Source organism: Pongo abelii, chromosome 1 (genome assembly GCF_028885655.2).
Source record: "Pongo abelii isolate AG06213 chromosome 1, NHGRI_mPonAbe1-v2.0_pri, whole genome shotgun sequence".
NCBI classification, from domain to species: Eukaryota; Metazoa; Chordata; class Mammalia; order Primates; family Hominidae; genus Pongo; species Pongo abelii.
In genome coordinates, this window is record NC_071985.2 from 80332847 (window position 1) to 80393794 (window position 60948).

The 60948-nt window shown below is 39.1% G+C and overlaps 1 protein-coding gene across 1 annotated transcript; it reads left to right on the top strand.

The window, feature by feature from the left end:
- Positions 1 to 42046: 42046 nt before the first annotated feature.
- On the top strand, positions 42047 to 53551 carry SELE (selectin E). The gene is made up of 14 exons (XM_024254311.2): positions 42047 to 42214; positions 42525 to 42609; positions 43188 to 43571; positions 44236 to 44343; positions 45548 to 45733; positions 46500 to 46685; positions 46799 to 46987; positions 47938 to 48126; positions 48256 to 48444; positions 48657 to 48833; positions 49377 to 49484; positions 50254 to 50275; positions 50381 to 50453; positions 51679 to 53551. The coding sequence occupies exons 1-13, from the start codon at positions 42212 to 42214 to the stop codon at positions 50436 to 50438; spliced, it is 1884 nt and encodes a 627-aa protein (XP_024110079.2). The 5' UTR covers positions 42047 to 42211; the 3' UTR covers positions 50439 to 50453; positions 51679 to 53551.
- Positions 53552 to 60948: the final 7397 nt, after the last annotated feature.

The following is a 60948-nucleotide window of genomic DNA, read 5'->3' on the forward strand; positions in this document are numbered from 1 at the left end:
TTTCCACTCATTAGTGCTTCCTATCTTTTGCAGTTTGCTAACTTGGATCAGGATGAAAAAATTGGTTGGCTCCTGCTGGGGGAATTTTTTTAATGTCACCATTCAATGTTTTGTGGTTTCCTGTATTAGAAAATGGCTGTTTACTCAGTTTTGATTGTTGATGAGAATAGACATAATATCTATTTTTGGTGGCTCTGAATATTTTCACACATAGATTAACCCATCAACCACATTTACTAAACTCCTACTCTATGCAAAGCCCTAGCTGATAAAATAGTGTAAAGAACACTGTTCCTCATGTTAATGGCCTTAAAAGCTTACTGGGGCCAGATATTGTGGCTCATGCCTGTAATCCCAGCATTTTGGGAGGCCACGGTGGGAGGATCAATTGAGATCAGGAGACCAGCCTGGGTAACATAGTGAGATTCCATCTCACAAAAAATAAAAAATAAAAAGTAGTGGGGTATGGTAGCACATGCGTGTAGTCACAGCTACTCACTAGGCTGAGGTGGGAGGACTGTTGACCTGGGAGGTAGAAGCTGCAGTGAATTGTGATCATACCACTTCACTCCATTCTAGGCGACAGAGTAAGACCTTGTCTCAAAAAAAGAAAATTTTTCTTGAGTAGGTAATAAACAGTAAAAACCTTTTTACCTAAATGGCCAATGAGAGAAAAATGTTTCTAGCAGTTCAGAGAAAAAGCTAGGGTTTCAGTGGCTAGGACAGGCTTTATAGAGGTAGGCCTTGAGATATAGAAAATGCTAAATTGGGGAAGAAAGTGAAGTGGTCCTGGAGAAGATATTTATATAAAGGAAGGTTTGATAAAGAAAGGCTGAATGTACTCCAGGGGAGGAAAAAACTCATCCTGGTTAGGGCAGTGTTGTTGAAAAGGGTAGTTTGAGCTAAGTAACAGAGAGTCTTAAGGGCTGACTAAGGAATTTTGCCTTTATTTTTGACTTCATTAAAGGCCATTGAAGGTTATTAGCAAAGGAGCAGTGGTGTGAAACACTTGATACTTTATAGCTGATCTCCTCACGGTGCTTGGGTATCCTAACAGAATGTTGTTAGGCCAGGCTATATTTTGGACAGTGGCTGAAAATAAATAATAGCTATATAATATCCATTATATGACTGTACCACAATTTATAGTCTCAATCCATATTTTTAAAGCATTTTCCCCCTTTTGTTAGCATTAAAAGCAATATTGCAATAGGCATCCTTGTGTGTAAACCCTTGTACACATGCCTAATTATGCTGGACAAATTAATGGGTCAGAGTATATAAATATTTTATTTTTATTTATTATTATTTTTTGAGACAGAGTTTTGCTCTTGTTGCCCAGGCTGGAGTACAGTGGCACAATGCCAGCTCACTGCAACCTCCACCTCCTGGGTTCAAGCAATTCTCCTGCCTCAGCCTCCCGAGTAGCCAGGATTACCAGCATACGCCAACATGCCTGGCTAGTTTTTGTATTTTTAGTAGAGACAGGGTTTCACCATGTTGGTCAGGCTGGTCTCAAACTCCTGACCTCAGGTGATCCACCCGCCTCGGCCTCCCAAAGTGCTGGGATTACAGGCATGAGCCACCGTGCGGGGCCTATAAATATTTTTAAAGTATTCTGATCTATATTAATTTCATGCCTAACTTGGTGTATGAAATTTTTTTTTTTTCTGAAACATTCACAGCTCAGTATTCTTACAGATTTTGGTTATTTGTGGGAAAAGCCTATTTCCTTATTTGATGTTTATTTCTTTGAGAGTTTACTTCTTTGATAAGGTTAAACTTTTTCACATATATATATGAATAGTTCATTTTTTTTGTTTTGAATTGCTTTTAGCAGTTTAGTTTTGAATACTCCATTGGGAGTATTCATTGTTTCTTACTGTTTTGTAAAGGCTCTTTTTGTATTCATATATATACATATATTTGTCATAAGTGCTACAAATTTTTTGTGTTTGCTTTTTAACTTTGTTTATAAAAATTTCTGATATATATTAATTTTAAAAATTAGTATTTTACAAGCTTTTCATTTGTGGTAACGTGGCACTATGTTAAAAAATGTCCCATCAGCCCAGCTCTTTGGGAGGCTGAGGTGCTTGAAGGCAGGAGTTCGAGATAAGCCTGGGAAACAAAGCAAGACCCCTGTCTCTACAAAAAATAAAAAATAAGTTGGATGGGGTGGCTCATGCCTGTAGTTCCTGCTACCTGGGGGGCTGAGCTGGGAGGATCACTTGAGCCTAGGAGTTCAAGGCTGCAGTGAGCTATGATCATGCCTTTGCACTCTAGGCTGGGTGACAGAGCAAAGACCCTGTCTCTGAAAAAAAAAAAAGTCCCATCAAAAGACTATATAACAACTTATATTTTCTTCAAGTATTTTGTGGTTTCTTTTTTTAAAAAAATTTAAATGTAATACATCCGGAATTTATTTTAATGTAAGATGAAGGCAGGAACCTAATTTTATCCTCCCTCCTTTCCTTCCTCTAATGATTTTTCCTTCCTCCCCTCTAGTGATTTTTCCTTCCTCCCCTCTATTTGTCTTAACCCTATCTATGCCAATTTCTGCTGATTTGTCATGTTTATCATACCTTAAATCTTCATCATAATTAAGTATAGTTCTGGTCTTTTTATGCTGTTTCATTGCTTTGCTGCCTATTGCCACACTAGTATTAAATTGTTTTCATCAATACACCTTTATAATAGAATTTTGTATCTGGCAGGCAAGACTCTCTGATTTCTGTCCTTTTCAGACCTTTTTTTTTTTTTGGGAGTGGTGGAGTCACATTCACTCTTCATACATGCTTATTTTTCCCAGGTAAAATTTATAATTATCTGACAATTTGTAAACAATTCCTAAGATATTTAGTTTGACATTGTATTAAATGTATACATTAATTTGGTGAGAAATGGAACACCTAGAATATTAAGTATTAGAATCCAGTAAACTGGTCTATCTCCCCATACATGTAAGTTTTTTTTCTTAAGGCCATTATTAACATCTTTTAGTTTCTTTACATATCCTACAAATGTGTTAAGTTTATCCCTATGTTTCTTCTTTTTTTTAACATTGTTAAAGTGAATAGGATTTTTCACATTATATTTTTAAACTGGTGGTTTCTGGTAAATAGGAAAGCTGTTTATTTAGGACATTTCCCTTTTTTTCCTAAGCTTTTCTTCCCTTGGTTTTATGACCCTTCTCTTTTCACGGAATGCCTCAGATCTCACCTAGGGAAGCAGTGTGGAGTAACAGAAAAAGCTTTGGCTTAAAATCATGTCTTTGACTCCTGGTTCTGTATCTTAGTAATTGCATGACCTTGAACCAGTTAGTTAACTGGTTCTGAATATCAGTTTCTTCTTCTGAAAAATAGGGATCATAAAACCAACCTCATGGATTTGTTGTGAGGATTAAATTAAATAATATGTGCTACACTTACTAGGTTCCAGTCCCTAGCATGATGCACATATAAATGCTCAATAAATGTTTGTTGAATAAATACTGTTCATAGAGAGCCACAATCTCCTAAAAGTACACCATGAACATTTGTCCCTTGTACTTTTTAAGAGAAGAAGGTAACACATTATTAGATAAAAGGTCACTGAGCAACTTTTAATCTGCAATCTGGTGCCATGAATGAACAAACTGGGAAGTAAGAGTAGGGAGGCTTCCTGTCATGGAGGTGGCTACATAAATGGAATAATTCCAGGGGACTCAGAAACCTACTGTTCATACCTGTTTCCCAGCCATTGGCCACAGTGTCTGAAATGAAGTCGATAGCCTGCTGTTGGGCCAGACAGCATTCTCCCCTTAGGTTATCTTTGAAAATACAATCACATTTGGACACAATATAAATCAGTTTATCAAATCACTTTTTTTTTCTGTAGAGATGAGATCCAGGGACCATGATATTTCTGGTGCCTACGGAAAAGGAAGACACAAAAAATGGAAAAGGAGGATTTCAAAGATTAATTTTGCTTGCATGACATTTTCCCCAGTAGTTGCCTGGGCAAGGGAACTCATTTGCAAATGATGATCTCTCATTTTCAGTTGAGGGTATTTCCTATTAGTCAGTTATCATTATGGCTTATAAATATGTCCATTGTAAGTTTGCTAAGTATAAAGCAATTCCCCAGAGGCTGGTTAGTCCTTGGTAAGTTTATGAATTTAACAATTTCAGGAACATGGGGTCGAAAGGTAAGGTACAACAGCCATGAGGTTGGAAGGAAAGAGCTAACACCCTGTGTCTTACAATGTTAGTCACTGAAAGCTATTGTTTGATTCCTATGGAAAGCGTCTTCTTAAAACAAATCTTCTCTGAGAAATGTCCTTCCACTCTTGTCTAGACCAGTTAAGTATACAGGTCATTTTCTTGTTCTTGACAGAGTTTTGGGAACAGTAAATCCTAAGAACCCCAGAGAATCTTGAACTTTCTAATAGGAGCTTCAAGTTTTCTGTTTTTCTGTCCTGAACGGAAAGTAATTTTACAGTTATTAACTTCAACCAGTGAAACACCAAAAATGCTTCACTAGGAACATGTCCAATACCAGTGATCACATTTAAAAATTCTAAGTAAACAATTACATAAATTATCTAAGGACACTTCTAATGTCTTACTTTCCTGTCTAACTGACACCATAGAATAAAAATCTAAACTCTTCTTTCTCCAGTGTTGTTTTATTTCTGCTACCAGTGTCCTCTTCTTGGCAAATCAGAAGTCTTCCATCCATCCATCCATCCATTCTTCCACCCATCCAGTCATTCAGGCGATAAGAATTGAGAACATACTTAAGTGCACATTACCTAGCTCTATGCTAGGTAATGTAGAGGTACAAAAAGCAAAATAAAATACTATTTACATTTCCCATAGAAAGACAAGACATGCTAAGACTCTGTGTCTGTTTCCTTTCACAGAAAAGTCTCTCAAGAATTGTCTGTGCTTGCAGGTTACATTTTCTCATTTCTCATTATCTCCTCAATCTACCCTAATTGGTCTTCTGTCTCACCACTCCACTCAAAGTGTTCATCATATTTCCAAATCCAATGGTCACTTTTCTGTCCTTATATTATTTGACTTCCCAGAAGTTGATGACTGCCTTGCCTCTTTGACACCCTTCTTCTCTTGCCTTCTATGATGCTTCATCTCCTGGCTTTCCTCTCCACCTCGTTGGGTGCTCAGTGTTACTTATTTTGCCAGTTTCTATTCCTCTTATAACCATCTAAATGTACACCAGAGTTCTAGGCCTTCATTGCCTCCTTATCTTCACCTACTTTGAGTATCTCATCTACTCCCCTGGCTTTAAATACTATGCATTTGCCAATGATCAGATTAGTTTCCTTTTCCCTTAGGTTTCTTATTTATTGAGACAGGGTCTCACTCTGTCACTTAAGCTGGTTTGCAGTGGCGAGATCTTGGCTCACTGCAACCTCCACCTCCTGTGCTCAAGTGATCCTCCCATCTCAGCCCCCCAAGTGGCTTGGACCACAGTCATGTGCCACCATGCTCAGGTAATATTTTGCATATTTTGTAGAGACAGGGTTTTGCCATGTTGTCTAGGCTGGTCTCGAACTCCTGAGCTTAACTGATCTGCCTGCTTGGCCTTCCAAAGTCCTGGGATCACAGGCCTGACCTACCACACCTGACCCTGTCCCTTACCTTTCAGTGGGCTCCACTCACCTGAAATCTCCACTGGGATGTCTAATAAGCCTCTCAAAATTAATTTGCAAAACAAAGCCTGTGATTCTCAATCTCCTTTATCTCAATTCACAGCACCCATTTATTCAGTTGCTCAGGTACAAACCTAGGAACCATTATTAATTTATTTTCTTTTTTTTACTCTCATATATGATCCATAAACCAAACCTATTATAGACTGTACCCCCAAAGTAGAGTGCCACTTTTATTTATTTCTACGACTACTATCCTAGTCTAAGCTACCATTATCTCTTGTCTGAGCCACTGAAATAGCCCCTAACTTAGTTTACTCCTACCTCATTATAATTAATTCTCCAGAATTATCTTTCAAAAATACAAATCACACCTCTCACCCTAGTGCAAAACCTTCAGTGATTTTTAAATCCTCTTGGAATAAAATCTGGTTGCCTTATTATGACCTATAAGAGACTGTATTATCTGGCTCTACTTATAATTCCAATCTCAGCATATAACAGTGTTATCCTCTTTGCTTAGTATGCTACAGTCACACTGGCCTTCTTTTTGGTCCTTGAACAGGCAAAGCTTGCACCCAAGGGCATTTGTATTTGCTTTTCAGTCCAAAAGTTCTGTCCCCACATCTTTGCACACCTAGCTTCTCGGTATCCTTCAGATCGCAGCTCACATGTGGTCTCTTTCTTAGAGAGATCTTTTCTAACCATGCAAAGGTAAGCAGACTTCCTTCCAGTGCCTTTTCACTGTCCATTACCTTGTTTCATTTTCTTCACAGTACATACCATTGTCTGAAATCATCTTGTTAAATGATTTGTTTACGTATTTATTGTCTACCTTTCCCTCTCTGGAATGTCAATTCTGTGAGACCTAGGATTTTATGTGTCCTATTCACTGCTGTATCTTTTCTACTTAGAATGATGTTCTGCACAGAAAGGCTCAAAATACTTGTTCAATGAATGAATAAATGAAAGATTCTTTAGAAGCTCCTCATTACATTTAGGGTAAGGTCCAAGATACTACATAGGTTTTAGAAGCCAATCCTTGCTGCTTTCTCTAGCCATATTTTCGCCACCAGATCCCTTCTGAACTCTGCTTGGCTTTGACTATGTAGTATTACTTTTTACCATCTCTGTACTTTTGCACATATTGTTCTTTTCCCCTGGATGCACTTCCTTCTCTGTATACAACTTTACCTGGATAATTTCTACTTATCTTTTAAGTCTTAGCTTAGAGTCCACTCTCTGTAGTGGTGGTTGGTAATCTTGCCATGCTTCTTCCCATCAGACCAGGAAGATTGGAGTCCTCATTTAGAAAGTTCAGAGGTCTCTTGTCTTCTTGGAATTGGATATTTCCATAATTGTCAATACCAATAAAAATGTTGGTGGTTTTGACTGAGACAATGGTATGACAATTCTTAATGAAGGCTTGTTTTAAACCATCTATCACCATAGCAATCAGAAAATAGTTGTAGTGACTAATATAGTAATAAAAATTAAAAGATTAGGCTAAACAAGGTGTTTCCTATGCAAACTGATGGCTTTCGGTTTCTCGCCCTTCTGCTCTTGGGCCTCTCAGATCTTTACCGTGTTTCCTAAGAAATGCTCATGTTTGGGAATTGGTCTCTAATCACCAAGTTTCATGACTGTGTTTCTAGGTCAAAGCCAGACATCTGATTAAATTAAATTGGTCAAAAATCCTTGCTCTTGAGAATGGGAGTTTGTCATCTATAAAAGGCATTCCTTCCTTCAGGGAAGACAACTGAGGAGGAAAAGAACAAGCAAATATGATCATATTTATCATCCATGTGTGGCAGGTACCTGTAATCCCAGCTACTTGGGAAGCTGAGGCAGGAGAATCACTTGAACCCGGGAGATAGAGGTTGCAGTGAGCAGAGATCGCACCACCACAGTCTAGGCTGGGAGACAGAGTGAGACTCTGTCTCAAAAAAAAAAAATTTTTTTTGTAATGTTTCTTCCTTGCCTGTAGGAAAAAGGCTCTGACTTCCTTTCTTCCATGTGTCTCTCCTGAACTTCCAGGCTGGATTATGTTCCCCATGTTCTCTGCACTAATACTTCTATCACAGATATACCACATTATAATTATTTTTCTACTTGCAGATTGCCAAATAAAATTTCAAACATATCTATAATCTATATAAAATCAATAATATTTTTCTAACTTGGCATTTAATGAATATTTGTTGAGTTTGTTGAATGAATAGGTTATGGAAGAAAATTAAAGTAAACACGTCAACAAAAAATATCACAAGATCGTATGTAAGTAAATGTGATTTACAGAGTCAGAAGAATGTCCTGAACTGCAGAGTAGTTAAATATCTCTGTGGGCTGAAGTAGCCAGGGGAGGCTTTGTAGGAGCACAGCCTTAGAGGTTGGATATAGTTGAGTAAACAAGATGGAGAGAGGACATTATTCCAAAAATAGTGGCAGAGAGGCACAGGCCAGTGAGTGGACAAGTACTGCCATGGAGTTAGTGCCACAAAATCAGGTTAAAGTCCATTTAGGTAGAGCTCTGATGCCCAGGCTAAGAAGTCAGAGCCTTTTTCCTACAGGCAAGGAGGAAACATTAAACAAAATTTTTTTTTTTTGAGACTGAGTCTCACTCTGTCTCCCAGCCTAGAATGCAATAGTCTGATCTCTGCTCACAGCAACCTCCACCTCCCAGGTTCAAGCGATTCTCCTGCCTCAGCTTCCTGAGTAGCTGAGATTACAGGTACCTGCCACACTACACTCAGCTAATTTTTGTATTTTTAGTAGAGACAGGGTTTCACCATGTTGGCCAGGCTGGTCTCGAACTCCTGACCTCAGGTAATCCACACACCTCAGCCTCCCAGATTGCTGGGATTACAGGCATGAGTCATCACACCTGGCCAAAAATTTTTAATTGTACAAATAATATGCTGTACATTCTATTTAAGGAAAACTTATTTTGTCACGGAATGCAGGATGTGTTGGAAGGAGGAAGGAAGGCTTACATTTAAGTAAAGGGCTTTGGAAGGAGTATTGGGATGAGAAGGACAGCAGCCAGTCATAGAGATGCAAAGCATTAGGGAGTTGATAATCCACTGATCCTTCACTTAAAAGTATAAACATACGTGACTTCCTGGTGGTTTTTGTGGACTCATAATCCTATGCCTAGAGAGTCAAACATCCTTTATCATTTTAAAATCTAAACTCCAAAATCCTTCCTATTAGGGCCTTCCCTACCTCGTTTCCTTTCCTCTCCCCACCCCCCGCCCACTTTCTTCCTTCCTCTCTAGTGAAGTATAATAGATATACAGTAAACTGAATGTTTTAAAAGTGTATAACTTGATGTTTTGACATATGTATGCACCTATGAAACCATGCCACAAGATAATGAACATATCAATCACCCTCAGAAGTTTTCTTGTGCCCCCTTTTTAATCCAGTTGTCCTTTCTCAGATACTCTACAATATCTGCCCCCGCCCCACCACCAGTGGGCAAAATTGTTCTGCTTTTTGTTACTATAGGCTAGTCCTCATTTTCTAGAATTTCAATATAAATGGAATTATTCAGTATGTATTACTTTTGTCTGACTTTTTCCATTCAGCCTTATGGTTTGGAGGTTCATCCTTGTTATGTGTTTATTCCTTATTCAACCATTTATTCCTTTTTACTGCTGCGTAAAAATTGTGGATATAACACAATTTGTTTATGTATTCACTTATTGAAGGACATTTAGGTTGTTTCCAGTTTGTGGCTATTACAAATAAGGCTGCTATAACCATTCATTGTATCAATATATATAAAGAGGTTGATCTTAAGAAATTAGCTGATGTGATTATAAGGCCTAGCAAATCTTTAGGCCGGCTGGCTGACTGGAAACTCAGGCAGGAGTTGAGGCTGCAGTCTTGAGGCAGAATTTCCTTCTTTCCAGGAAACCTTACTTTTTGCTCTTAAGGCCTTCAACTGATTGGATGAAGCCCACCCATACTATCAAGAGCAATCTCCTTTACTTCAAGTCAACAGATTGTAGCTGTTAACCACATCTACAAAATACCTTCATAGATGCACCTAGATTACTGTTTGACTCAGTAACTGGGTATTATAGCCTAGCCAAGTTGACATACAAGGCTAACCATCACCTTTAAATACAACTGTGTGTGGACACGTTTTCATTTCTCTTGTGTAAATACTTAGGAGTAGAGTGGCTGGGCTGCATGGTGGGTCTATGTTTAACTTTCTAGAAACTGACAAAATGGTTTTCTGAAGTAGATGCTTCATTTTACATTCTTGCTAGCAGTGTATTAGAGTTCTAGTTCCTCTAAGTCCCCTCTGTACCTTGGCTTTGAGAAAACAGCAAGTGCGCCTATCGAAGAATGGGGAGAAAACAGAGAGTGATTTTTTTGGGCAGGGGCTGGAGGGCGGGGTTGGTGCTAAAGCTCACTCAAGCTCCTTTGGCATTAATATATATTAAATAATATATTTTGTTTGGAATTTGGGTTGAGTTTTAAATGAGCCTGGCTTTGATATATCACAATGTCTCCCATCCCTCACCATGGCCTTCGTTTATCTGCTTGTTGTAGTTATGAACTAGGATTGTTTTCTCCCCACTTCTGTCTGTTGATTGGTGGAAAAATATCTGATGACTTTTGTTATAGTTCAGGCTAGGTCAAAGGCCATGTTTGCCAGCAGTCTCAGCTCACTCCAGTAAAATGAGGGGAGTGGGGGTTATTGGTCAGATTTGTTTGTTTCTTCTCTGCTCTCAGCTGTGTTCTTAGCTCTTAGCTTAGCACTCTAGGTTGGAGTGCAAATAGCACAATCAATCATAGCTCATTGCAGCCTTGAACTCCCGGGCTCAAGTAAGCCTCTCACCTCAGCCTTGTAGGTAGGTGGGATTAAAGATGCAAGCCACAGCATGAAATTGGTGAGGTTTTTTTTTTTTCCCTAAAATTAATCTATCCATTTTCTCTCTTGGAGAGTGAAAACATATTGTTATCCAAAGTTTCCTCTTAGCTAGTGCAAGAGTCTGTGTTTCTGGATGAATAGCTGTTGAAGTCGCTGATATAGTTATATGGGGAAGAGCCCTTACCTGTTTTCAGTACTGCTTGCCTTTCCTGTTTCATTTCTTTTGCTCATTTCATTTATGAAGGGGGAGGAAAGTTCTCTGAGCTTATACTTGCATAACTGTCATTTTCAGTAGTCTTATAGCAGATATTAACAAAGCTATCCACTAGGTAAACTCATCAACTTTATGACATTAAATTTTTGATATGTAGTATATCTGTTATTTTTAAATAATTATGGATTCACAGGAAATTGCAAAAATATATGCCAAATGTCCTGTGTTCCCTTTACCCAGTTTCCCTCAATGATAATGTTTTGCATAACTGTAGTCTGATATTGAAACTGGGATATTGATGTTGGCACAATGTGTGGAGCTTCTTCACATGTCACCAGTTTTATATGCTCTTGTGTGTATGAGTATGTAGACCCGTACAATTTTATCACATGTAGATTCCTGCAATCACGACTACAACCAAGACATAGAATCCTTCAACCACAAGGCTCTTTTGTGCTACCTCTTTATATTTACACCTTACCCTTTTCTCACTCCCCATCCCAAAACACAGTACCCACGAATCTGTTCTCCATCTCTATGATTTTGCTATTTTTAAAATGTTAAGTAAATAAAATAGTACAGTATATACCATTTTGAGATGCGCTTTTTTCCCCACTCAGCATTAATTCTTTTGACATTCATCTGTGTTATTGCATTTATCAATAGTTCTTTTCTCTTTATTGCTAAGCATAATTCCATTGTATGGATACACCACCGTTTGCCTAAGACATCTCAGTTTTTTCCAGTTTTTTATGAATAACACTTCTATGAACTTTCATATATATGTTTTTGTGTAAAAAAAAGCTTTTTTTTTTCATTTATCTGGGACAAATGCTAAAGAGTACAATTGCTGGGTTGTTAGTACATGTTTAATTTTCTAAGAAACTGCCAAACAGTTTTCCAGAATGGCCATACCTTTTCACAGTCCCACCAGCTTTTGGTCATGCCTCTCTCCTAAGCTCCGGAACATTGCTTCCAACTGCCTCTTGGGTAAATGTGCCTGGATGTCTCACATCCAGGAACTCAGAGTGTTAAAACTTGAGCTCATTATTTTCCCCTAGACACCAATTATTCCTTTTTTATTTTCCGTCTTTATTAATGAAAGTGTTTACTGCCTAAGCCAGACACTGAGAGCCACCATGTATTCCTCTCTCTCACCTATTCCCATATTTAATCCATCATTTGGATTGGTCCATTTTATCTCCTTTTTCTCAAATACAGGAGAAGACAGATCATCATCAATCAGCAATTGTTACTATCTACATATTCACATAAGGATTTCCCAACTGGGCGTATTTTTGTCAAGTTGAGACCAGGCATTTTGGAGTTAGTAAGTATAGTAATGTTTAAGGCATAGAGAAGTAAAACAGACTAGCTGGTCACATATAAGCAGCCCTAAATTGCCAAGTGAACTCAAATCTCTGTATGGAGTAGCAGATTGTAAAACATACACCTATTCTGGGGAAAGTTCTGGCCTTGGGTCTGTGTAGAAAGTGCAAATGAATTCTAATGTATTTATGAAACAACTTATTTTACCAGTGTGGACACTGTCAATTAATCTTATATAGCAGAGTGTGCTGGCTTGGATCCACTATTAGTTGTAATATTTTATAGAATAGTCCTTAAAAGTCACCTAAGGGTCAAGTTAATAATAATTGTACCTTAGTGGCTTTGTTACTAAGAAATCTTAGCTACTAGGATTTTTGAAGAAAATTGTCAAGTTCCTTGTGAGATAAGCTAGAGCATGCTTGTTCCTGGTCAGCACTTTGGTCATTCAGTAGAATTTCAGGGCCATTACTCATGATTTTTACTAGCTACACTTATGTCACTAGCTATATGTATGTCACCTTCATGACTCCAGACTCCAAACTAGGTCTTTCTGGCCAGAGGAGCAAATATCTACCAACATAATTCTCAGAGACGTGACATAACACTTGTGAAACCGTATTCTGAAATAAACGCCCTGCCAGTGCTGAAAGGTAATATAAGGAAAAGGGGAATCCAGAGGCAGGTGCCAATCCTTTTAGTGGCTCCCTGGAGATCACGTCTTCCTGTCTTCTCTTCCAGTTGGATAGCCAATTCTACTTCAAGTGGAATATGAGCCATTGGCCATTTTGCTATTAGTATAAATGATTATTAAGTTGTTTGTGTTAAAAGAATCACTTAATATGATGTCCCTAGGGCCTCTATAGTGTGACTGCTTGGCATAATTGTAGGCAAGGAAGCCAACCTGGCTTCCTAACAATAGGGAATATATTCAGGAAATTCCCCATTTAAGCTCGTTTCCAACTGGCTTTGTTTAGCTAGCGCTGTGGGACATCAGAGTCCTTGGAAGTCAGAGCCATTGACACTTATTTCTTTCATCATGATCCAGGTTCCATCAGGTTACTGTGACTGTCATCGATAGCCTCCAAGGGAAAAAAAGCTCACAAGAGTCAGCCTGGGACATATGAGAAAGAGATGCCAGTCTCCTACCTCTTGTTTCCTCACTTGAAGTGCAACCCATTTCCAACCATCTTTCCTTTCCAACTACTCAGGGTCCTGCTTTGATTTTTCTATGCACACAGCTGACATATGCTGGGCCTAAGAAAGGGAGGCTGCAGGACTGGACATGCTGGTTTGCTAGAGAACCAGCGAATCCTCTGTGAAGCTTGTCCAGTGAAGACCTAAATATTTACAAATTATCAGGAAAGAACTCATTCTCTTTCCCTCTGTATATTCTGTCTGTATTGGCTTTCCATTGCTTCAGTAATAAACTACTGCAAATTTAGCAGCATACAATAAAAATTTATTATCTTATATTTCCATAGGTCAAAAGTCTGAAACAGGTCTCACCTGGCTAAAATCAAGGCATTACAGAGCTGTGTTCCTTTCTGGAGATTCTAGGGGAGAATCCATTTCCCTATTCATTTGAGTGGTTGGCAGAATCCAATTTCTTGTGGTCAGAGGACTGCTTTCTAGCTGGCTGTCAGATGAGGGCTTTTTCCTATTTCTTAAGGCCACCCATACTCCTTGGTTTGTGGCCTAGTTCCTCTATCTTCAAAGCCAGCAACAGTGGGTAGAGTCATTTTCATGCCCTGAATCTCTTTCCTTTTTACTCTGTCTCATCTCTCTCTAACCCAGCTGGGAAAGGTTTTCTGATCTTTTAAGGTCTCATGTGATTAGATTGGCCCTGGTTAATCCGGGATAGTCTTACAATCCAAAGGTCTGAATCCTTAATCACATTAGCAAAGTCCCTTTTGACATGAAATGTAACATATTCACAAGTTCTGGGGATCAGCATTTGGGCATCTTTGGGTATCAATGATCTGTCTACCATACTATATATAGGAATAGGATTCATGTACGCATTTATTCAACAAACATTTATTGAGTGCCTACTATATACCAGACAATTTGTAATTGGATGGATGTTCTATTCTATCTCACTTGAGAACAGTAGAGGTGATAAAGAGTTTGTGCACTGAACAAATTTACTGATTGAATTTTCTCTTGAGCCACACATTGTCCACAAGGAGAAAAGGCCTGGGAGGGAAATGATAACAGGATTCATTTCATTTTTCACAGATTAGGGGCATTTTTCACAGATTAGTGGCACAAAATGAAAAATTAATGGTATGAAAGTGCTACTGCAGAGGTCCTCTTAACTGAGAAAGAATCAATTCATGCAACAATATATAACAGCTTTTGATATGTGTCATGGTATCATGCTAATATATATAAATATGGTTTGTGCTACATAAAAGCTTGCAATTTAGCTCAGGAGGTGCGGCATTTCAAATAGATAACAATACAGAGCAGTATTTCATATGATTAAAGCAACAGTCATGCTTCAGGCCATGTGTGATGACCCATGCCTGTAATCCCAGCACTTTGGGAGGCCAAGGCAGGTGGATCACTCGAGGTCAGGAATGAGACCAGCCTGGCCAACATGGTGAAACCACATCTCTACCAAAAATACAAAAAATTAGCTGGTGTGGTGGCGGGCACCTGTAATCCCAGGTACTTGGGAGGCTGAGGTGGCAGAATCACTTGAACCTGAAAGGTGGAGGTTGTAGTGAGCCAAGATTGCATCACTGCACCAGCCTGGGTGACAGAGTGACAGACTCCATCTCAAAAAAAAAAAAAAAAAAGCCATGCTTCAGACCACAGGGGGCCTGATACACAATCATGTGTGCCAGCAACAGGGATTTAGGAGCTTGTCAGAGTTCATGGGAGAGGAGGATCAGAGTTAAAAATACCAAGTGTGGACAGAGTCCTTCATTAAATGATGGACTATAAATAAAGGACAGAACTGTCCTTGTATATCCTTTCTCTATTATCTGTCATATTATTTCCTTCAAAAAGAATACCTAGGAAAAGTTAGATCAAAATGCTATTGCTCAAAACATTGACGACACCAAATGCTGGTGAGTATGTGGAGCAACAGGAACTCTTTCATTGCTGGTGAGAATGCAAAACAGTACATCCAGTTAGGAAGAGCATGGCAGTTTCTTACAACACTAAACATACTCTTACCATACAATCCAGCAATTGCACTCCTAGGAATGGAGCTAAAAAAGCTGAAAATGTTCAATTCACAAAAAAAATGTACATACATGTTTATAGCAGCTTTACTCATGATTGTTGAAACTTGGAAGCAACCAAGGTGTTCTTTGATAGGTGAATGAATACATAAACTGTAGTACATCCAGACAATGGAATATTATTCAATGCTATAAATATTGAGCTATGAAGCTTTGAAAAGATATGGAAGAACATTAAATGCATATTACTAACTGAAATAAACCAGTATGAAAATCCTACATGCTGTATATTTAAACTATATGACATTCAGGAAAAGGCAAAACAATGGAGACAGGAAAATTAGCAGTAGTTGTCAGGGATTAATGGGGAGGGAGTGATGAATAGGAAGAAGATCAAAGATTTTTAGGGTAGTGAAACTATTCTTTGTGATACTGTAATGGTGAATACATGTCATTATACATTTGGCAAAACCCACAGAAGGTACAACACCAAGAGACATCCCTAATATAAACTATGGATTTTGGATGAAAATGACACGTCAATGTAGAGTCATCAGTTATAATAAATGTACCACTCTGGTGCAGGATGCTGACACTGGGGGAGGCTATCTGTGCTTGGGGGTAGGGAGTGCTATATGGAAACTCTCCGTACATTCTGCTCAATTTTGCTTTGTACATAAAACTCTAAAAAATAAAGTCTACATTTTTAAAATTTTGTTTCTATTATTTTTTTGAGTAGCTATTTTTTGCCAGACACTATGCAAGGCTATGTTAGTTATCATTTGTCCTCACAGAAATCCCATAAAAGGGGTGTCATTATTTTTGTTGTACAAATAGGAAACCTTTTATTTGTGGAGATTAGGTGACTTTCTTAAGGCTACCTATCTGGCATGGTATGGCTGTGTCCCCACCCAAATCTCATCTTGAATTGTAGTTCCCATAATCCCCACCTGCAATGGGAAGGACCCTGTGGGAGGTAAATTAATCATGGGGGCAGTTACCCTCATGCTATTTTCATGATAGTTAGTGAGTTCTCACGAGATCTGGTGGTTTTATAAGGAGCTTTTCCCTCTTTGCTTGGAACTTCTCTTTGCTGCCACCATGTTTGTAAGTTTCCTGAGGCCTCCCAGCCATGCTGAACTGTGAGTCAGTTGAACCTCTGTTCTTTATAAATTACCCAGTCTCGAGTAAGTCTTCATTAGCAGCATGAGAACAGACTAATACAGTAAATTAGTACCATTGGGAGTGCCACTGCTGTAAAGATACCCAAAAATGTAGAAGTGACTTTAGAACTGGGTAACAGACAGAGGTTGGAACCATTTGGAGGGCTATTAGAAGACAGGAAAACATGGGGAAGTTTGAAACTTCGTAGAGGCTTCTTGAATGGCTTTGACCAAAATGTTGATGGTAATATGGACAACTAAGTCCAAGCTGAGATGGTCTCATATGGAGATGAGAAACTTGTTGGGATCTGGAGTAAGGGTCACTCTTGCTATGCAAAGAGACCGGCAACATTTTGTCTCCTAGACATCTGTGGAACTTTGAACTTGAGAGAGATGATTTTGGTTATCTGGGGGAAGAAATTTCTAAGCCACAAAGTCTTCAATAGGAAGCATAGCATAAAAGTTTGAAAATTTGCAGCATGATGATGCAATAGAAAAGAAAAATCCTGTTTTCTGGGGAGAAATTCAAACCAGTGACAGAAATTTGCATAAGTAGGTTGGTGCTGCACGAGGAGCTGAATGTTAATTACCAAGACAATGGGGAAAATGTCTCCAGGGCATGTCAGACACCTTCATGGCCGCCCTTCCCATCACAGGCCTGGAGGCCTAGGATGGAAAAATGGTTTCCTCAGCTAGTCCCAAGGCCCTCCCACTTTATGAAGCCTCGGGTCATAGTGCCCTGTGTCCTAGGTGTCTAGGCTAAAAGGTGTCAACGTACAGCTCAGGCCATTGCTTCAGAGGGTTCAAGCCCCGACGAAGCATTGGTGGCTTACCTGTGGTATTCAGCCTGTGGGTGCACAGGAGTCAAAAATTGAAGTTTGGGAACCTCTGCTGCTTAGATTTCAGAGGACGTATGGAAATGCCTGGATGTCCAGGCAGAAGTTTGCTGCAGGGGTAGAACCCTCATGGAGAACCTCTGCTAGGGCCATGCAGAAGGGAAATGTTGGGTCAGAGCCCCCACACAGAGTCCCCACTGGGGCACTGCCTGGTGGTGCTGTAAGGTCTACCATTCTCCAGACCCCAGAATGGTTTTTTTTTTGACAGAGTCTTGCTCTGTTGCCCAGGCTGGAGTGCAGTGGCACAACCTCAGCTTGCTGCAAGCTCCACCTCCTGGGTTCACGCCATTCTCCTGCCTCAGCCTCCCAAGTATCTGGGACTACAGGCACCCACCACCACACCTGGCTAATTTTTTGTATTTTTTAAGCAGAGACGGGGTTTTACCATGTTCACCAGGATGGTCTCGATCTCCTGACCTTGTGATCACCCATCTCAGCCTCCCAAAGTGCTGGGATTACAGGCATGAGCCACTGCACCTGGCCCAGACCCCAGAATGGTAAATCCACCAACAGCTTGCACCATACTCATGGAAAAGCCACAGACACTCAATGCCAGCCTGTGAAAAAGCAACCAGGAAGCAGGCTATACCCTGCAAAGCCACAGGGGCAGAGCTGCCCAAGGCCATTGGAAGCCCACCTCTTGCATCAGTGTGACCTGGATATGAGACATGCAGTCAAAGAAGATCATTTTGGAACTTTAATGTTAATGACTGCCCTATTGGGTTTTGGACTTGCATGGGGTCTGTAACTCCTTTGTTTTGGCAATTTTTCCCATTTGGAATTGGTGTATTTACCCAATGCCTGTACTCCCATTGTATCTAGGAAGTAACTAACTTGCTTTTGATTTTACAGGCTCATAGGTGGAAGGAACTTGCCTTGTCTCAGATAAGACTTTGAACTTGGATTTTTGACTTAATGCTGGAATGAGTTAAGACCTTGGGGGACAGCTGGAAGGGCATGATTGTGTTTTGAAATGTGAGGACATGAGATTTGAGAGGGGCCAGGGGTGGATTATATGGTTTGGCTATGTCTCCACCCAAATCTCATCTTGAATTATAGCTTTCATAATCCCCATGTGTCATGGGGGGGAGCTGGTGGAAGGTAATTAAACATGAGGGCAGTTACCCTCATGCTGTTCTCATGATAGTGAGTGAGTTTTCATAAGATCAGATGGTTTTATAAGGGGCTTTTCCCTCTTTGCTTGGAAATTCTCCTTGCTGCCACCATGACTGTAAGTTTCCTAAGGCCTCCCCAGCCATGCTGAACTGTGAGTCAATTAAACCTCTTTTCTTCATAAATTACCCGGTCTCCCAGTCTTGGGTATGTCTTTATTAGCAGCATGAGAAAGGACTAATACACCAGCTAGTAAGTTAGAATCTGGGATTCTAACCTTGATTATCTGGCTCCAAAGCCCAGCAATATTTTACTATTCTACAACATTGTTTACTAATAAACAATAAATTTTCTTTTTATAAATGCAGTTGGGGATATTGTATTTAGTAATATGGGGGTCATTTGATAGTCACTGAATCTTCAAGTAGGAAAATTGTCTGACTTAGGAAGTATGAAAATAAAAAGATTATGGATGAGAAAAACAGGAAATAAAGAAGTACATAAGGAGTAGTTAAAATCCCTTTCCAAAGAAGAATACTACTCAAAGTCTATTTATAATTACCAGCTTCCAGCTTCCAGTTTTGGGAGAGTAGTCTTTACCAGACCAACTCTCCCACAGAAAACAATGATAATCTTTAGACTCTGGAGAGCAATAAAAAGCAACTGGAAATTAGAGAGGTGTCTACATCTGGAAGAAAGGAGTAGCATCAAGATGAAAAAATTATTTTTTATTTTGTCTGAGGGCAGGTAAAACCTAAAAGTTCCCAAATCTTACTGTCGTAAAGAAACAGAGGATCGAGTTTAGGGCAACCATAGCTGCTGGAAAATGAGAAAAGAAATCCAGAAAAGGAGAAATCCAGAGAAAGGGAGACCCAAATTCTGTGTATAATGTGCCCAAATCTATAGCTGACCCATGAACTTCATGTATTCATAGCAGATGCCAAGCAGTGCCAATAAATCTTTTTTTTTTTTTTTTTTTTTTTTGAGAGGGAGTCTCACTTTTGTCACCCAGGCTGGAGTACAGTGGCACAATCTCGGCTCACTGCAACCTCTGCCTCCCAGGTTCAAGTGATTCTCCTGCCTTAGCCTTCTGAGTAGCTGGGACTACAGGCGTCCACCACCACACCCAGGTAATTTTTGTATTTTTAGTAGAGACAGGGTTTCACCATGTTGGCCAGGCTGGTCTCGAACTCCTGACCTCAGGTGATCCTCCCACCTCGGCCTCCCACAGTGCTGGGATTGCAGACATGAGCCCCCACGCCTGGCCAATAAGTCTTAAAGAACTAAACAAAGATTACTGCAGTTGCCCATTACAGAGGACCTAGAGTTTGGAGTTTGAGTCCAGTCAAGTTACCTGCCTGATGGAAAAAAAAAGTCAATACTCTCTCGAGAATCCAGAATCTCTATAATGTTTAATTCAAAATGTCTAGTATGCAATCAAAAATCATTTTGCATATTAAGAAACAAGGCAATGTGACTTATACTGTTTTTGTAATAAGGCAATGTAACAGAGACTGACCCCAGAATAATTCAGGTGTTAGAATGTGCAGACAATTTTAGAAGAGCTGTTATAATTATGCTCAATAATGTAGAGAAAAATATGGTCATAATGAATGAACAAATAGGAGATCTCAGCAGAGAAATGGAAACTATTAAAAAACTCGTGAAAATTCTAGGACTAAAAGATATACTATATAAAATTAAAAATTCACTGGATGCACTTAACAACAGTTTGGACAAAATAAAAGGTCAGTTAACTTGATGTCAGCTCAATAGGAATGATCCAATCTAAAGACAGAAAGGTTGGATAAAACAGAAAAGAAAGTAAGGACAAAGAGCCTCAGAAACATGTGGAACTGAGAAGTGAGTAGGTAAGATAAGAAAAATATGATTCTTTTCTTATCATAATCCACATTTTCTATATTCCAAAAGCACACTTCTTGCCTATACTAAATCTTCTGCCTTTCAGGATGATGTCAATATCTGGCTCATAGTTTTCTTTCCATGCTGGTCTGCAGTTCCTATCCTCAGTAGCTTTATTAGGTTTTTCACCCAGATTTTAATGATCATTTTCCTTGTGCCAGGCACTGTGCTAATTGCTGTATAAAATAAAAAGATGAAATACGTATTCTTCTTGAAAGAACATGAAATGAGTGCTGCACTAGAGATGTAAACAAAAGGCCATTGTGGGCTGGGCGCAGTGGCTCACGCCTGTAATCCCAGCACTTTGGGAGGCCAAGGCGGGTGGATCACATGAGGTTAAGAGTTTGAGACCAGCCTGGCCAATGTAGAGAAACCTCGTCTCTACTAAAAATACAAAATTAGCTGGGCATGGTGGTGCATGCCTGTAATCCCATCTACTCAGGAGCCTGAGGCAGGAGAATCACTTGAACCCAGGAGGCAGAGGTTGTGGTGAGCCGAGATCACACCACTGCGCTCCAGCCTGGACAACAAGAGTGAAACTTCGCGTCAAAAAAAAAAAAAAAAAAAAAAAAAAAAGCCATTGTGTTATTATGATGGTGGGTCCAGGGGAGCAATCTTTGTGGACGCTGTCCACCTCTGTACATTGCAGAGTTCAGAAGAAATTGACCATGCAGTGTCTCAGCCCTTTCCTCCCTTCTCTTTGGGATTTGCCTGCCTGCAGAGAACCTGTGTCCTACTCTGCTCTATGATATGTGGTATTAGGAGTCTGCTCCTGCATGATAAGTGACTGAGTGGGTAAGTCTAACTCTGGAGTACAATGTTAAGAAGCCAATTTTGCTGAAGACCCAAGCCAAGTTAATTAAAAAACATATGCTTATATTAACATTTTTAGTCATTTGATTTCTATGACCTAGATATACCATAGTTTAGATAGCTTCTGATTTTTAAAACTTTTTGCTATGAAAAATGATACTGTAATGAATAACTTTTTATATGTATACCTACATGGGTATTTCTGAAGAAAGAAATGGAATTTCTGGGTCAATGGTAAAATTCTCATAGTTATTGACAAAATATCTTTCATTGTAAATAATTTTTACTTGTATTAATATTTCACAACTTATCTCTTCATTTGGACCATTCACCCATTCTCACAAAACTTGCAAGATCTCCATTTTGATTTCCTCATTCATCCATATCTTAGTATTGTTAGTAGCCAATAAATTCCTAGAGACCATCTGGTGCCTGGGGAAATTCTGTAAAACGTGCAGTATTTGCTGAAAAATGTGTAGTCTTCTATTCCTCAATAAGTTCTTCAATTTAGATATAGACAACACAAATATAAGCAGTTTTCAAATATATGATTTAAACATGTGGATGTCAAAGACTAAACAAAACTGATGTTTAACCATGTAAAGTTTGTCATTTCCTGAGGATTTGTTTGTGGAGGAAAGTGATGAGAAAAATCGGATTTAAGTAATATTTGAGGATAAAGCCTTTTAATTCCACACTCTCTAAACCTGAACCATGCTAGTGGAGTTAGACGAAACAGTTCTGTTATCATATCTCAGAATAACTTTACCAACATAATGATACTAGCAACTTACACATGTTTAGGTTATAGTTTATAAAAGACTTGCCCCCCAAGTGGAATATAGATTAATCTTCCCATTCTACAAATGAAGAATGTTCTCTGAGGTTCAGAGAATGTGTTTTGTCTAGGGTCACATTATAACTGACAGAACGGGGACTTAAATTCAGCTCTACATTCTAATTTGAACTGATTAGAAAGAAGGAAGGCAGATTAAACAACATAGTGAATGACTAAGAGCAAACTTGGTTCTCTTTCCTCTGCCTCCATCCATGTAAGGGTAAGCAGAGTACAACAGAACAGGGAAACATGGGTGGAAAGGTGTTAGCAAGTTGTTTCTTACTTACTTTTCTGCTGTTGAATTCCCAGCTAACTGTCTGCTCAGGAATTGTCATCCCCAAGATCTTCTCCCCTAGGGATTGGGGCTGCTACCTCTACACTGGACCTCTAGGGGAGCACTGATTCCTCCCTACTTGGGTGTGAGAAAAAAAGTCCATAATGATTTATTAATTATGTTCCATGTGCCAGTTACTGGGCTAGATTCTTTAATTTTATATTGTCTCATAGATACTGAAATTATTAATAGTATTCCCTTTTTACACGTGAGGAAATTGCCAAAACCATACTAAGAACAGAATAATCAAACACATTTACTTTTTCCTTGAAGTGGCAAAGATGAGTGGCAAATTCTTTTGAATTTTAAAATTAAAATTAAAATAATGTATCAAAATGTAAAAGGAAAAAATTAAAACAGCAAAAGGAGCCATAATTCTACCAATCTAACGCAACTATTTTTTTGTGTGTACCATTTTATCCTTATATGCACGTATTTTTTATAAGTTACAATTGGAGTATATGTAAGTTTTGTGTTCAGGTTTTCAAATTTAGTCTCATAACTGTCTTCTATGTTCTCATAATCTTCACAATAAATATTTTAGTGTTTGCTTCATAAATGATTCCTGTAATGCACATTTAGGTTGTTTCCAGTGTTTGGTTGCCCAAATCAAATTGCTATGCTTTGTGTTAATAGTGTTTTGTTACTACTCAATTATTTCCTTAGAATAAACTCTCAAGAGTCATATTGTTAAATAAGAGATGGTAAACATTTTTATAGCCTTGCCACGTGATACCACATTACTAGGCAAAAAAGCTATGTGAATCTGAGTGACACACACAAGTAACTTTAAAGTTAGACATTTTCAGAAGAAACCATGCTGTTTTCTATTTCTGGAAATACAATGAGTTAGAAACTCTGAATGGCTCTCCAAGCTAAAATATTGAATAAAAGATAAAAGTCATCTTAAATAAATTTCTGAGTTGACAAGAAAGTAAGAAATCTTAAAATCCAAAATGAATTAAAACCAACAATTCTGATTAGTAAGTGAGAAAGCTGCCTTTACCCTAGGTGGTCTGTTGAATACAAAAGAATACAACATTCATGATGTTGCATCCTTCCTGGTGCATCATATGAGGAGACACATGACTCAGTATGATCCATTATTGGTGATACTAAGTTTGATCACTAGATTAAGATGGTTTCTGCTAGATTTCTTCATTGTAAAGGCACCGTTTTCCACTTGTAATAAGTTATCTTTAGGGTGACACCTTCAGACTGTATGAATATCCTGTTCCCCAACCAGTTTTATGCAATAGTAATACATCCATTAATAATACTTGCCTGAATTGATTATTACAGTGGTGTTTTGCAAAATGATGTTTCTCTAATTCTGTCATTTCTTCTGTATTTGCTATTTGATATTCTTCTGTAAATAAGAGCTTCCCCTCTCTTCCCCTTCTGTGGGCTATGGATTATTTTTTGTTTTAAGTGTTAGAATCCATTATTCTCAACATTTTTTTTTTTGGTGCTCGATTGTCCTAAATATGGCCAGTGAGGATTCAAGTTGCCTCGTGTGTGTTTGTGACATGTTCCCATGTTTTTGAGCACTTTCTTACTTCTGATTCAGCAAGAAATTCCAGGCTAATGTTGTACTTTACCTAATCCAGACTTAGAATCAGTCTTTTCTCCAAGAAGACCTCGTTCCTTTTAATGGAGAATGGCATTTGGAAACCATGTTCTGAGAAAGGGGTGCTCTCCTGTCTATTAAGATAAGATTGAATCTAGGCCTTTTCAGTAACAGAGCTAGGACATTTATAATTTTTAAAATAATGAGTTTATATGGTTATCTCTCTGCAGGTCTCTCTTTCATTTGCCAAGTCCATATTTATATTTCTCTACTCCCAGAATGATAATTTTCATTCCCAATAACATCAATATATTTATTCATTTACTCAATTCTATAATACTCGAAAATTAATTTCAGAATTAGTACATTAGTATTGCTACCAATAAAAATCCTACAAGCTAAAGTTCTAGATATTTTTGCAATTTTTCTTGTCCTTAGAATATAACCACTGGATGTACACAGTTAGAATATTATGTTCCACTGGTATGTTGGATTATGTTTTTTTCTTCTGAGTTTATGTTATCACTTTGGTATACTGTTAGATTCAATTATTTCTGTTTGTATTAAATTTTAAAGCTTGTGATTTCTTCTTTTTTTGTTATTTCTGTTGATTAATTTATATTTTTGACTATGTAAACATAAACATAATTCAAAAGTCAAAACTATATATAAATATATACTCAAAGAAGCCTAATTCACTTTCACTCTATTTCTACTAACACCAGGAGATAACTAGTTTTACTAGTTTCTTACTTATCCTTTCTGTACTTATTTTCACAAAAATAAACAGATGCACACATATCTTATTTCCCCTTTCTTATACTAAAGAGAGCATAACAAATACTCTTTGGCTCTGGATTTTCGGAAAAAATTAACAACATAAGTGAATTGCACTTTATTGTAAAGATATACCATAGTTTATTCAGTAAGTCTCCTATTTGTTCATGTAGGTTGTTTTAAATATTTTGCTATTAAAAATTAAACCATAACTAATAACCTAATGTATATATATTTTTTATTGTTGAGGTGTATCTTCACCACTAATCCTAGAAGCGGGATTACTAGGTCAAAGAATAAATGCATAAGCACTTTTGCTAGATATTGCCAAATTCCTCTCTATAGGGATGTCACTGTTTTACATCCGTACCAGCAATCTATGAAACTGAGTGTTTTCCCTCAGCCTCATCAAAACAGTCAAGTGTCAAGCTTTCAAGCATACCCTCCCTTTTAAACAGTTCCTTATATGGTCTTCATTCTTCTTTCAACCCCCTGCTTCCACAATTTGTATAATTTTTTTTTTTTTTTTTTGCCTTGTCAGGACTTTCTTTGGGTCTGTTAAGTTTCTAGACATAGCACAGACAAGGAGTTTATTATATTTGCCTTGGAATTTTTGTAATTACAACCTTTTGAGAGAAGCTGCTTATTTGTGAATCAGTGTGTTCTAAGACAAGAAGGCTTTCCTTCATATTCTTTCATTTTGTAACAACCAACTTAAACCACTGAATGCTTCATATTCTTAAAACACCTAGACACATCACAACTGTTCTAAAAATCACTAGCCATGAAAAATTCACAAGATATCATGCTGAACTTTGCAAAAGCAAAGCCAAATTTCTTTTAGGGACCCATCACTCAGCAAAACAAATGTCAAAACAAGTTTTTCTTAACTTGAACTTTTATATGGTCACGTACAAAAAGGAAAATGAGTGTCTAAGTCAGCACCAAAGATTATAAGATAGAGGGAAAAATGATAAGAGAACATCTCATATTTTTGCTTGTGTAGGTAAGAGACTGAATCTTCTTCTTGTAAAAAATGGTTTTTTGGTTTGTTTGTTTCTACCAACTGGACTATTTTCTTTGGAGAAAAACTAATGCTTATAGCAACACTCGTATATACAGTGGCCTCTGGGCTTACAAGACTTAACATTTGCAGTTTTGAGTATTATATGAACATGACATTTGATACTTTGCAATTTTGCTGAGACAGGGATTTGAATTCTGTACACAGCACAAAGAAAGGTAAGTGTATGTTGGTTAGAATATCTCTGAGCTAGGGAGTGAGATATTTTCTCTAGGGTTCTGTTGGTCTTGATTATATAAACAGGTATACCTTGTTTTATAGTACTATGTAGATAATTGAATTTTTTATAGATTGAATGTTTGTGGCAACCCTGCATGAAGTAAGTCTATCAGTGCCATTTTTCCAATGACATGTGCTCACTTTGTGTCTCTGTGTCACATTTTGGTAATTCTCACAATACTTCAAATTTTTCATTATCATTATATCTGTTACGGTGATCTGTGATCAATGATTTTTTATTTTATTATTGTAATTGTTTTGGAGCATCATGACCTGTGCCCATGCAAGATGATAAACTTAATTGATAAATGTTATGTGTGCTCTGCTGACTGGCTGTTTCCCCATCTCCCTCCCTCTACTCAGGCCTTCTTATTCCCTGAGTCACCATAATATTAAAATTAGGCCAATTAATAACCCTACAATGGCCTCTAATGGCAAATTGAGCATTGGCTTCACCTTAAAAGTTGCCAGCTATGTTAGCCCCTAATAAGAGAGTCTGCCTGTCCTTTCAAGCTTTGAAGCCAGGCATCATCATGTAAGTGTTCAAATGAAAGGAAGGGTCACCCATCTTACTTTAAATAAAAAGCTAAAATGATTAAGCTTAGTGAAAAAGGCATAGTGTAAACTGAGATAGGCTAAAATCTAGGCCTCTTGTATCAAACAGTCAAATTGCAAATAGAAAGGAAAAATTCTTGAAGGAAAGGAAAAGTGCTATCACAAAAAATAGTAAGAAAGTGAAACAGCCTTATTGCTGATATGAAGAAAGTTTTAGTGGTCTGGATAGAAAATCAAACCAGCCACAGCATTCCCTTAAACCAAAGTATAATCCAAGGCCCAACATTCTTCGATTTTGTGAACTCTGACAGAGGCGAGGAAGCTGTAAAAGAAGAATGTGAGGCTAGCAGAGGTTGGTTTATGAGGTTAGAGGAAAGGAGCCATCCCCATAACATAAGACTGCAAGGTGAAGCAGAAGTACTGATGTAGACACTGTGCTAAGTTATCCAGTGGATCTAGGTAAGATCAATGATAAAGGTGGCTACACTAAACGACAGATTTTTAGGGTATAAAAAATGGCTTTCTATTGGGAGGAGACGCTATCTAAGATTTTCATAGCTAGAGAAGAGAATGATGCCTGGCTTCAAAGCTTGAAAGGAGAGGCAGACTCTCTTATTAGAGACAGTCTAATTAGAGAGAGCTGTGTTAGAGGCTAACACAGCTGGCGACTTTAAGTTGAAGCCAGGCCGGGCACGGTGGATCACGCCTGTAATCCCAGCACTTTCGGAGGCCGAGGCGGGCAGATCACCAGGTCAGGAGATCGAGACCATCCAGGCTAATACGGTGAAACCCCGTCTCTACTAAAATACAAAAAATTAGCCGGGCATGGTGGCGGGCACCGGTAGTCCCAGCTACTCAGGAGGCTGAGGCAGGAGAATGGTGTGAACCCGGGAGGCGGAGGTTGCAGTGAGCTGAGTTTGCACCACCGTGCTCCAGCCTGGGTGACAGAGTGAGACTCCGTCTCAAAAAAGAAAAAAATTTGAAGACAATGCTCAATTTGTCATTCCAAAAATGCTAAGGCCCTTGAGAATTATGCTAAATCTACTCTGCCTGTGCCCTATCCGTGGAAAAACAGAGCTTGGATGACAGCACATCTGTTTACAGCATAGTTTACTGACTATTTTAAGTCCACTGTGGAGATCTACTGCTCAGAAAAAAAATTTCTTTGAAGATACTACTGCTCATTTGACAATGCGCCTGCTCACCCAGGAGCTCTGAAGGAGATGTATGAGGAGATGAGTATTGTTTTCATGTCTGGTAACCCAGCGTCCATTCTGCAGCCCATGGACCAAGGAGTCACTTTGACTTTCAAGTCTCATTAGTTATGATATACATTTTGGGCTAGACACAGCGGCTCAAGCTTGTAATCCAATGTTTTGGGAGGCCAAGGTGGGAGAATCACTTGAGCCCAGGAGACTGAGTCTTCAATTATGATTGTGCCACTGCATTCCAGGTTGGGTGAGAGGGTGATACCCTATGCTCCCACAAAAAAAGAAATACATTTCATAAATCTATAGCTTCCATAGATAGCGATTCATCTGATGGATCCGGGCAAAGCCAATTGAAAACCTTATGGAAAACGTTCACCATTCTAGATGCTATTAAGAATATCCATGAATCATGGGAGCAGGTCAAAATATCAACATTAACAGGAGTTTGTAAGAAGTTGATTCCAACCCTCATGAGTGACTATAAAGGGTTCAAGACTTCAGTGGAGAAAGTAAGTACAAATGAGATAGAAATAGCAAGAGAACTAGAATTAGAAGTAGAGCCTGAAGTTGTAACTGAGTTGTTGCAATCTCAGGATAAAACTTTAATGGATGAGGAATTGCTTCTTATAGAGGAGCAAAGAAAGTGGTTTCTTGAGACAGAATATACTCCTGGGGAAGATGGTGTGAACATTGTTGAAACGACAACAAGGGATTTCTGATATTCCATAAACTTAGTTGATAAAACAGCACCAGAGTTTGAAAGGATTGACTCCAATTTTGAAAATTCTACTGTGGGTAAAATGCTATCAAAGAGCATTGCAGGCTACAGAGAAAAAAAATCATTTATGACAGGAAGGGTCAATTGATATGTCAAACTTGATTCTTGTCTTACTTTAAGAAATTGCCAAAGCCACCCAGTCAGCAGACATCAACACTGAGGCAAGACCTTCCATCAGCAAAAGATTATGACTTAATGAAGTCTCAGATGATCATTAGCATTTTTAGCTAACAATGTAAACACCTTAAATTGAGATACAATTTAAGTGTATTATTAAGTGTATTATTAAGAGATACAATTTAAGTGTACAAGTAAGGCCTAAAATCTAGGCCTCTTGTATCAAACAGTCAAATTGTGAATAGAAAGGAAAAATTCTTGAAGGAAAGGAAAAGTGCTATCACAAAAAATAGTAAGAAAGTGAAACAGCCTTATTGCTGATATGAAGAAAGTTTTAGTGGTCTGGGTAGAAAATCAAACCAGCCACAGCCTTAAATTAAGGTGTTTACATTGTTTTTTAGATATAATGCTATTGTATACATAATAGACCATGGTATAGTAAAAATGTAACTTGGGAAACCAAAAAATTCATGTGGCTGGTTTTATGGCAGTGGTCATAAAACCGAATGTGGTTTTGGAGATATTGTGGGAACCAAACCCACAGTATCTCCAAGGTACGCCTGTATATAGTTTATGCAGAAAAGGTAAATGCTGTGCATTTATATTTAGATTATTCTCAATATTTTCTGTTAAAAAGTATTCCCTAATGAAGAACCTCATGCATATATATTTATTTCATGTCACTGGAAGCATATCAGAGAATGGTGTTGTAGGGAAAAAAGTATCCATAATCAAGTATATTGGGAAATTGCTGGCTTAGCAGATGTGAAGCACATTTCTGCTCTGCAGGACTTCTCAGAGTGTTTAACATGTTAATGTGCATTAGAGTCTTCAAGGAGGTGGCCACATGATGGAGTGTTTCCAAACTTATTTGACCATGGCATTCTTTTTTCACTGAGCATCTCTGGGAAGCAGTGGTCCATGGAACATACAGCCATGGTGCCATTTGTACAATTGGAGATTCCCGAAGGTCTTTGAATCCATTTAACAAGAAGGTAAAGTGTCTTCCCTACTTCATCTTCTAGAATTCAATTCATCCTCTCCAGAGCCTCTAGAGAGCCTTGCTGCTTTACCATGGGTTTTACTGTTTCTTTTCCTTCACTCAGTCCAGGACCTATTTCTCAAGAAATGGGCTTCTCAGTATTAGCCTAGAAATTTCCCACCCATCCAGGTGGATAGGTTTTTCTAGGCTTGAGACATCATTGACAGTTATTTATTCATATTCTGAAGGACAGGCAAATTCTCAGTTGCCTCTACATTAGCAGCTTTGGCGGATCATCTCCAAATGGCTAACTGTAAAATTAGCATTTCTAATAGGATCTTTACATGCTGCTATATATTGAGTAACTATATATCCCAGGCTCTTTATTCTGATCATCTCATCCATTTTATTTTTTTTAAAAAGCTACTGCATTATGATATGAAAAGAATTCCCATTTTACAGATATACTATTTAACAGATGAAGAACCTGAAGTTCAGAGAGAGTTAATATCTTGCTTAAGGTCACATAGCTAGTTAGCAGCAATACCCAGACTTTTTTGTTTGTTTTGCAGATTTGCATGACTACAGTGACCAGTTTTTTCTCCCATTCTATGCTGTTTCCCAGAAATTTAACAAAGTAGAGACCCTTAGTCTAATAGACTAAGAAAACCCAGAAGAATGTCCTTTTGATTCAGTTTTCTGAATATTCCAGGGAGGCAAGTGACTCATTCCTGACTGCTCCACAACCGCCTTATTTCTTCTGAGTATTTAGTAGCAGGGGTTACAGCCCACTCATATCGGAGAAAGTGTTTCATTTCCCCAAGCCAGACAAGGCTCTCTTAATGAAGGGAAACATTCCACTTGTTAGAATCACAGATAAAGACTTTCCCATGCCAATTTCCTTTAGCCAGACAGACTGGAGGCATCTTTCTATGAGATAAAGCGATAAAGCTGAGCTTCTTAAAAAAGTATTGTTCCTCTCTTCCTTTCTTCCTATCTATTAGAAGCAGAGATGAGGCCTTGCTGGCTTGCTGAAATTATCCTCTTTATTCCGGTAATACTTCCCAGGGAATGACCTGTGGGTTTTTCAACTCTGTTTTCTCTCCAAAATCAACATTGTTCAACAACACAAAGGCACCACCTCTGAACATCAAAGGCCAAGTAAGCCAACATCCAGAGAGTGAGGAAATTCTGTTTTGAAATTCAGCTCCAAATCTTCCACAGTTCCCTTTCTGGACAATGCAGGCATGGTACTCATTGTCAGGTTGATCATTTCATCATCTTTGATACTTTGCTTCACATAAACCTTAGCTTTTCAACCTGTGTGACATTGGCAAACAGGTGAAAGAGATGCAGCTGACTACCTTGACTCCTTTATCACAGCTAGATGACTATTGTCTGTGGACAAGACACTCTCATCCACTCATACAGGCCATGCCAGGGTGGCTGGCACAGATGAGGTTTCCAGGACTCACTGGGCCCAATGCCCAGTCTTCCTTCTAGGTGGCCTCATTGGCTTCCTTCTTTTGTGCAAGCATTGTCCAGTTTTGGTATGAAGGTTATAACCTCCTAGAATTAGTTGGGAAGGCTCAATTTACTCTTCTCTTAGAATTTTTAAATATTCTAAGAAGGGTTTGTAAATGCTATAAGTAGAAGTGCTTGGCGAGTGCAGTGGCTCATGCCTGTAATCCCAGCACATTGGGAGGCGGAGGCAGGCAGAACACCTGAGGTCAGGAGTTCGAAACCAGCCTGGCCAACATGGTGAAACCGCATCTCTGCTAAAAATACAAAAATTAGCCAGGTGTAATGGCACACACCTGTTATCCCAGCTACTCAGGAGGCTGAGGCAGGAGAATCACTTGAATCCAGGAGGCAGAGATTGCAGTGAGCCGAGATAGCACCACTGTACTCCAGGCTGACAGACAGAGTGAGACTCTGTCTCAAAAAAAAAAAAAAAAAAAGAAGTGCTTCCTTATTGTGAAAACCTACTACCTTTACACATAAAAACAGTTGAACTGTGTATATAACATTTATTTAAGTCTTATTATTTCCACTGTGGAAATGTATCCCTCAAATGACACTTCCTGCTCTCCTCGGGTCTGACCCCCAGGACTCTTGCCATGGTGAGGAGAGAGGCATGGCCCATCATCCCTCTCCCTTAGTTTCTCCATATCTGTGCTCAGGTGATATTAGGAGATACAGTGGCTGGCGCTTTTTTCAGATGCTTTCCTTTTTTTATATTGTGAGAAATTAATGTAGCAAGAACAGTGTGCATGCTTTCCTTTTAAGATGCTTACTATCCTGAAATCCACATTAGGACACGTGAACAAATGTTTAACATGTTTCAGGTGACTCCATTTATTCATTCAACAGATATTTTTGATCATTTACTAAAAGCCAGGCTGTGTTGGGTCCTGGTGATACAACAACAAATAAAATACCCTATGAGAAGAAGGCATCATTATGACTTCCCAAATTATCCCCATTTCTCAGTAAAAATTTGGGCACCAGCAACTAATTAATAGTAAAACTGGATTAGAGCAAACATCAGGTATTAGAATGGCTCTGTGTAGTAAGTAGGCCCTTCCTTAATTTGCATTCATGTGTTTTCCGTGCAGTGTGTGCCCTCCTCTAGACAGACTCATGGGAGATGGTAAAGTTAGTAGAGTGTGGATATAGCAGTAAAACAACAGGTCACTTATAGGAGAGGCAGTGTGGTAGCCAAGAACATAGACTCTGGAGTCAGATGGACCTGTATTTGAGTCTTAATTTTGTCACTTACAGGCTGTGACATCTTAAGCAAGTTATTTAAACTCTAACCCTCAGTGCCTTCTTTGTAAAATTTGGATAGCAATACGTAATTCCTGACCATGTTATGATGATCAAATGACATGGTATTCTTAAGTCCTAAATGCTGTGTCTAATGTGAAGTAAGTGGCCAATTAATGATAACTGCTAGATTAATAATCGTAATTATTGTTCAAGAAGACGGCAAAATGAAATGTCTATTTATGGGACATCAGTTCACAGAGTATAGGAACAAGTGAGATATAAAAACTAGTAGAGTTGGGTTATCCAAGAAAGATAAATGCCAAGGGGACATGGATGAGGCCCATAATATCTCCTGTACTTTGTATATTTAACTCCCACTTAAAAGTCTAGACAAACCCTGGCATTCATGGATTAGTTCCACATCTAAGCAGAGGAGCTATAAGGACCAAGTCAGAAAACACATCACAGTGCTAATTTAGGTTAGCCGTTCACCTAATTCCTGGGTTATGTCTGTGTAGGACAGCCTACTATGATGGGCAGAATTCTTTTTTTTTTTTTTTTTTTTTGAGACAGTCTTGCTCTGACTCCCAGGCTAGAGTGCAGTGGCACAATCTTGGCTCACTGCAACCTCCGCTTCCTGGGTTCAAGTGATTCTCCTGCCTCAGCCTCCTGAGTAGCTGGGACTACAGGTGTCCACCACCATGCCTGGCTAATTTTTGTATTTTTAGTAGAAATGGGGTTTCACCATGTTGGCCAGGGTGGTCTCGATCTCTTGACCTCATGATCCACCCACCTCAGCCTCCCAAAGTGCTGGGATTACAGGTGTGAGCCACTGAGCCCAGCCTTGGTGGGCAGAATTCTAAAGATGCCCCCCACTTCTGAAGATTTCTGCTCCCTGGTTGTTTAATCAAACATGAATCTAGGTACTTGATATGGTTTGGCTGTGTCCCCACACAAATCTCATCTTGAATTCCTGCATGTTGTGGGAGGGACCTGGTGGGAGTAATTGAATCATGGGGGCAAGACTTTCCCATGCTGTTCTTGTGATAGTGAATAAGTATTATGAGATCTGATGGTTTTAAAAAGAGGAGTTCCCTGCACAAGCTCTCTCTCTTTGCCTGCTGCTATCCATGTAAGACATGACTTGCTCCTCTTTGCCTTCCGCCATGATTGTGAGGCTTCCCCAGCCATGCAGAACTGTAAATCTAATTAAACCTCTTTCTTTTGTGAATTGCCCAGTCTTGGGTATGTCTTTATCAGTAGCATGAAAACGGACTAATACAGTACTATTGGAAGGGGCTTTGTAGATGGAATTAAGATCACTGTCAGCTAGCCTTAAAACATGGAGATTATCCTGGATTGAATAAATCCAATGTAATCCCATGAGCCCTTACAAGCAGTAGAGGCAGACATTGTACACAGAGGAGAAATGAGTTGAAGGCACAGTTGGAGACATTTGAAGAGAGGGACTTGACTAGCCACTGCTGGTTTGAAAGGTGAAGTGGAGACACGAGTCAGAGAGTACAGGTAGTCTCTAGAAGCTAAGAATGACTCCTGGCCAACAGCCAGCAAGGGAACAGGGACCTTGGTCCTGCAACCACAAGGAACTGGATTCTGCCAACAATCTGAATGAGCTTGAAAGTGGATTCATTCCCAAGCCTCCCAAGAAGAGCCCAACTGGATGACATCTTGATATTGGCAATGTGAAACCTACAGCAGAGAAACTAGTTGAGCTAACTTGTACTTCTGACCCACAGAAACTATGACATAATAAATATGTGTTGTTTGCAGCCATCAGGTTTGTAGCAATCTGTTACAGTAGTGACAGAAAACTAATAACTCCCACCCTGTCCCAACACAGCATTCAGATCATGTCAGATTTAAATACAAGCATCTGGAATTCATTGTAGAGGGCTTTTTCTGACCACAGGAATCCACTTGAAAGTGCAGAGGAATTAACAAAGCCCTCCCAGGATCAGCCCTCAGCCAGTGATTGAGTTGGTGGATACATACCCTAGGCAGGCTTCTTGCCCCTCCTTGGGGACACCCTGAGGTTTTCTGTGCTAGACAGAGTTTGTTAGTGCAACTGAGCCCCACGGTTGCCCACAGCGGTAACCTGCTTATTAACACACTTTTTGTTGAATTTCTTCCTTTCCCCATCTCACTTCCTCACTCTCCTACTAGGCTTTCTTGGGATCACCTTTTCAATAAATGACTGGCACCCACATCCTTATTTCAGGGTCTGCTTCTAAAGGAACCCGATCTAAGACACTAAGCTCGTGAAACTGGGGTGGGGGGTAAAGGAAGTCAAGAAGGTTGCTATAACATTTTCTCATGTAAAAACTAAGGTTTACTTCCCTGCTGAGATTTAAATCTGAGTAGGCATGGAGTCAATAAAAAGGACACAGACTTAAGAGTAACATAGATAGAATCTCCACTCTACCATTTATTAACTGAAAAAACACTAGCAAGTTATGTAACCTCTCCAGATCTCTGTTTTGTCCTCTGTAAAATGAGATTAATATCTACCTTTTACTTTGTAAAATTTGTAAGAAGCAATGTATGTGAAGTGCTAGGCCCATACATAGTAAACACTCTAAATATGGTATATTATGAATTATTAGGTAAAAACTTCACAGCAAGGAAAAACAAAGAACAGTTTGATACAAATTAGTGCCTTTTCCCATATTTATACCTTTTGTCATATTATGTCACAGCTAGCAGAGAAGGTAGTCAAGCACTCTTGGTATAAATAAATAAGCTCTCGGGAAATGAGACTTAATGAGGCAAAGAAGCTTGCCCCAGTGACAGAGCTCATTAGTGTGAAATAGAAATCTCTTGTGTTAAATCACTGTATTTATTTATTTATTTATTTATTTATTGAGATGGAATTTCGCTCTTTTTGCCCAGGCTGGAGTGCAATGGCGCGATCTTGGCTCACTGCAAAATCTGTCTCCCGAGTTCAAGCAATTCTCCTGCCTCAGCCTCCCGAGTTGCTGGGATTACAGTCATGCACCACCACGCCCGGCTAATTTTGTATTTTTAGTAGAGATGGAGTTTCACCATGTTGGCCAGGCTGGTCTCAAACTCCCGGCCTTAGGTGATCCACCTGCCTCAGCGTCCCCAAATGTTGGAATTACAGGCATGAGCCACTGCTCCTGGCCAAATCACTGTATTTAAATATTCATTGTTATCCTGTTAATCCAATCATTTCCAAATATCAAAGACTTACATAATTAACTATATCAGTTGTTGAGCTCTAAAGAGATCTAGAAAATCCAGGTTTTTCTCCTACTTCTCCAAAATCACCTATTTTAGATTTGGGGAAGAAAAAAAAAGTTACCCATTTTCTTTGCCCTTTGGTGTCCTTTAGTGCTGTCTGTAATTGTTACATTTTCTAATACAGTAAAATCCAAGTTATATGTTTAAAAGTGGCCAGAGCAGAATTTTTCTGACGTGAGAACAAAGCTAATAATAGTCCTTTAGGAAATTTCTGACTTACAAAACAAGCAGCACAAATGGCCAAGAAAAACAAACAAGGGGCTCTTCTAAAATCAAGGGATATTTCTTCCCTCGTGTTAACAACAGTCGGCAAACAGTCTGGCTACATTCAGGAAAAGTTCTCTTAATTAACCAGCCGATCCTCACTTGTTTCTTCCGCTTTGGGAATTCACCAGAGTTTGCTCATTTTGAAGAAATTCCCATTAGTTAGTTTTTAGGTCCCCAAGCAGAAAGCGGAAACTTCAAGATAAGATGCTGCCAAATAGGAAGCAAAAAGCACATGAAAAAATTAAGTCTCAGATCATCCTGGAAGTTCAAGAAGAATTAGTGGAATTACAAAGTCCTCTGGAATCAGAGGAGAAAAGAGAATAATTAATATATACATGTTTGTGTTAATTCTTTAGCAGCTATTCTCTCTCGCTCTCTCTCTTTTTTTATTGGTAAGAATTCTTATACATTCACTGTCCATGTGTAAGAATTCAAAACACTACTCACCCTAAATTTTCCTTGTATTTTCCCAGCACTTTACAAGTGGGGTTCTAGCCTTCCAGTTCCAAAGAGAAGTGTCACAATGATAGTAAATTTTGATCAAAATTCTGGTACCTATAGCTGAGCACCAACCACGGGGTCTTACTAACATTTTCTCCAAATTAGGTGGCCCTAGGCCAATATATCTAAGTGTGATAGGATCTGGTCATCTTACACATTCTGCATTAGAATCACCTGAGATACTCATTTAAAGCCCAAATTCCTGGGCTCCACCCAGACCTATTGAGTCAGAGCCTCTGAGTATGAGACCTGAAGACGTGCATTTTAGGTGAGTTGTCCAGGTGATTCTTCTTTATTCTAAAATCTGAGAACCCTACACTTCCCTCTGGGTGTGGGAGAGAAGAGTGAGATAGAGCCCGGAGGTCCTACTCGACTCAGATATTATGAGATGTCTATAAATTCCAAGTGAGTAAACATGGCTTTCTGGGCAATAAACTTAGAACCAGACACATTTTCATCAAATATATTTAGGTTTTGATCAAACAAAAAATGCCATTCTCTATTGTGGTGATACACATTTTCTTTCACAATTTTGGGAATGCAAGAAATACCATGTTTGTATTTTGCAAATAGGGTGGAATCTTTATTGGGATTTCCTCCCTCTACCTAAGACTCTGCAAAGGTAACTTAGATGTTAGCAGAGTAGAGCTTTTTTATGGGAGAGAGGGAACTAAGGCTTTCAAAACTAAGCACTCAGGGGTAAAATAAGCCTTCCCAGAGGTAAGGGAACAGACAGCCTCAGGAAGGCAGGAGGACACCACTGCCCCTGCTTCCCGGTCACCTTCAGCTCTGAGGAACCAAATATAACTTCACTCCTCGATAGATGCTTTTGCCACGTGTGGTTGTGGCCAGTGCTGCTTTCCACTAAACCCAATAATCTCCTGTCCACAGGGTGGCCTTGGTTAAATTTCTAACATTTGTCTTGGTGTCCCCAGTCTCTTCTTTCTGGCTGTCTCTCTGTCTCCCACTCCCTTTGCCATAAAAGTGAGAATGAGTGGGCCTGGGCACACAGCAAAAGTGGTTAAAGTCTTTGATGCCTGATTAAAGGGTGTGGAGGAGAGGACAAGAGACTTCCAGGAAAAGAGACAATAAAGCCAGGAAGGGTGACACCTCAGAGATTAAATAGCACTGGTGGCAGACACTGGGGTGTGCCTGGGTTTGCACCGTCTTCTTTCCTCTTTTCATTCTCATCCATGTAGCGGATGCTTCCCCTGTGTGGGTAATTGCCAAGAGGGTCCCTGTGAGGCCAGGCTTGAAAACTGGCAATCCGGTAACAGCCAGCTACATCTTCAGAGCTTGGGAGATTCAGTGGAGCCTTGAAGCACCTCTCATCAGCCTGTTTCTTTGGGGTATATTTTGGATTATTTGAAGAGGGAGATAATTTCATAATATTCAACATGCCCAACTATTCAAATCTTACCCAATTTCCTTTTCAACTCCCCCTGATTTGCCCACACCCTCAAAAAACAAGCAATTGCCTCTTATGAAATCCTGATAGGAAAAAGCAGGTGAAGAAGCTATAGTCTGGCTGTAATCCCACTCCCGCCCTGCGCTGGCCCAGGGCCTCTCCATGAGAGGAAAGCTGGGTCTGTCTATGGCCCCTTCAGCAGCCCAGGTAGCCAGAGGGGAGCCCATCAGCTCCCAGTATCCATGTACCTGATTTGCAGTGCCAACCTCAGGGGCAGGGACATAGAAAATACTGTGGGAGAATGCAGGTAGTCGTAAGGATGAGTGGATTTTGAATAACATACCTCTGGTTAAAACAAGTATATATATTATATACATATAAATTATATACATATATGTACATATTGTAAACCAAAAAGTAACTGAAGTGTATCTCAATAGATTCGAGGTTTATTTTGTCCCAGGTAAAAGAAACACAAACCACTGCAAGATCTGTGACCTGTGCTTTTTCCAAAGAGGGTTTTGGGAACTTCCATCTTTAGAGGGGAAAGAGCAAGCAGGAGGGGAAGAAAATAAACGAAAGATGGGTTGGCAATGAGGCAAGTGTTTAGATTGTGCCAAGACTCTGTAACACTCAGTGAGTCTATACTTTACATGTAAAAAGAAGGGACTAGAGGGAAATTATGCATTGATCTCATGCTCAGTACATCTACATTTTATATAAGATAAAGTAAGCATGTGAAATTACAGGTATTTGGGAACAAAAGGAAGGCAGTTTTTGCATGACTCATTTCCCAAGCTTAACTTTCCCTTTGGCATAGTGAACGTGAGGTCTCAAGATTCTATTCTTCTTTCACAGTATTTTATATATACATATATTTATATATAAAATATATAAAAAATCTATATTTATATATAAAATATATAAAAATAATATATATATTCTACTATAATATACTGTAATTATATATATTCTACATATATTATATATTATATATATTATATATATTCTGCATTTAAGTTACTGTTACTCACCTATCTCTTCCACTCCTTATTTCTCTTATCCTTCCAATACTGGGTTCTCTCCCTGAAGCTTTCTCAATGTAAATTTAGAATAATCAGTTTGCCCTTTGACCTTAGAGAAAATTTGCTTTTGAATCAGGAATTTCTGGGAAGTGTGGCTTAGGGATCAACTTTACCTAGGCATGGCTCCACCTGCCTTGCTTGTTTTTTCCTTTGTCCACTTTCTCCCTGCCTATGCACCAGGGATCCAGGTTCTGTTCTCGCTGCCTCCTCTCCCTACTGCTCGCTGTCCCTGGGGTCCCTTCCAGCCCCCATGTCTCAGAACCCAGGACACAGCCGTCTCAGTGGAGAGCTGTGATGGTCAAGGAGGTCTCAGGAAGAAGAGGGCAAGAACAGTACAGGAAACTTGGGTAGAACAAGGAATCTCGGGGCATAACAACAAAAGAAATCATGGTTTGGAGTAGCAGGTAAGGGAGTGGGCTCTGGATGTCAACTGCCTGGTTTCAACCCTTAGCTCTGTGCTTTTGAATGAGATAAAATCCCCAGATTCTCAATGTCCTCATCTGTAAAATGGAGATAATAAGAGTACCTATTTCATAGGCTGTTGTATGGATTAAATAATCAATAGGTGAACATACAAAATGCTCAGAACATGGCCTGGCACATAGTAAGCACTCAATAAATGTTAGAGATTATAATTGGGGGTCCAGGACATATACATGTAAGTAAAATAGAAACTTCATCACCACTGGGGCTATTTTTAGATATCTTTGAACTAATTTTAAAAAAGGGAAGAGATAAACTATAAACTTAGTTATGAACAATTCACAATAATAAAAGTAGTTATCTAGGGATGTTAACGACTAATTTCTATTTGCAAAATAATTATTAGGTACTTTATTGATATCGAAGATAAATTGGTTTTTAAGATTTGGCTACACTATACATTTGACCATGCTTTTTAAAAATAGCAGATTATGTATTCATACTTTATTAAAAATAAAATACATACAGATAATGTATTAACCCAGCTTGACATTCTGCCCTAAAATCTAAATAAACATTATATGAGTGATTACTCTTCTGAATTTATTGAAGCAAGAACCACATTGAGCTAAGTAAAGTGGGATAAAGAATCGGAATAATGTCAGTATCTGGAACAGGTAAGAGAGTGGGAAGGTGGAGGGAATAAATTCTATGCTTTTTGAAAGGGGTTGAATTAAATTCGTTAATTAAGTTATTTTTTTCTAATCAGTTGTCTTTTTTGGAATTTTTCTTCTCTTTTCTTGTTTTTCTTGGGTCTTGACATCTTTATGAACACAGAAAGACCAGTGCTAACAAGTAAAGAGAAAAACGAGGCTTTTACCACTACTCGTTCAGGTCTGCTGATAGTACATTTTTAGACAGACCTCCTATTTTAAAAAGCTGTAGATACAGAATATTAGCTTGACTTGAGCTCTGAAAACCTACAGAATATGGAAATTAAAATGATCCCCATTTACTGTTACCATCATTTAGATAGGATAAGATGCAGAGATGGGGAATGTATACAATCGCCCAGAAGAAATGTCAAAATGAAGAGCAGGAATATAGGATACCACATACATCTCCTTCTGTTGCATTTGGAAACAAGTTTCTTTTCTTTTCTTTTTCTTTTTTTCTTTTTTTTTCTTTTTTTTGAGATGGAGTCTTGCTCTGTCGCCCAGGCTGGAGTGCAATGATGCGATTTCAGCTCACTGCAACCTCTGCCTCCTGGGTTCAAGCGATTCTCTTGCATCAGGCTCCCCAGTAGCTGTGATTACAGGCATGCACCACTACACCCCAGCTAATTTTTGTATTTTTAGTAGAGACGGGGTTTCACCATATTGGCCAGGCTGGTCTGGAACTCCTGACCTCAGGTGATCCACCCACCTTAGCCTCCCAAAGTGCTGGGATTACAGGCATGAGCCACCATGCCTGGCCTGGAGACAAGTTTCCTTAAACTGTATTCTTGTTACTGCAGAGGTGAAAAAAAGGGAAATTGAAAAAAATTTGAAAATCCTGAAAATCATAATGAAGGATATAAAAATTATCCCAAATCCTGCCATCCAGAGTTAGTCACTGTTAACATTGTGGAAGAGTTTTTATTCTTTGCACATTAACATTTCAAAAATTTTAAACAAAATTTTGACCAATTAAATATGGATATATAGTTTTCCTTTTTATTTTTTTTCCTTTTTTTTTTTAAAGACAGAGTTTCACTCGTTTCCCAGGCTGGAGAGCAATGGCGTGATATTGGCTCACTGCAACATCCGCCACCCGGGTTCAAGCGATTCTCCTGCCTCAGCCTCCCGAGTAGCTGGGATTACAGGCATGTGCCACCATGCCCAGCTAATTTTTTATTTTTAGTAGAGATGGTGTTTCTCCATGTTGATCAGGCTGGTCTTGAACTCCTGGCCTCAGGTGATCTGCCTGCCTCGGCCTCCCAAAGTGCTGGGATTACAGGCGTGAGCCACTGTGCCCGGCCTCCTTTTTATTTTTTTCACTGAACAAACCATGAAACTTTCCCAGATGTAAATATCTATTTCCCATTTTTCTTATTTTTTTTAAATAAGGCATTATTTTAACCATTTGAGTGTTAGATATTATTTTTAGATAATATTTTAATTTAGGCATAACTGCTGTGCAAAATCTGAAGATTAATATCTACCTTGTGAGTCATTCCTCTGTGAGACAGTGCGTGTTAAATATGTTGAATTGGCAGGTGAAAAAGGAAGAAAAAATGAGTAGTGATTGGTTATCCACAGCTATGAATGAGAAATTGAAGGTAGTAGACTATGGATGACAAACCTATTCTTGGTTTCTTTCTGTTTCTGAAATTCTAATTACTACCACAACTACGTGAGAGACACTACTAACAAGCAAAGTTTTACAACTCTTTAAAGACATAGACTTTATGTTATTAGAATTAAAAATCATGCATTTGTGTCATATTAATAAAATTGCATATATGATATAAAGGCATGGACAAAGGTGAAGTAGCTTCAAGAGACAGGGTTTCTGACATCATTGTAATTTTAAGCACTGTGGATATTCCCGGGAAACTTTTTGGATGCCATTGGGGATTTCCTCTTTACTGGATGTGGACAATATCCGCCTATTATTCACAGGAAGCAATCCCTCCTATAAAAGGGCCTCAGCCGAAGTAGTGTTCAGCTGTTCTTGGCTGACTTCACATCAAAACTCCTATACTGACCTGAGACAGACGCAGCAGTGATACCCACCTGACAGATCCTGTGTTTGAACAACTGCTTCCCAAAATGGTAAGTGCAGAACGCTTTATAAGGGCAGCCTCAGGCCATGAAACACAGATATGCAAAAGGCCTTCTAATAAAAACCACATCAGTACAAGCTCTTATTGTATTGTAGCTAAAACCTGTCTTTTCTCTTTGACCTAAATGATGAAAATCTTAAAATTTGTTTATTTATTTGATTAAACTCTGAAACAAGGATTATGGCACTGGAGTCCTTTACCCGAAATCTTAGGATGCTACCTTAAACATCATGGTAGAATAATGTAACTAGCTACCCAGGTTTTCCTTCTCTAATTCATTTTGTGTTTTATCTCCCCAGGAAAGTATTTCAAGCCTAAACCTTTGGGTGAAAAGAACTCTTGAAGTCATGATTGCTTCACAGTTTCTCTCAGCTCTCACTTTGGGTAAGTCAGTGTCATTAGACCAGGATTTCTCATTCTCGCACTATAGATATTTCAGACTGAAATATCCTTGCTTGTCTGGGGCTGTCCTGCACAGGATATCTGGCAGCATCCTTGATCTCTACCTGCAATGTGTTCTTCCCTGGGCTTGGGGTCATTTACTTTACCTCTTGGTGTCTCCCTTTCCTTAAGTGTAAAGTGTGGATCGTAAATGACCTTTTTCCCAGATGCATTGTGAGGATTCAATAGCATGGTTCATGGAAAGTACCTCATACAGTGCTTCTTGGTGCATACTAAGTGCATGATAAAGCTTAGTTATTCTGATTATTATTCTACTACAAAATGGGTATACTGTAATGTTGTGAGTGAGTGTGGGTAAAGCACCTAGTGGGTGGCAGTCACAAAAGAGATAAACAATAAGTCGCTGTTTCTTCATATGTACCTCTTACTTTTGAAAAGATGAGAAAAGTCTGGGCCATGTCACAAACATTGCCAAAAATAAGACAATAAAAAGCACAGTTGTCAGAGTTAAACCACAACAGCACCAAACTCTACCATTTCTTTTCTTTTTCTCTCACTAGTGCTTCTCATTAAAGAGAGTGGAGCCTGGTCTTACAACACCTCCACGGAAGCTATGACTTATGATGAGGCCAGTGCTTATTGTCAGCAAAGGTACACGCATCTGGTTGCAATTCAAAACAAGGAAGAGATTGAGTACCTAAACTCCATATTGAGCTATTCACCAAGTTATTACTGGATTGGAATCAGAAAAGTCAACAATGTGTGGGTCTGGGTAGGAACCCAGAAACCTCTGACGGAAGAAGCCAAGAACTGGGCTCCAGGTGAACCCAACAATAGGCAAAAAGATGAGGACTGTGTGGAGATCTACATCAAGAGAGAAAAAGATGTGGGCATGTGGAATGATGAGAGGTGCAGCAAGAAGAAGCTTGCCCTATGCTACACAGGTAGGGAGTTTGCGGCAGCAGTGGGAGGTAGTTTCAGCGTGTGGGCATCTTGGCAAATTTACAGCATGCAAAAACTGCTGTCTATTGTAGTTACTTTATGTTCTAAAAGATTCTGTATAACTGCTAAAGTTTCTCTCTTTTGGTGTTTTGTGTGCATGTAAGCAAGAATATGTGGGTATGTGTATATATATATATGTATATATATACACACAAACACACATATATAGCTTACAGTATTTATATACATTTTATACATATATACACACACATATGTACATATATGTGTATATATGTATATGTGTGTGTATATATATAATGTATATAAATACTGTAGGCAAATATGTAGTTCTTTACATATAAAAATGCACACACACAATACATATTTTAATTAATTGTTTATTTGTGGTAGGGGAACTGTCTTCAGAGTTTGTGAAGAAGTAAATTTTCTACGGTAGGTGCCAGCCACAGCTATACATTAGCATCAAGGTTTAGGATAGGTGGGCCTGAAACTCAGATTTGGAACTTTGTAAAACACTTCAGTTAAAGTCTATGGCACTCTGTAGCACTGCTGATGTCTCTGTTGCAAACTGTTGATTCTAAAATCAAAGGCACTCAGTGTAAGCACAGTAATAGTCCTCCTCATCATGCTTTGTATTTTCCGCAGCTGCCTGTACCAATACATCCTGCAGTGGCCACGGTGAATGTGTGGAGACCATCAATAATTACACTTGCAAGTGTGACCCTGGCTTCAGTGGACTCAAGTGTGAGCAAAGTAAGTCTGGTTCTCACCTCTTTCTTCATTTGAGATGGTAGCACCATCTCATGTCCTAGCTGGCACTGGAGTCAGGTCTGCATGCCTTCCCTTCCCTGGTGCAGATGGTGTCATATGGTGATCGTGAGCTGAGACTATGAAAACCCTGCTGGGTTTGAGTCCTAGATTCACCAGTTATTTATTTTGGCACCTTGACAAGATAGTTTAACTCTCTATGTCAGTTTTCTCATTGTAAAATGAGGATAATAATAGTGTGAACTTCATAGGCTCATGGTTACATGGTGCCTGGCACATAGGACACATTCAGTAAACTGTAGTTCTGTGTCCCTGCAAGGAACATGTACTCACCTCATCTAGGTGATAACAAGACATTGCAGTAGAAATGAGTGAGTTACAGAGTCCAGGGTATCTTGGTTCATGCTCTGGCTCTGTAATGACTAGCTGTGTAGCATGGAGCAAGTCGCTTGAATGAAATGAGGTCTCAGTTCTTAAATTTGTACATTAAGGGAGTTAGATTAGCTTCTCTCCAAGATTCCTTAGCACAGCGTTGTGCAGTAGAGCTTTTGTGATAATGGAAATGTTCCATAGCTGTGTTTTCCAGTGTGTAGCTATGAGCCACATGTGGTTATTGAGTACTTGAAATGAGGCTGGTGACACTGAGGAACTGAATTTTAAATGTCATTTGATTTCACCGAATTCAAGTTTAAATTTGAGTAACCACACATAGATAGTGGCTACTATAGTAGACAGTGCAGCATTAGGGTTTTAAAATTTGTAATGTATTCTAGTACTTAAATTTGAAATATAGCTTTGTGGATGGTTCTCACCCTGGGTGGAAGCTTACCATAGTATTTTTAGCAATTGTGAGAAAAGTAACAAGAAATTTGTTGTGGTACCTAAGTTTACTGGGTTTGTTCATATAATTTGAACAGTTTTGAGGTAAACACAATTACACTACTCTCCCCATATCACTCAATATTTCTTTTTTATGGTTGTCATCACTGCTTTTTTGTCGTTGTTGTTATGGATCAGTGTTTTCTTAAATAAAAGAAAAGGGGTAGAATTACAGTCAATTTTACATATTCCATTAGAAATTTTATAAATTTTTAAACTAAAAAAAAAATCAAACTGTAGTTCTAGTTTCCAGTGTTCTTATCTGTTAAAGGTGAGAGATGAGCAGAACTGATTTGGGTTTCTTTTTCAGTTGTGAACTGTACAGCCCTGGAATCCCCTGAGCATGGAAGCCTGGTTTGCAGTCACCCACTGGGAAACTTCAGCTACAATTCTTCCTGCTCTGTCAGCTGTGATAGGGGCTACCTGCCAAGCAGCATGGAGACCATGCAGTGTATGTCCTCTGGAGAATGGAGTGCTCCTGTTCCAGCCTGCAATGGTAAATCCCTCTGAGAATACACAGAACGTTCTGTAACTCATCCCTCATTGCTTCTGTTTTTTAATCTAACTTACATTTTCAAAACTTCAGGGAAAGTTTTTTTTTGTTTTTGTTTTCAACACAACTTGTTCTCTCAGCCAATGTATATTGCCAACCCAGTACCTGCTTGGGTTGAGAGAGGTTTTTTTTATTCTATGCTTGAAATGGGTGTTTCTGAGGCTCTGGTGATTTGTAAGGGAGACCATAAAACAATAAAGCTCTAGAAATCTCAATGGATTTCTCATCTTCTTTCCCTGTTTACCTTTTCCAAGCCATGGGACTAACTCAAGACCATGATAGTTAAGCAGTCTTAGTATCTCTTTTTCTCTCTTAATTTTATTTTTCTGAACCAGAGGCCAAAAAAAAAAAAGAAAAATCAGTTCTTCAGGCTCTGATGGGCTAAAATAAATGAATAGCCTATGTATGTCAGTACTAGTCATAACTCCTAATCTGGAATCTTTTTTTTTTTTTTAATTTTTACCTCACGTAAATGATAACATAGATTAGAGACCACTCAGCATAGGCAAAGTGAAAATCAGAAAAGATAGAATATCCATGAAAAAGAATAAAAGCTTTTATTCTGGCTGTGCATGTCCCTAAGAATTGACATAGGACTTTGGGATCTACCCTTTGAAGGCAGCTTCCTCACTCTGTTACACACCCAGCTCAATAGGAAGTGAAAAGATCATTCGTCTGTAAAATTCATGGTGCTCTTTCAAATCCCCAGTTGTTGAGTGTGATGCTGTGACAAACCCAGCCAATGGGTTCGTGCAATGTTTCCAAAACCCTGGAAGCTTCCCATGGAACACAACCTGTACATTTGACTGTGAAGAAGGATTTGAACTAATGGGAGCCCAGAGCCTTCAGTGTACCTCATCTGGGAATTGGGACAACGAGAAGCCAATGTGTAAAGGTAGAGTTGCTCCACGTGGAGACTTACTGTGAACATTCTTTCTCTCAACCCATACTGGAAATGGGCAAGCTAATTCTAGGCCGCGTTAATATCAATGGGTATATTTGTTACAGCTGTGACATGCAGGGCCATCCGCCAGCCTCAGAATGGCTCTGTGAGGTGCAGCCATTCCCCTGCTGGAGAGTTCACCTTCAAATCATCCTGCAACTTCACCTGTGAGGAAGGCTTCATGTTGCAGGGACCAGCCCAGGTTGAATGCACCACTCAAGGGCAGTGGACACAGCAAATCCCAGTCTGTGAAGGTAAGCTTGAGATCCTTTGATTTATACTTTCTTAAAGAACAACCATCTTCAAACTTGGACAGTGAAAAAAAAAAAAAAAAAACAATACCCACTTTAACTATAGAAATCAGATTTGATGAGCAACACTCATATCTTTGAGATTCATTTGAAAGAACTAATGTTTGGCCAGGGAAAGGATCATATGTGTTAAGAATGAATCCTTTGCTGGTTTTTTTTAACTGTGATGTGCTGATAAAACTTTATAGACATTAGCATGGAATAGACAGAATTCTTAATCTAAAGGAATCATATTAGAAAATTCGGAAAGCAGAATAATGAGAACATGATTTGAATGTAAAACTCTCATCACACCTGTCTTCTGAAACGGCTCATAATTAGCAGTGATGAGACTGTTTCAAGCATGGTGTCAGCTACAGAGATAGTATTGATACATATATAAGCAGTAAACCTTTAACTCACTTTAAAGTGAGAGCAAGGATATTGAAAACAAGCAGTTTTCACTATCAGGCACTGGCCTTCTCCTAGCCAAAGCCAGCACAGAATGATTTCCAGTAGCAAAACATTATAACACAAAAACCAAACCACAAAACAGACAAATTTTATAGGGGTGCTTTCTTTTCTTTCTTTTTGGCACCATCTATAAACATCCATGACCCATATGTTGTCCTCGGACTGTGTGAAATCTTTCCCTTGACCATAATTTATTTTGTATGTTAGAAGAACAGTGCTCAGGAACTAATGTTCTGATTAATTAGTCTTTTAATTAGTGCCATGATCATTGAGGGGGCTGAAAGTCAAAGAAAACACAGCCATCTTCCCATTTGTCCAGGGAATTATAAAGAATCTTCAGTTCTCCAAGTGTTGCTTGAATGAACTGGGTTCACTCAACAAATGCCAAGTACTCTCTAGTTCCACTGCAATATTTTCTGACCATCATTTTGATGTCTCAGCTTTCCAGTGCACAGCCTTGTCCAACCCCGAGCGAGGCTACATGAATTGTCTTCCTAGTGCTTCTGGAAGTTTCCGTAATGGGTCCAGCTGTGAGTTCTCCTGTGAGCAGGGTTTTGTGTTGAAGGGATCCAAAAGGCTCCAATGTGGCCCCACAGGGGAGTGGGACAACGAGAAGCCCACATGTGAAGGTACAGTCTTTGTTTTTATTTTATTTTAAGATAAAAAAACTATTGAAGAGCTTAGGAACTTGGTTACCTTGGGAAACGTATTGCTGGAGATGCAAACAAACTTCTAAAGTGCTCTCTCGTGTGTTCCAGCTGTGAGATGCGATGCTGTCCACCAGCCCCCGAAGGGTTTGGTGAGGTGTGCTCATTCCCCTATTGGAGAATTCACCTACAAGTCCTCTTGTGCCTTCAGCTGTGAGGAGGGATTTGAATTACATGGATCAACTCAACTTGAGTGCACATCTCAGGGACAATGGACAGAAGAGGTTCCTTCCTGCCAAGGTAGAATTGAGTGAAGACTTTTTTAGGGTACAGGTCAAATACTTCATAAAGTTTCTGAACCTAGATTGCCCCAAGGGGGTTTGGTCCTAATTTCCTACATGCTGAAAACTAAGTAGCGCTTACACATTACATTTATTGTTGACTTTTAAGCAAGTTTTAGAAGTTTTCCAGTAGATTTTTCTGAAACTCTGCTTGTGTACCTAACATTGCAGTGGTAAAATGTTCAAGCCTGGCAGTTCCGGGAAAGATCAACATGAGCTGCAGTGGGGAGCCCGTGTTTGGCACTGTGTGCAAGTTCGCCTGTCCTGAAGGATGGATGCTCAATGGCTCTGCAGCTCTGACGTGTGGTGCCACAGGACACTGGTCTGGCATGCTACCTACCTGTGAAGGTGATGCGTTGATTGATGATGGTTGTCTGGGGATTAAAGAGAAAAAAGGGGAGCTATCTTGTTACAGTAATCAACTATTCATTATATCCAAACCAGAAAGGTCGCCCAGGTTGACAAGTTGTGAATATTAAGTTGTATGGGGATAGAGAAAAAAACAGAAGTTGCATGTTGATGGAATGGGTAGAATTCTGACAACTGGAAAAAGGAGACAGACAGAGGAGAGGAGAAAGGGGAAATGGAAAATAAGAGGGAGTGAGAGCAAGAGAGCAAGCAAGTGCAGTGTTTATTAACCAAGGTGTTGTGTGGTATTGGGAAAGAGCTTGGCAAGTTAGAGTTCTGCCTGCCAATGGTGGAAATAGCTTCAAAGGTGGCTTGGAGAAGATCTCAAAGGCCTGTAATGCCACATCTCTGCTTCCTGTATTAAACTAGATAGCTCTTCTGCTCCTAGTAATGAATGTACAGAAAAAAGGCCAAAGGGACAGGACGGAGGGACTTTAACATCAATTCCTCCTCATGATATTTCTTCGTCTCTTATTTACTTAGCTCCCACTGAGTCCAACATTCCCTTGGTAGCTGGACTTTCTGCTGCTGGACTCTCCCTCCTGACATTAGCACCATTTCTCCTCTGGCTTCGGAAATGCTTTCGGAAAGGTGAGGAAGTTTATGAGTGTACTTCAAAAATTTTTGAAAATACATTTCTTTCTCATTGATAAGTCATGGTCTTGCTTACTAATTTAAACAATAATTAGAATCTGGATAAAATGCAGTATAATTAAGCAGAAGTCTTCAGAAAAGAGTTAGTAGTACAACTCAGTGTGGGAAGTGTTTCAGGAAATAAAAATGTTAGTCGTGCCTAATATTGTACAACTCCAGGGGGTGCTATTCATGTTGAATTATATGATGCCTCTCGGAATTGTGCAATGAAACTGCCATGATGAGCGCTCTAAGGAAAATGGATAAAATTCTTCCTAAGGAGATTTATTTGGAGTACAGGCTTAAATTTGGGAGTCTCTCATAACGAATATGCAAGCACATCTGACTACACTCATGGTTTGTTTGGCTTACATGTTTAAGAGTACTTAAAACATTTTTGAGTTAAGTTCTGACGTTTACAAAATAGGAAATCTCACATTTAAATTAAGACTTTGGACTTCTCATGAAAAATTGGGAACTGAATCAGGCAAGATGACCCCGTAGCTATTTGCTGGCATTAGGAAGCTGCTATGCCCTTATGGATGGCTGTGTACTTTGCATTTTACCCTAGATGCCACCAAGCCATGTTTGTGCTCTGATTATTACAGAGTCCCTGAAGCATTGAGTTTGCAACGCTTGATGAATTAAGTCATATTGTATCTGGATTTAATGTATCCTCAAAAGTCATTTAGTCTGAATTAATGGTTGTTTGTCTTTTCTTTTGCAGCAAAGAAATTTGTTCCTGCCAGGTAAGTTGCATTCTTATACAAAGCATGCCATTGAACATTCCACATACTTTTCTCTCTTCATGTTGGAAGACAGTGCTTTACCTAGTGTTCTCATGTGTTCCACAGCAGCTGCCAAAGCCTTGAATCAGACGGAAGCTACCAAAAGCCTTCTTACATCCTTTAAGTTCAAAAGAATCAGGTAAGACTTGTAAATCACAAATGGTTATGAGAGAGGTATCTTCTCTACGTGCTCTGTTTCTCCTTGAACCCTCCAAACTTGCCAATATCTTAGGGAGGGAGCAGGGGAGAAATCACCACCTGGGTATTGTTCTTGAAAGTTGTTTTATTTTTTGTAGAAGGAGAGGAAAGAAACAGATCTAGCTTTATTGGGTAATTTCATTTATGATAGATAATAATAATGAAGATAGCTGACGCTTACCTCGCGCTTACTATATTCTAGGAATTTTTCTAAGCTAGGAACTCTGAGATACGGGCTGTTACTATATTTCTTATCTTTTCTTTTTACTTTTTTTTTTTTATTTTGAGATGGAGTCTCATTCTGTTGCCCAGACTGGAGTGCAGTGGCATGATCTTGGCTCACTGCAACCTCCACCTCCTGGGTTCAAGCAATTCTCCTGCCTCAGCCTCCTGAGTAGCTGGGATTACAGGTGCCCTCCACCACACCCAGCTAATTTTTGTATTTTTAGTAGAGATTTTGTATTTTTTCATCATGTTGGCCAGGCTGGTCTTGAACTCCTGATCCACCTGCCTTTGCCTCTCAAAGTGCTGGGATTACAGGCATGAGCCACTGGGCCCGGCCTGTTACTTTATTTCTTATCACACAGATGAAGAAAATGAGACAAAGAGAAGTTAAGTAAATTGCCTGAAATCTCAAAGCTAGTAAGTGGTGTAGCCAGGATTCAAACTCTGGCAGTCTAGTTCTAAAATTTGTGTTCTTAACTACTCTGACCTGCTTTGAGAGAATTTGGAAAGGTCAAGTCCCTCTGAATACTTTTTAAACAATTAAAATAACTTTTTTTGTGTGTGTGGTTTTAAGTTTACAGAAAAATTTAGCAGAAATCACAAAGAGTTCCAACATATCTCCTCACCACCCCCTCCAATTCCCCCTGTTATTAACATCTTATATTAGTGTTACAACTGATGGGCCAATATTGATACATTATTATTCATTAATGTCCACAGGCTACATTAGAATTCACTCTGTGTTGTATATTCTGTAGGTTTTGACAGAGGTATAATATGTATCCATCATCACTGTCCTAACTGAATAGAATTCGATGTTCCTACATGGTCTATCCTAGTGAGAGTGTATACAGTGGTCTGTGTTAGAAGGTACATTTTGTTGTCATGATCAGTATGCAGAATATTAAGTCTTCTGATGACATGCATGTTTATATTTACAGAAACAGGTGCATCTGGGGAACTAGAGGGATACACTGAAGTTAACAGAGACAGATAACTCTCCTTGGGTCTCTGGCCCTTCTTGCCTACTACTGCCAGATGCCTTTATGGCTGAAACCGCAACACCCATCACCACTTCAATAGATCAAAGTCCAGCAGGCAAGGACAGCCTTCAACTGAAAAGACTCAGTGTTCCCTTTCCTACTCTCAGGATCAAGAAAGTGTTGGCTAATGAAGGGAAAGGATATTTTCTTCCAAGCAAAGGTGAAGAGACCAAGACTCTGAAATCTCAGAATTCCTTTTCGAACTCTCCCTTGCTTGCTGTAAAATCTTGGCACAGAAACACAATATTTTGTGGCTTTCTTTCTTTTGCCCTTCACAGTGTTTCGACAGCTGATTACACAGTTGCTGTCATAAGAATGAATAATAATTATCAAGAGTTTAGAGGAAAAAAATGACTAAAAATATTATAACTTAAAAAAAATGACAGATGTTGAATGCCCACAGGCAAATGCATGGAGGGTTGTTAATGGTGCAAATCCTACTGAATGCTCTGTGCGAGGGTTACTATGCACAATTTAATCACTTTCATCCCTATGGGATTCAGTGCCTCTTAAAGGGTACTTAAGGATTGTGATATTTTTACTTGCATTGAATATATTATAATCTTCCATAATTCTTCATTCAATACAAGTGTTGTAGGGACTTAAAAAACTTGTAAACGTTGTCAACTATGATATGGTAAAAATTACTTATTCTAGATTACCCCCTCATTGTTTATTAACAAATTATGTTACATCTGTTATAAATTTATTTCAAAAAGGGAAACTATTGTACCCTAGCAAGGCATGATGTTAACCAGAATAAAGTTCTGAGTGTTTTTACTACAGTTGTTTTTTTGAAAACATGGTAGAAATGGAGAGTAAAAACTGAATGGAAGGTTTATATATTGTCAGGTATTTTTTCAGAAATATGTGGTTTCCATGATGAAAAACTTCCATGAGGCCAAATGTTTTGAACTAATAAAAGCATAAATGCAAACACACGAAGGTATAGTTTTATGAATGTCTTTGTTGGAAAAGAATACAGAAAGACAGATGTGCTTTGCATTCCTACAAAGATGTTTGTCAGATGTGATATGTAAACATAATTCTTGTATATTATGGAAGATTTTAAATTCACAATAGAAACTCACCATGTAAAAGAGTCATCTGGTAGATTTTTAACGAATGAAGATGTCTAATAGTTATTCCCTATTTGTTTTCTTCTGTATGTTAGGGTGCTCTGGAAGAGAGGAATGCCTGTGTGAGCAAGCATTTATGTTTATTTATAAGCAGATTTAACAATTCCAAAGGAATCTCCAGTTTTCAGTTGATCACTGGCAATGAGAAATTCTCAGTCAGTAATTGCCAAAGCTGCTCTAGCCTTGAGGAGTGTGAGAATCAAAACTCTCCTACACTTCCATTAACTTAGCATGTGTTGAAAACAAAGTTTCAGAGAAGTTCCAGCTGAACACTGGCAATGACAAAGCCAACAGTCAAAACAGAGATGTGATAAGGATCAGAACAGCAGAGATTCTTTTAAAGGGGCAAAAAGACTCTGGGAAATAAGAGAGAACAACTACTGTGATCAGGCTATGTATGGAATACATTGTTATTTTCTTTGAAATTGTTTAAGTGTTGTAAATATTTATGTAAACTGCATTAGAAATTAGCTGTGTGAAATACCAATGTGGTTTGTGTTTGAGTTTTATTGAGAATTTTAAATTATAACTTAAAATATTTTATAATTTTTAAAGTATATATTTATTTAAGCTTATGTCAGACCCATTTGACATGACACTATAAAGGTTGACAATAAACGTGCTTATGTTTATCTCTGTGTTAAGGCTCTTTCTTAGAAATTTTATTTAGATAAAACTCATATTCCATAAAATGCACCCTTTAAAAATGTATGTGATTGTATAGCTATCACCATTGTTTAACTCCAGAAGATTTCTATCACCCTGATAAAACATCATTTCTCAGTGTGTCTGTGAGAGTATTTCTGAAGAGATTAGTATTTAATTGGTAGACTAAGAGGATTGCCTTCACCAATGTGGGTGGCCATGATCCAACCCATTGAGGCACTGTGTAGAGCAAAAACAGTGAATTCACTCTCTTTTTAAGCTGGGACACCCATCTTCTCCTGCCCTCCAACACTGGCACTCTTGGTTCTAGGGCCTTTGGACTTTGAAGTATTCCACTGGCTTTCCTGGTTCTCAGCTTGTAGACAGCAGGCCATGGGACTTCTCAGCTTCCATAATTGTGTGAGACAATTTCTATAAAAAATACCACACCCCCCCACACCCCAACACACACACACACACACACACACACACACACACACACACTATTGGTTCTGTTTCTCTGGAGAACTCCAACTAATACATGTGAAGGGACCTTCATGAGAACTGGCTACTTAGACTAGGTCTCTTCTTTAATGCCCTCATAACCCATATGTCTCTTCCTTCCTTTAACTGTAATAAATAATTATATATTATTACTTGCACAATTGTTTGTTTAATGTCTCTCTTCCCCACTAAACTCTAAGTTCCTTAGGGGTAGGGAAAAATTACCTTGTTCGTTGCTGTATTCCCAGAACCTAGCACATTCCTGATGCACAGCGGACATCCAACAAATATTTATTGAATGAATAAATCAATGCATGGGTGAATGAATGCATATTTTAGCTCATAATAAGAAGTAGAATCACTTTTCACAAATGGAATGAGTGGTCTCAGAAGGCTAGAGTTTAAAACCCAGTTATGTATCAACTACCCCCACTACTGCCAGTTTGCAATTTAATATATCTATCTCTCAAAAGTCCAGCAATTATTTCAATCCCCATATACAGAAATGGGGCTTGTAGGAATCATTGTGAGGGCTAAAGGTCAATATAAATAAAAGGGAAAATTTTTTTTAAAAAAGGAGGTGTAAAAATAGCACAAGAGGAATAAGAGAGAAAAAGGAAAGATACTAAAAGAAAAAATATTGAGGTGCATAGAGTAAACAGTACAGATGCTACAGAAGGGAAAGATCTAGTTAAGTATTCACTCACCTGGGAGCTTAAAACATCCACACAAGTGCTGGGCGTGGTGACTCACGCCTGTAATCTCAGCACTTTGGGAGGTGGAGGCGGGTGGATCACGAGGTCAAGAGATCAAGACCATCCTGGCCAACATGGCAAAACCCCGTCTCTACTAAAAATACAAAAATTAGCTGGGCATAGTGGTGCGTGCCTATAGTCCCAGCTACTCAAGAGGCTGAGGCAGAAGAATCGCTTGAGCCCGGGAGGTGGAGTTTGCAGTGAGCAGAGATCACGCCATTGCACTCCAGCCTGGTGACAGAGCGAGACTCTGTCTCAGAAAAAAAAAAAAAAAAATCCACACAAGCGTACATGCTCATGTGCACACACATACACGCAGAGATATATTCCTAAACCCTAACCCACAGGTAATTTGCCCTGAAGATAATGAAAATTAAGCTTCAGGGCCCATTACTTAGATAAACCTTTAAATTACAAGGGCCTGCGCCCTAGGAATGTGTTTACATGGTAATACATCTTTTTAAGATCTATAAAAGCAAGACGCTTTTACATTCCTTTTCTCAAAGATAGACCTCAAATTATATAAACCTTGGACCCTGAAAAACTCCTGAATCTGTTCCTGAACAAACCCAAAATATTCTGATTCAGTAGGATTGGGAGCGAATGTTGCGTGTATATTTTTTTGTTTTTTTAATGTTACCAAGTGATTTGGATGCACAACCAGGTTTGGAAATTACTGAAAAAGGACTATAGGCTGATTAGTTTAATGAGTCCCTGATGTCTATGTGGTATTTCTGGAGCTTTGCCACCGTTGATTGGGTCATATACCATATAACACTATGTAGTTTGGGAAAAGTGGACAATGGGTAACATTTACTTGCACATTGCAGTGATGGTCACATCCCCCCCATGTTGAGTAATTAGCTATCCATCTGTATGTACTGGCTGTAGCAATATAGTTATTTTCAACAAGAAATAAAGAGAATTCAGACACAACATTTACAGTTGTAAATATCAAGAAAATAGAGTAAATTCATTTAATAAAAATCCAGTTTTGGAAGCAAGATATATCTGCCAACAGTGTAACTGTCCAATGGGTTCATTTTGTTTGCTGCCCAGATAAAGGTGATTTATCAAGATGGGAATTGCAATAGAGAAAGAATTTAATTCATGCAGAGCCAGCCATATGGGAGACCGGAGTTTTGTTATTACTGAAATCAGCCTCCCCCAAAATTCTAAGGCTAAGATTTTTCAAGGATAATTTGGCAGGCAGAGGAATGGGTGCTGCTGATTGGTTGGGATGCAATCATAGTGATGTGGAAAATGGTCCTTGTGCATGTTAAGTCTGCTTCTAGGTGGAGCCACAGGACTTGTTGATGGGTCCAGGTAGAGCCACCAGTTGAAATGTAAGAATCTGAAAAGACATCTCAAAAGGCCAATCAGATTCTACGATAGTGCTGTTATCTGCAGGAGTAATTGGGGATGTTGCAAATCTTGTGACCCCGGAATAACAGTTGGTAATTGTTTACATCTACACCTTAGCAGAATTCAGGCTCCTCTCATCCTCCTAACCTTTCATGGGTGGTCTTTCATTAGTTTTACAAAGGCAGTTTAGTTTTGGAGAAGGGCTATTATTATTTAAACTATAAACTAAATTTCTGCCAAAGATAGCTTGGCCCAAGCCCAGGAATTATTAAGGGCAGTCTGGAAAGTAAAGGCAAGTTGGGGGTTGATTATATCAGATCTCTTTCTCTGCCATAATTTTCTCACTATTACAATTTTTGTGAAGGCAGTTTTAATAGTGCAGCATAGACTTGAAATAAATAAGGAGAAACCAGATGGGGCATAGTGGCTCATGCCTGTATTCTCAGCACTTTGGGAGGCTGAGGCAGGTGGATCACCTGAGGTTAGGAGTTCGAGACCAGCTTGGCCAACATGGCAAAACCCCGTCTCTAATAAAAATACAAAATCTTAGCCGGGTGTGGTGGCACACACCTATAGTCCCAGCTACTCGGGAGGCTGAGACATGAGAATCACTTGAACTAGGAAGATGGAGGCTGCAGTGAGCCGAGATCACACCACTGCACTCCAGCCTGGGCAACAGAGTGAGACCCTGTCTCAAAAAAAAAAAAAAACAAAAAACAAAAAACAAACAAGTAAGGAGAAACCTGATGGTTAGAAATAAGGAAATGTTTAATGGCCTGGAGGTTCAATGAGGTAGGAGTAAAAAGCATTGCAATGAGATACTTGAGCAATACACTTGCAAGAATGGGAGACAGTGGTTAAAGAGTGAAGTGTTTGAACATGTGACTTTAGAGATGGTACAGTCTTAGGTGATGTTGAGGTTGAGGCTGTGCCTAGGGAAGGAGGTAGCTCAAGTCTAGTGGAGGAAAATGTCATTGGAGAGCTGAGGATCTGGGCTGTGGTATGGGTTGTGCCATGGATGGTGAAGTCCCATGACTATGAGAAGTGCTTACAGGGAGAGGAAGATCAGGAGCCAGGTGCCAAAGCCAATCCTGCATGAGGAGTTGGGAGGTCACTACAATGAGGACAGTGAGATGGTTTATCTCAGTGTCACAAGCTTCAAAGAAGCAGAGTTATTTTATTTCTTCTTTGTGTTTTTTTTTTTTTTTTTTTTTTTTACAAGAGGGCAGATGAACAAAGATATATAAGAGGCACTCGTTATAAAGGAGAAGATTGCCCCTGCCTTCCAACCCTGAAGTATGTGCTGTGTGGAGAATAAATATTGTCATCTTGAGAGATCTGCAGGGGAAGTGATGTCCTCAGGAGGCAGTTGGGCTAATGACAAAGCAAGGAGGTAGGAGAAAAGTTTGAACAGGAAACTGGAAGACTGAGGGGAGTTTGGTGATGGTGAAGACAGGAATCCCAGGGATGGCAAGGAAGCATTTTGGATGAAAATCAAGGTTGGGTCAGGAGAGAACAGTTTAGGTGAACTGTCTAGGAGATAGATGACAGATAATAAGAGGGGCTTACATGCCAAATGTAAGGAAATGTGAGCCATGGTGATTTGTCCTGATAGGATTGTGGAGGTAGGTGGGCAGTTAGTTAATTCTGTACTGCACATTCCTTCTACCCATGATAAACTGATAGCAACTGCAGTGAGTGCAGCCTTGGTTGGCAGCTATGAGCAAATAAAGCTTGCGGTCATCTGTAATGGAGGTGTAGGCTAGGGAAGGGTTGGGTAGTGGTCCTTTGACCATCCCTTGGACCCAGGGATGCTGCTTTCAATGGCATTCACTGGTACTTTCCTCATGTCTCATGTCAGGCAAATGGTTCTTCAGCATTGGGTCCTCTCTCCAGGGTTTTGTGATGGTTTTATAATGCTCACCAACTCAATCTAGTTCTACCTTTTGAGAGCCACAAAACAGTCTAATAACCACTCTTTTCCTTACCACCCATCAAATGGCTGTTAATATATCTCCATGACCTTTCCTATTCCAAATCTTCTTTTGGTTGAATGCACATTAAATATTTTCTTTTTATTGAGGTGAATTTCACATAACATAAAACAACCATCTTAAAGTGTACAATCCAGTGACATTTATCACATTGTATAACCACCATCTCTGATATGGTTTGGATCCGTGTTCTCACTCAAATCTCATGTCAAATTGTGATCCCCAATGTTGGAGGTGGGGCCTGGTGGGAGGTGATTTGATCATGAGGGTGGGGTTTCTCATGAATGATTTAGTACCATCCTCTTGGTACTGTCCTCATGATAGTGAATGAGTTCTCACGAGATCTGGCTGTTTAAAAGTGACTGTCACCTCCCGACATCCCTCTCTTGCTGCTGCTTTTGCCATATGATATCCCTGCTCCCCTTTCACTTTCTGCCATGATTGTAAGCTTCCTGAGGCCTCACCAGAAGCTGAGCAGATATCGGCACCATGCTTCCTCTAAAGCTTGCAGAAGTGTAAGCCAATTAAACATCTTCTCTTTATAAATTACCAAGTCTCAGGTAATTCTTTATAACAATGCAAGAATGGCCTAACAAAATCTCTATCTAGTTCTGAAATATTTTCATCAGAAGAAAACTCTTTACCCTATAAGCAGTTAGTCCCCATTTCTTCCTCAGCCCCTAGGAACCTCTAATCTACTTTCTGTCTCTGTGGATTTACCTCTTCTATATATTTCACATAAATGGAATCAGACAACATGTAACCTTTTGTATCTGGCTTCTTTTGGAACAGGAATTAAAAGAAATTAAATAATGTGTAAGCAGAAACTCAGTTGTATGTAAGAAAACCCAATTCCCCCTGAGAAAGACAAAGAGCTGAAGTCCTTTAAAAATTAACTGCCTGTTTTTCTGCGGCTAGTGAGCCTTATCTCTCCTCCTTTCCTAGGCATTGTGAAGACCCTGTTTCTCTAGCTGTGCAGCTGCAAGGTCACTAGACAGATAAACTCAAGTCGCAAAACATGTTTCTCCTTGAAAAGTAAGAAATGATGTAATGCATGTCTCAATTAATTGAATAACTGTCTTTGTTTCTCACTTCTGTAGTATGCTTCCCCCTGCACAGATCCCCCTCTCCCCAACCCCACAAAATGCTTAAAAGATAACTTAACTCTTTGTTCAGGGCTCAGTCCTGCGGAGTTAATCCAACTTGGCCAGTGCACCTAAATATTAAATATCCTTCTGAACCCCATCGGTCTCTCTGATTCCTTTAAAAATCCCGCAACATTTCCACTACCAAAATGTGTTGACACATTGGATATGAGTTGTGAAAAAAAAGAGAGGTGTCTCAGTTAACTCCAAAAGTTTTGGTCTGAGTAACTGGAAGGATGGAGTTATAATCTACTGAGATGGAAAGGCTGTGGGAAGAGGCCTACAGATTGGAGGAGAAATTCAGAAGTTCAGTTTGGGATATGTAAAATATGAGAGGCTGATTGAACAGTTTAATTTGTTTGGAGATGGAGATGTTGAGTAGGCATTTGGCTACAGGAGAATGGTTCTGGCTGTACAGAATTTAGAAGTCATTAGCATTTAAATGGTATTCAAAGTCAAGAGAGTGAATTGGACCACCAAGTTATTGAGGTTAGACACAGAAGAGCAAAGCAGTGATCTTTGGAGTACTCCAGGGGTTTGGAGGTTGGGGAGATGGGGGAGAATCAACACATGATGCAGAAGAAATAGCCAGTGAAGTAGGAGGAAAACCAGGAGCTCCCTGGTGAAGTAAGATGAGGATGGAGAATAAGCTGTCGGTATTAGTGAAGTGTAGGACCTTGGTGAGAGCAGTCTCAGGGAATTGGTGTGGCCGAAAGCCTGATTGGACAAGCTTCAAGAGAGAATTACAGCCTAAGCAACATAGTGAGATCCTGTCTCTACAAAAAAAATAAAAATAAAAAAATTAGTTGAGGGTTGGGGCATGTGCCTGTAGTCCTAGCTACATGGGAGGGTGAGGGAGAAGGGGCACTAGATTCCAGGATTACTTGAGTGCAATGAGCTATGATCGCACCACTGCACTCTAGCCTGAGTGACAGAGCAGCATTCCCGTCTCTTAGAGAAAGAGAGATTGAGATTGAGAGAATTAGAGGAGTGGACTTAGAAAAAAGCAAGTCTAGATATTTCTTTCAGGGTACAGTAGGAGCATTGGCACTTTCACAAGTCTCCCTGGCTCCACATTTGTCCCCATTTTACCATGTCTTCCAAGTTCCTGCCATAAGTTCAGCTTAATGATCAAGAGCATGCATTTGGAACTGACTGGTCTCTGTTCAAATTCCCAACCGTGTCTCTTACTAGTTATGTGACTAAGGCAACTTTCTTTTTTTTAAATTTTTTTATTAGACTTTAATTTCTGGGATACATGTGCAGAACGTGCAGGTTTGCTACATAGGTATACATGTGCCATGGTGGTTTGCTGCACTCATCAACCTGTCCTCTACATTAGGTATTTCTCCTAATGCTGTTCCTCCCCTAGCCCCACATCCCCTGACATGCCCCAGTGTGTGATGTTCCCCTCCCTGTGTCCATGTATTCTCATTGTTCAACTCCCACTTATGAGTGAGAATGGGTAATGTTTGGTTTTCTTTTTTTTTTTCTTTTTTTATTTTTATTTTTTATTTTATTATTTTTTTATTTTTTTATTTTATTTATTTTTTTTTCTTTTATTATTATTATTATTATTATCACTATTATACTTTAGGTTTTATGGTACATGTGCACAATG

Bases quoted from the DNA above. Each gene is read 5' to 3' on its own strand.
- SELE (XM_024254311.2), top strand. The intron at 43,572-44,235 runs GTAGGGAGTTTG...TATTTTCCGCAG, and splicing joins GCTTGCCCTATGCTACACAG to CTGCCTGTACCAATACATCC. The intron at 50,276-50,380 runs GTAAGTTGCATT...TGTGTTCCACAG, and splicing joins AAGAAATTTGTTCCTGCCAG to CAGCTGCCAAAGCCTTGAAT.